Source organism: Strigops habroptila, chromosome 21, assembly GCF_004027225.2.
Source record: "Strigops habroptila isolate Jane chromosome 21, bStrHab1.2.pri, whole genome shotgun sequence".
NCBI classification, from domain to species: domain Eukaryota; kingdom Metazoa; phylum Chordata; class Aves; order Psittaciformes; family Psittacidae; genus Strigops; species Strigops habroptila.
In genome coordinates, this window is record NC_044297.2 from 3099108 (window position 1) to 3160055 (window position 60948).

Below are 60948 nucleotides of genomic sequence, written 5' to 3' on the forward strand. Positions count from 1 at the left end.
ATACTTAGAAATATGCCTCCCACAAGACAGGAAAGCCATCGAGTTAAAATTAAGTAATCTGTCAGTAAACTTGCTGGAGTCGAGGCCAAAATGAAACCTATGAAAGCAAGAGGGGGAGAAAGGGAGCCTGTGCTCTGTGTCAGCCCAACCACGGCTGAAGGGCTGCCCGTCGTGTCATCCTTGCTTCATTCCTGGCAGTGTTCAAGGCCAGGTTGGACAGAGCCTTGGGTGACATGGTCTAGCGTGAGGTGTCCCTGCCCATGGCAGGGGATTGGAACTAGATGATTTTAAGGTCCTTTCCAACCCAAACCATTCTATGATCCTGGTTAAAAGTGAGGACTTGTTTTCAAAGGGGCTCTGTTTGGGTGATGGGCTGCTCTGGTTGCTTCAAGGACTCCCTGCTCCATGCCTATGGAGCACCACGCTGCCAGCATCCATCCATCATGGATGCATCTGCAGTGCTCTTGGGTACCTCTGCCCCTGTACCCCTCTCCTTGGGCAGCAACATCTGCCTGCACTTGCCCACCTTAGGGTTCATCCTTTGGAACATCCCAACCAGGTTCTTGCCTCAAATCCCCCCGCAAACCATCCCGAATCCTGGGGTGTTGGACCCTGCATCGCTCCCACTGGCCTGGCCACAGTTCAAAGCGAGGTGTGCTGCACCACCTGTGTTTACACTGCGTGAGCTGTGCTTTGCTCTAATAAAACCATTTAATACACTCATAACTCTCTTGGCAAGGGCTGTGCTGATGGGGAGCGGAGCCGGCTGACGGCAGCCCGATGGACACGATAACTCCGGAGCAGGGCTGCTCCGAGCAGGAGGCAACATGAAAATCCAGTCTGGAGCTCCAGCGTTGTGGGGAGGTAGAGAACTCCTCTGATGTGCAGCCAAGCTCCCCAGGCAGGGAGGGCACAGGGAAGCAGCAAGAGTGCACACCAGCTACCACTTCGTAAGGATTCCCACCCGGAGAGCCTGTGGCTCTGCTGTGGAGAACCAGGAGCAGGGAAGCGGGAGCCAGCTCTCCCATGTTTGCTCCTGACACTGCTTGGGTGCCCACCCGCAGCCCCCAGTGCTCAGCAGGATGGGGAGAGCGTTTGGGTATCCCTGCCCCAAAATCAGCATCTTACCCAGCATGAGGGATGCAGCTCCTGGGGAAAGCCCTGCTGGGGGTGCATGCTTCAATTGGCCAAACCAAAGGTGGTGCCTAAGACTGATGAGGAGAGTGACCTGAACCTAGCCTAGCACCCAAAATACCTCTCTGACACCCCCCAGTTTGAATTGGAAGAACCATTCAAACTCAGGTCTTCCAGTTCTAACCCAGTCTGATAAGCAAAGGACGGGGGGGGTGCTTTCAGGCAGCTCAGCCCCACAGCAAACAGGGGAAGGATTTTATACAAGCCTGAAAGATTGTTGGTGCTGCAGAGAGGGCAGGGAGAGGGATGAAGGGGTTTATGGGGGTGATGGGATCATATCTAGGGTCTGGATCAGGCTGTGGTGTGGGCAGAAGGGAAGGTAAACCAAGGGGGTGAGCAGGGAGAAGGAGGAAGGAAAAGAGCGAGGAGGCATGTGTGTGACTGGTAAGAGAAACAGGATTCATGGTAATTTCCTGCCAGATGCCTGAGCTCCTCCAGCACGCAGACGTTTCACATGCGAAATATCAAAGCGTTCCCAGGAACAAATGTACTTCCTGCAGCTCCTCAGATCTGCCTCCATGCCAGGGAGCGCAGGGACACCGGGAAGAGCAGCATTCCCACTGCCAAGCCCCTGGACTGGGGTGTCATGGGGGTATATGGGCATCACCCCCTGTTTCTGCTGTGGCAGGCATTCCCTGTGAAACGTTATCCTGGGTTTTTGGGAAGCGCTGCTTGCGCCTCCCCGAGCGCTTGTACACATATTGGTCCTGACAGCTTGAATTAATACGTCAGGGTGTCTGATCCGTGCTGGCGACGGGCCTTTGACCCTATCAGCACAGTGCTGCTCTGGCTGAACGTCTCCCAGCCTCAAATTGATTTGGAGTTTTATAAACATCCTGACGTCGGGGCTGGGAAGAGAGGGAAGGGGAATAGAAAAGCCCTCGCCACCGAGAAGCAGCCGCGCTGCATGCCGAGATGGGGCAATGGGGTAGACACAGGCTCCATCTCACCACCTTAAAGGCAATGCCTCTCAGCTGGTTTTGGACTTCTTTGCAATTCCTTTTAATGCCTTACAGAGTTGGTTCAAAATCCCACTATATATAACCTCCCCCTACCTATGAACTTGATTTGATGCTGGGTTTCAAGCTCTTTTCAATGCTGTGCTCATAGGGAAGTGGGGAGGTTCGTTTGATTTAACATTTTTAGCATGGTTTAAGAGCTCCAAGGTGATCCCAGCGCTCTCCAAGCAGAGGTCCCTGCCAGGCACCACCATAACTTGCTCCTCACACCCTTTCTGAGGCATTTTGAACCTTGCAGCAAATCTGCCTCGCTGCTGTTCGTGTATCTTGGTGCTAATGAACACGTGAGCTTTGCAGGTAGGAGAGAAACTCATGCAAAGGACCCAAATAATCATAAATCAATATTTAACTGTGCATTGTTTATTATTCTCTATTTATTGTCTATTGGCCTGAGAAGTTAATATTGACTCGGTCAGAAAAAAATGTCAGTAACTGCAGACCTTGAAGGTTGGGGAGGATGGATTCTGATTAACCCCCCCCGGTTGCTGGTATGTGAGTTGGGGCAGAACTGGCGCTGCAGCAGGCTGGTGGCAGCTCTCTAATGGGAGAAGGTGCAGGTAGGGAGGTGCTGGTTGGGCTTTGGCCATGCCAGGGCCTAGGGATCCTCTTTGGCCATGGAAAATTGTTGCTTTTGGCCTTTTTTGCCTGTTTTGGGGATGCAGAAGACCTTCCCCACATGAGGTGCTTTTGCCCCTCTTCTTCCTCAGCCTTGTGTGGATCTGTGCAGGACAAGGACATCACCCATCACGCTGGGAGGGTGTCCCCAAGCTTGCAGCCATCCCACAGAGCCTTTAGTGTGCAATGGGCAACCAAATTGGTGGAATAGAGAGTGAAAACATCACTTCTTCCCTGCAGCACCTCAGTCTGCTCCTTCCCCACTCACCCCTCCTCGTCTCCCTGCTTTTGGTACGTGTGTGCCCGCGCCACCCCGGCACCGGTTATCCCTGTGCCAGATTTCCTCCGGCTCTCGCGGCGATGGGATCACAACAAAGCGAGGCGACTTCAAACGCGTCCCAGCCTGTTTCCTATTCAGCCCGTCAAGCACAGCTCCAGCCGGGAGCTGGCAGGGGAGGCATCGCCGTCGCACTGCGATGGTTGGGGGGCAAAGCAACCCGGGGAGGAGCAAACCCCCCTGCAGGGAAGGCATTTGAGCTGGATTTGGCTGCTTTGGTGCTGTTCCCCCGCTGTGCCTTTATTTCAGCTCTCCAGGCCAAGCCTTTCAGAAGGCACAGCGGGGTGGAGGAGGATGGGTTTTGGGGAGGGATCCTTGGCATTCCCCACCCATTTCATGCCCCTTTGAGGTTTCTCAGGCAGGAACCCCCAGTCGCTGGCCACCATGGGAAGCCTTGGCTTGGCCACAGGCAGATTTCATCAGCTCTAATGGGAAAAGCAGCAGCTCCCCGTGGGCTCAGGTCCATCATGGCTGTGGAGCCCCAATCCCTGGGCTGACCCTGGCACAAAGCAGAGCAGTGGCCCTGGCAAAGCCTCCTGTGTTCGGCCGGCCATAGGACCGAGCAGCCCTGGGAAGGGGGGGGACCCATCCTTGGGGACCGCGGTGTCACTCCTGGAGCCTGCCTGCTCCCTGTCACGTCTGTCACTTCTCATTAGCACCCGTCAGCCGAGTAACACGACTTGACTGATGTAATCGGGGCCAACACCAGCGGAGAGGATCTTCAGAAACCTCACACCATGCAGCTTCCCAGCCCACCAGCTCTTTAGTGGAAGCTGTGTTTGGAAGTGCCTGGCACAGCGGAAAAGGAGTGTTGAGACACCCCGGGCTCCCCTCTGAAAACAAGGGTCTTGATCCAACCAAGAGCTCCTCAACGGGGCTGGGCTCAGCCTGCTTGAATTGGAGGGGAATCAAGGTGCAGGCAAAGCCCTGGGGATGCCCATTTGGTGATGCCAGCGTGGCGGGTACCGGCAGAGCCCTGTGTGCTCTTTGAAACACCCAGCCTACAGGTACCCGCCGGCTGTAGCTCGCACCACGCTCTTGCTCCCGCCTGTTTGGCCTCGGCAGTGCCTGACGCACTGTCTGCCGGTGCTGCGGCGGGACACACACACAGAGGTGGATGCAAAGGGATTTGGGGTGTTTCTAGCTGCGAGGTGGGGAGAGCACCCGTCCCTCGCACCCTTCTGCAACCCTGTGCCACGGCGCTGGGCCAGGTCTTGGGCAACTCCTAAATGGCTTCAGCAGGAGTTTGTTGGAATGAGGAGTAAAGGCAACAGGGTCTGGGCTGGGACTCATGAATGTAAAGGGCACCCTCCAGTTGTGCTGGGCACCATGGCCAAGGGCTTCCCACTGCCCCCAGGCTGGCAAAGGTGTGGAGACAGGCTGTGGGGATGGACCTGGGGGTAGGAGAAGAAGGAAAACCAGGGATTTTGGATCACCTGAGAGTTTCTGTGGTGTGGGGAATAGCAGCACTGAGGTCTCACCTCTCCCCTGCTACCTGCCATGCAGCCTGGCAACTGCGCTCCCCTCCAGCTGCAACAAACCCCAGTACATTCAATCCCACATAAAACAACATTGTCTTGGTTATTCCAAGGAAATTCCAGCCCCCCCTACATGGGAAATCATTATTTAAGCTCTCCTTCTCCATCCCCATATGGCAGAGGGATGGGGATGGTGCTGGGGTGATGCAGGGTGTCCAGCACTCCGATAAGGGTACACAGAGAGGTGGTGGTACCTGCCTGTCTCTCATCAGCAGGCACATGGGAGCAAAGAGCAAGGGTGGGGTGGTGGGGGCAGCACTGCCATTGACCCCCATTCCTTCTGGATCAATGAATGTGGCAGGTTTTGGTGGGTTATTTGCCGAAAGTACTTTCTCACTGCAAGTGTCATATGTAATGAGCAAGAACATCCGGCACTTCGAGGAAATCAATACCTCTGCAGTTGTAAATAGCCCGGGAAATCGATGGGGAATGTAAAATGTATTTCATCCATTTTCACTTTTAACATCTCTTTGTAATAAAAATGCTATTTTAATAAATGGAAATGGGGAGATTCACTGCTGGGCCACGGCAGTGCTGGATTTTTGTCACCCACCAGCACCATTCCTTGAGTCCAAACCACCCTGACAAGGCTGAACCGCTTCACCTCATCCTCTGTCCCTCTTGCTCTGAGTCAAAGCCATCCCATCACTCTGCTGGCTCCAGAGCAGCTCCCAGTGCAAACTCATGGGTGCAATTCTCACTGTGTAAAGCCTCTGAGTTACCAGACTGCCTCCTAATCCCTTGAAGCAGGTATTTAACGCCGTGCACTGACGTGTAGGTGTCGGGCCCATGGTGCAGGCTGAGGTTATGCTGTCATCAGCTTTTCCCTTCCTTTCCATGTGGTTCCTGACCCCACAGACAAGGTGCGCCATGGGGCGAATGGCCCTAAACTACATTCTCACCACCAAAGGACAGAAAACAGCCCCTCGCTGTACCTTGGGCAGCTCTGGAAGTTGAATCTTAACCTATTTGTAATTACTGTGCGGTAGCCGCTTGTTAATTACAACATAAAACCTCTCCCCATGCGAGAGATGGATTTATGGATGAAATTCCCTGATCAAGATTCACAGCAGACCCAGGATGGAATGTGGGGGTAGCAGGGAATATTTCTTAATTTTCTTTTTTGGTAATTATTTCTCTCTGTTTTAATATGGGCTGACCTTGGAGAATGTGAAAGGAAAACAGGAACACCGAGCACTTGCTTTCGGAGGAGTCTTTCCTGTTGGTGCTAGCCATGGGGACCTGCTGGTTGAGACACTGGTTGCCCACACAGGACCGAGCCACCAAAATTCTTTTGGAGCACCATAAAATCTTCCCTTATTTCCCAAGCAGCCAAAGCTTTGGGAAAGCAGCGTGTGCAGGGCAGCACCTGGCTGCATGGGGCAGGACAGCGAGGGCTGCGCTGCAGTAGTGAGGCTGGATTTAGGAGGGTGGGAAGAACTAATTCCTGTGAGGCAGCCAACCTGCTGGCATTTGCCACCATGGGTTTTGCATCTTCCCACTGGCATTTCACCGCAGGGCTTGGAGCAGATGCTGCCTGGTCTGAGCTGGTGCAGCCGTTCCTGCAGTCCAGCTCCTGTTTGCCCAGATAATAGTTGGTTATTGGGCGGTTTCAAGTGTTTAACCTCTTATAACATGCTTAACTGGGTTTCTCTGTTCACAGAGCACCAGCAAATGCTGGTTTGGATGGGAGGAGAAGAGCTCGCTTTGCCTGGGAACGCCGTGCTGCCGGTGCCCGCCGAGCCTCACCCTTCCCGGGAGAGGGCACAGACGTGTCCAGGCAGGGTCCCAGACATTCCTGGGAGACATACACCTGAGCTCTGGGAGTTCCCAAGGCAATTAGCATCTCTGTGCTAACCGTGGGTTTCTCCTCTGTCTAGGCAACTCCTTCATCAAGGTGTGGATCTGCTTTTGTCTCTGCGCAAGCAGTGCATCTCACGGAGTTTAATTAGAAGCTTGGCATGGCGTGTGCAGTCACAACAGAAATGCTTTGTACAGCGATCACCACCAGCTAGGTCAGTAATCCCCGGGTGCTTCCTCCCCTTGGGATACCTCCAGTATGTGCTGCTTTCCCCACTCTGTGCTATCACGGTGAGGTTTTGCTGGTGTTATGGCCACATTCAGAGCACTTAGTGCCAGGATGCAGCCCCAGGACATGACACCGCTCTGAGCACCATCCCAGCCCCTTCACTGGGCACTGGCTGAGTGATGCAGCGGCTCATCCCTGTCACCATCAAGCCAGTGGCAGCTGGCAGAGACACTTTTAATGTCTGTAAGAGCAGCCTGGAAGTCAGCACAGAGATAATTACAAGGCAGTGCACCTCTGTGCCCTGTGACTAAGGCACGATGTAGAGCAAAGGTAGGAACAAACCACCAGAAGAGCAAATAAATAAAGAAGGCAGCCTTAATAATGGGGTAATTACCTAGCTTAAGTACACAATCATCTAGCATTTTGCTAAACTTTATGACACATGATGACAAGTTAATAAATGAGATGTCTTACCAGCAGTAAAACAGCTGTTACCAGCCACCTTGTATGTCTGGGTAGCCCAGAGCAAAAAAACCCACCAAGCCAAATGAAAAGAAACTGGTTATTTCTGTTTGTCGAAATAGCCCAGGTAATAAATCACCATTAATGATGCTGTCATTTATCAAAGGGAAAGCTCTTGTTGCAAAAGCCTTTGAAGTCATGGCACCTATAATTTCCTACCTATAAAAGGTACCTTTGTGTGTGTGTCATACCTGGAGCCGGCGGCAGCCGGGAGGTGCCAGGAGTTCATCGCCGCCCCATGCCCTGTCTCATGAGCATGGTGAAGTGGGGGGGCTGCCCCAGGCTGGGCTCCACAGGCCACCACGGAGCCCCACATCTGGCAGGGATCAATTTGTGATGGTTTCAAGGTGGTTTTCCTCTCCTCCCTACAGCTAATAGCTTGTTTACCCAGGAATATTTAGGTGGTTAATTCATGTTAATTAACAGGGATCTCATGTGGTTAAAATAATCAACTTGACATTCGCAATGGCAGGAGCAGCCAGGAGCAGGACTCAGAATTACCGGTGTAGCGAAGCCCCTCGCTGCTGAGGCTGAGCAGGCAGAGGTCAGCCCTTGCTGAGCCTCAACAGAGGAGCCTGGGTCTCCCTGCTCCCCCAGCCATCATTATGGTGATGTGATTATTCAGCATCTTCATCTGCCGTTGTGTGCTGGAGAAACACACAGCAGCATGCACCTCATCCCTGCCCCAGCCCTTCGCTACGCAACCACAGTGCGATGGGAACAAGTCAGGGTGACAATTACAAACACAGGCCCTGAAGAGGAGCAGTCGGGCTGTCATTGGAGATTAAGTCCTCTGTCACCAGAGAACGGGAGGTACCAAGCACTCGAGCTAAGGGAACATCTCCCTTTATACGTGAGAAAGCAGCAGGTTTGTGTAGCCGCTGGGAAGAGCGGTAGCAAGAGATGAGATCGCGTGGGTCAGACACATAGGATCACTGTGGAGCTGGTGGCCGTGGGGACCTGATGGGCACAGCGGGCCTCTGCCCAGCCCTGAGCATGCAGAGAGGTCGTGCAGAGCAGAGCAGCCTCACTCCATCCCTTTGCAGAGGGGACATTATGTTTAATGGGAGAGATCTCACAGCACGGCCATAACACCCCAAGCACATCCCCTAAGTGAAGGGCTCCGCATGCAACAGGGAGGCATCTGCTCCCCGGAGCATCCCTCTATTCAGGAGGAATGTGTTTCTTTTCTGGAGACTTAAGGAGGGTTTTTTTTCTTCCTTCTTGACTATTAAATGAGGCAGCTCCTACGTAGCTTTGTCATTTTTCTCCTGCTGAAGACACTTTCTCTTTTCTTCTCATCTGAGCGGCAGGCACCTCACCCGCCTCATAAGCTTCTGCTACAAGAAGTCTTCACCTGTCACCTCTTCCCAACTGACTTAAGAAAACAGGATAGGAAAGCTATAAATAATTAAGAGCCATCCAACACAGGTGCAGTGACTAAATATCAAACCTGCCTGAGCATCACCAACGCTCCCTTGATAGCCAAGGGGAAACTAACCTAGTTTGGAAGGAGGAGGAGAAGAGACGCAGGAACCACGTGCTAAAACTGTGGCCAAACTGGTTCCAGTTCCCACTGAGGACTCCTGACCATGGACTAACCCACTCACACTGGCGAGCGCAGCTGGCCAAAGGTTGGTATCATCCAAATAGAGCTGGACAAAGCATCCCAAGGGAGTACAAGAGCAGCTTCAGTGCCCACTGCATGCGGCCTACGCTTACCCCCTTGTATTTCTGGGGAGAGAGGAACCTCTTGCATTTCTATTGCTTCTCCCTATTAACATGCATGATTTACTGATCAAATCCTACAGCCGTCTTGGAGCTTGTAAGACGTTAACATCAAAGCCATGGAAGGGAGGGAATGGCAAGTGCTGGAGAAAGATGTCACATTAGTGTCTGGCTCTCCGAGAGCTTCTGCATTTTAAACCTTGTTCGTCAAGACTTCGACTTCATCACCCTGCTTTGTGGGGAGGGAAAAGATGCCACATACAAAGAACTTGACTCCTGCACAGGAGAGGTTTTGGGGGCCAGGGCCATCTCGGGACAATGGGGATGGTCCTGCCTGGAGAGAGCTGCAGCCAGGGCAGGATCTTCCACGTTGAAGGATGTAAATCCTGGTGTCATCAGGGCATAACAAGGCTGATGAGGGTGAGATAGAAACTTCCCCTTTGGACACTTGGGTAATTGTTCGTGAGGGCGTCAGTTCAGCAGAGCATGATTAAATTCCCAAGTGAGCAACCAGGGAGATAATTAACTTTTGGAACAACTTACCTGTGAGACGGAGTATCCATCACTCAAGGTCTTTACGGAGCAACCGATACCCTGCCGAAAGCTCCTGGAGGTGACCCTGCAGCCCAACTGCTGGGAAATATCCTCCTGGGGTTGGAAAACGCTGATTTACCTGAATCTAAACAATCTGCAGGAATCCTCCTGGCTCCAACTCGCAACAGAAGAGAGGCAAGCTGCATAGTGTGCTGTCAGCCTGCCCAGGCCTGGGGACAACAGGGTCACCGCGAGCCATGCGCTGGGCACGCTCTGGCTTCTCGGGGCTGCTGGATGCTCCGGCACCAGGCTACCAGGGAAGAGGCATTTCAGCTCTCCCACTGCTCAAACTTCCTGCACTCAGGCCTGATTATTATTGCTTTATTAAAGTTTGATTTTTGCCCCATTTGGGGATGAAATAACATCCATTTTTGCAAGCTCTACCACTGGGAATTGCTGCATTGTCTCCTGCCACCTCTGAATGCCAGAACCTGGAGGCAGCAAGGATAGGTGGGATCTGTCTCCCTATATATGCCAAGCAAAGAACCAACAAATATCTTCCCTGGGAAGAACTGCCCATGTTCACCTATGTCTCAATGCAGAAGGGAAGCAGAGGGACAGGAAGACGCTGAGCACCTGGAAAGTGTTTCAGGGGCTTTCCCTGCATGGAACAGAGCAAAAGATCCCAGCCATCCCATGCTGTGTTGTGCTGGGATCCCCCCGATCCCCCCCCCCGCCCTTCCCGTGGGGGCTGCAGGAATCTCTCTGGACACCCATTAGCCAAAGGAGCTGCTTTTATTTGGGCTCCGTGGCACAGTCCCAGGTTGATTTATGACCTGAGAGCCTTTGATGTGGGCCCCTGATAAGCATCAGGAATATTTTCGTTTCATGACAATGTCAGGCAGTGAGCTGGGGCTGGAGGGGGTTTATGGGCAGCGATGTTTCCTGCAGCTCTTGAGCCAGCAGCCACATTCCTAGGGAAGGCCAGCCATTAACAGAGAACCATAAACCCCCCTCTGGAAGGCTTTATAAACAGAGGGAAGCTTCTCCTTTAAGGGACAGGATCAGGAGTATTTCCATTTCAATCAGGGGCATCTCTGGAACAAGACCACAGCAGAATTTGTCAGGGGATTAGCTCAGGAAAAGAGGGAGTGCAGGATTTTTCCCTTTAGCACTCACTCGCCTGTTATTCCAAATTAGGCTGTTGGTGTTCAGCTTGGAGGAGGGTAATGAAAACCAGAAGGGAGCTGCAGAGAGAGCCTGCCTGGGGGCAGGGGACAGGGATGGGGTGCTGGAGGAGTTCAGGCAGGCGCAGAGCATCCCGATCCTCAAGCAGAGGATGCTGGGATGGTCCAGGATGCAAAGAGTACATGGCATTGCATGGCACTGCTCTGCTGGGACCAAACCTGATGGCACCTCGGGTAGATGCAGCACCTCTTGCAGCCCTTCCCATTGCGGTCCCGGCTGTATCCTGCCGCAGCCGCCTCTGCTCACTGTCAACTGCTGCCCTGTGATTTATTAGAGGTTTATGCTCCGGTCTGTAACACAAACCCACCGAGTGCTTTTCTCTTCCTTCTGGTAATTAAAGCCCCAGCACCGAGCACACACCTGGTATAAACAGCTATAAAAAATACATGGTTTAAGTGCTGGGAATGCAGCCCGGCGCTGGGTGCCCATCCAAGAGGAGGCAAAAGCAGCTTCCCTGGTGTGTGGGGGGGGACATGGCCAGATCAGGCCTTATACAGGCTCCAAAGCTACATTGCAGTATTCCCAGGGGTTTTTTGGGGATGCATTTTAGAGCAGGAATAGGAATCTCTTCCTCACCCAGACATCTCAGGGAGCTTTTCTTCGCTAAGGGCCTAATTCCAGGGCTGAGCTGCCAGCTTTAAAGACAAATGATTAATGCCCAACAGGTTTGAACTGCCCAGGGGTTGGGAGATTTATATACCAATGGCTTTCCCGAACTTTACTGAAATACCAGGGGATGGAGGTAGCAGGAATACTTAAAGCACGTGTCATTTGGAGGCAACAAGAGCCCTGAGGAGCCTCCGTGGGGATGGAGAGGAAGCACTGGGGCTGGCCAAAGCCCTTCGGTGAGGTAGTGGGAGAGGAGGAGAGCAGCATCCAGGGATGAAGGTTGCCCTCATTTTGGGTCCCAACTCTTCCCTGTGCTGGCTGGGAAAAGGGAAGGGGTTTCCGTCAGACAGTGTTTATTGCTGCTGGTGAAGGCACAGGAAGGGAGACCCAAAGGCTGCTTATGGCTTGGAGCAACATTCCCAGAAATAGAGCATCTAGCGAAGGTTAAAGGCTGCAGGAAGAGCTGTGCTGCTTTTCTTTATGGGAGATGTCTCAGCCCCGGGCACAGCCTCGGCATGGGGCTCCCTGCTAAGGGAGCAGCACCACCACATCCCAACCAGAATGGGACCGGGCTCCATCCCTCCATCCCCTGCTCAGGAGGCTCTTGCAGAACCTCACTCTCCTGATGATTTTAAGCTTTCTTCTCATTTCCAGCCTAAATCTTCTTCATGGCTAATTTATCCCCTTTGTCCTTGTGCCAACATTGTTCTTAAAGTTAAACAGCTCATGCCCCTGCCTGGTGTTTACCCCCTATGTGTTTATAAAGACGATCATTTCCCTGCTCAGCTTGGGGATAAACAAGCTGAACTCAGCTGGGATTTGGTTGCTCTTCCCCTGGTGCTGCATCCTACCAGCCAGCCTGGTCCTGGACCCTGTCCCCACATCCCCCAGGACCCCCAGTCCCCATCCCTCCAGCTATGACAGCAAGGAGGGAGAGGTTTGGGGTGGGAAGGACACCCACAGAGGGCTCTGTGCTGATTCCTGCCAGCGCCGGAGTGAGCACCAGCGCAAAGACCAAGGTGAGATGGAGATGGGACAATGGGACGCTCCGTGCTCGGAGCATGGGAAGTTTCTGGGCCTCCCCAGCAAGCAGCATGGCAGGACAAACAGGTTTGGTGGGTGGCGTGGAAGACAAAAAGGGAAGGTTTGCCGCAGCATACCAGTGCTCACATAAGGAAGTCCCAGCCCAGCGCTGCGAAGGAGCAGGCATGGGACGATCCCTTTGCTGTTTCCCCACAGGAGATGTCCCCACTGACATGGCTTTATGCAAGGTGGTTTTGCAGGGCTTCCCATGATGCCCAGGCACAGGAGCAGGACAAGGAGGGAACAGAGCTCCCGGCCCAGCCTTCTCTACCTCGGTCTGTATTTCACAGGAGAGCAGGTACCCATCTGCCGTGTCACAGTGGAGAACCAAGAACTCAAAGCAATTTTAAATGAACTTTCAAAATGATGAACAAAGAGCCCTTGCCCATGTTATACAGCAAATAAATCACACCAAAATGATAGTTGTAATTCCCAAAAGTACACAGAGAATTGATTTTCCAATGACATTTATCATGATAAACCAGTGCAGCAGCATACAGGCACATCTTAAGTTGCAGCTGGTTGACTCCCTCCCATTTATCACCCATCCCATCTTCACCAGCCACATTTGCACAGTTGCACAAGTGATTATTGCTCCTAAGGACAACAGTCCTGAGGCTGGTTTCAGCTCAGCCGGCGCCAAAGCTGGGGCTGGGTTTGCCTCTTGGCCCACGCTGACTCAAGCTGGAGGCGCGGGTATAGGGCGAAGAGGTGGTTTAATGGGTCACCCAGCACTGTGCCCGCACAGGCAGGCTCCCGAGCCATGGAAATAGTTTCCATGGGTGGACACAAAGCACCTCTGGATTGCAGATTGAGTCTGGGATGGTTTAAGCCATTCTCCAGCCTGGGCTATAGAGAAATCTCCCAGGACGAAGAGCATGGAGCAGCCGAGCTGAACACAGGGTAAGGGGCTGGGGGGGATCCTGCTCCACCAGGGGGAAGGAGCAGGGATGTGCTGAGGAACAGCCTTGATTTGGCTTTGGATCTCACCCAGGAAACTCCCCTGATTCCTGTGCTGCTGGGGCAGGACGGACAGGGAGCATTGGCCCCGAGCATCCCAAAACCTTTCCCAAAACCTAAGGAGATTGTCCCAGACAGCGAATCCAGCTCCATAAGGATAACCTTGCTTTCAGTCGCCAGTCAGATTTGTAGCTGAGCTGCGGCTGTGCTGGTGTACGTGTCTCCCTTTGTCAGAGCCTCGCCAGCCTCCTCCGCTCGCCTTTATTTGTCTTGCTGCTGTTGCAGCGAAAATGTATTGGCTTTGCAGTTAGTGATTACACGTCATCACATACCCAATTTATAACACCATACCCCAAAGAACAGCTGTAATAAAGCCAGGCCAGGAAACAGCAATGTTATAAACCAGAGCAGTCAGCGCAGAGGTCCCTGCATGTGTGCAGGGAGGAAAACACTCTCGATGCTGGTGTGGGGAGCTCTGTGGGGAGAAGGGGAATGTGTATGCCAGGGAGGGGGGCTGCGTCCCATAGGGATATGGATGGGGGGATCAGGGGTGTTGAGTCCCAAAGCAGCTGCCTGGGGTGCTGCAGCCTGGGCAGGAGGTTTTTGGGGGGTTGCAGCACCAGGTCTGGTTGGGGCAGCTGCTTCTGGATGGGGGGACACAGCTTTGCATCCAACCAGACCCAAAGCCAGGCACAGAGTCAGGGTTTCCACGGTCTTAGTCCTGCTCAGCCCCTTCTCTCCAAGGGGAGGAAGGGTGATGGGGGGGTGTTATCTCCAAAAACTTTGATTCCCTCTCCCCGCCTTTCCATGAAGCCCCCTAGGCCCGGAGCTATTGTGCCATGAGATGCTCTCTAAGAAGGTTTACCCAAACCAACTCTTTATCTTCTATTATTCATGGGCCCAGGAGACACAACCCCTCGCAGCAGGATGGGCTAATCACCAGCAGCGATAGAGGAGCCCATCCCGATAGCAGCAGGGCTGATAAACCAGCAGCAGCAGGAGCAACTGCAGAGATCACCTTGCCTCATTATCAGAAAGGTTTTGTTTAATAACCCAGGGTAATAAAATGCACCTCTGGAGGGCTTTGCCCAGATAAAGGAATGTAAATCGGTGATAAAGTGGGTTTGAATTTAGCTACTACAAAGAGTATGTGAAAGCCCATTGTTCCACGAGCCTCTGCTCATGACCTTGGCCATGTCTGGGGCTGGTGCTGCTCCTGCACCCCAGGGTGGCTGGAGGGAGGGATTGGCCTCTCAAATGGAATTGGGGGGTCCCATTGGTGATGGCAGCAGGGCCATCATCTTCCAGCATGATGTGGTTTTCCAAAGACAGCAGAGCTTTGGCAAAGGGCTGGGGGAAAGTCCATGTGCCCTAAAACTTGGAGCACCCGCATCCTTGAAGCACTGGAGATGGGCCCATGCAGCCCAGCAGAGCAGGGCCTCATCCTGTGCCCAAAGTCCAGAGCCCAGCAGCTCACTGTATACTGCTGTTAAAGGAAAAAAGGAGAGAACAGCACCACAAAGACGTCTGGTCCTGGGTTGTGTAGGTAGTTTAGAAGCTGATGTTATGCAAATGCGTTGGCTTCAAAAGCTAATCACTTTGAAAGGTCAAAACTCACGTTCATAATCGGACTAAACAAAAAGCTAATTAGAGGCCTTTTGTGTGCCTAAATGAGGCCAGAGAATTCCCCCTGCTCCCGGGGGCGAGGGATGCTCGGGAGGGCTCTTGGCAGGATTATTTCTTCCACGAGGTATTTACTAGTAAAACCTTCTTGCGGAATGAATGGAAATAATGATACAGAAATGGCACCAGACCCGGAGTATGTATTAGTGTAACATTAAACTGCCATTACGGGCTCAAGCATGAATTCAAGAGGGAGGCCAGAGCTGGAGCTTGATGCTCTGAGCCAGGCGGCTCTTGGGGTGCAGCTGACACCCACCACGTCCACCCCGGGCCATGGGATGGATGCTGCCCATGGGACATTCGAGGGCATGATGCTCCATCCCCACTTCCCCAGCACCATCTCAGCATCACCAGTCTGCACCCGCTGCAGGTTCACCTCCTTGGCTCTATTGGTGCACAACCACACCAGCACCATCACCAACCCTGCAGGACTCTCATCCAAAGCCCATTTTGATGCTTCCCCAGGAGCAGCCCTTGGACTCACCCCGGCTGTCAGCGGCACCATCATTCCAGCTGGTCTGGAGCACTGGATTCCTGTTGCCAAGATATGGATTTGGTTTTAATAACAGTTAGTGCAAACATCGTAAATTTAGTGCTGCTAGAGAGAGTTTTTGAGAATGTCCAACTCTGGCTATAATTTTTCACTCGCACCAGCTGTTTGTGCTCTGCTCATACCTGACATGCTGCTTTGAAATAGCAATCACTGTATTTATAAGAAGGGAAGGACTCATAAATATGTCAGGAGTGGAATATACAACGCCATATTTCACCATTTTCTATTTTAAAATGGTGAGTTATGGCTACAGAAATGTGGTCCCATTAAAGGTGATATGATGTATTTTGTGTCTTGTTCAGGAGCCCATCCATCACCGAGACAATAAAGAAAACCGCACTTACTTTTTTTCCCTGTCGTCTGTAATTTATGATGCCCAAAAAGCTGTAACCTTTTGGCAGGCTTTGCAGAAACTGCTGCACTGTTAGCAACTAAATAACCTTTTATAAGGTTTTAAATGTGTTGCTACAGTCTCAATGCACTTGCTGTATCGATCCAGAAGATCCTGCAAAAAAGGGGAAAGGAACATGATCTATAACAGGATCAATAACAGTATATAGATTGTTGAAAGATGCTTCTAATGATTTTTGCCAGCCATCATCTTTCAATGTGCTGCTCCCCATCTTTTAGGCTTCAGTCTTTGCTCAAATTAATTAACCTTGCTCAGCCCCTCAGTGTTCCAGACATGGACTTGGGAGGACTGCAATGTATTTTCAGCGTGCAGCTTGGCTGGAAAGGGTGGGAATGATGACACCAGGCAGGGATCAGCCCCCCAAAACCAACGTGCAACTGGGAAGGATGGGAAGGAACAGGGTGTGTGGAAGAAGCCCTCCCTCTGCCAGCTCCCACTGGCTTCCTCGCTTTGTCATTTATGTTTTCCTCCCCAAAGCAGCCACCAAATCATTATTAACGTTATAAAAAAAAGGAGAGGGCAAGTTATTAAATGTAAAATATGTGGAGTCCTCCTCGAACTCACTGCGTAGTTCATAAATATGATGGCTTAATTTCATCTGTAATCCAAACGGCTGATGAAGCATTACACAGCTCTCTGTTAATTGAAGTTGTTAACAAAGCTGAAGAGAGAGATTATTATGTATAGACTTTTATCCTTCAGGGGTATCATCATAACAGATCATAAATGGAAATGAATTCATCGCTCCCACATGCCATCGCGGGATCCTTGCATGCAGTTTTATGCCAGGCGGGTGGCCAGTGCAGCCATAGGGATGGGATTCAGGATGGATCCCATCTATGAGGGTCTCCATCCCCTCCTACAGCCCCAGCACCCATCCCATGCCCTGGCCAGCCCGGCCTCATCCCATGGCTCTCCTCCTGGCATCTTTGGGATGAGCTTCCCGGAGTATAGCTCTGGGTTTGCAAACCCCTTGGAAGCCTTTACCTGTGCTGTGTGATCATTGCCATCATCTGGGGCATGCGGTATATCAGCAGTGATGGAAAATCCATTCCCTCAGCCAATATATCCCGGCTGGAGCACTCATATTCAGGCTGGTTCATTTACTGCAGGGCACAAGGCAAGTTTCTGTGTCAAACCAGATGAGCTTTAACGCCCCTTCCAACCCAAACCAGTTTGTGATTCCATGATCCTAGTTAGTGATGGGTAGTTTGTTTTATGGAGCAGTGCCTGCCTGGTGTTTTATAGGAGAATATCCCTTCCCATGGCTTTCTGAGGTCACTTCTTACCCCACTTCTGAGCCCTGGGAGATGCCAGTGCCCACCTTAGCCCCCCAAATTCCCCCTCCAGCCAGCCCGCTCTGTGGTGCTGCAGCCTGTTTCTGGGCTGTGCTGCTTCCAGGTGGAGTTATGAAAACACACAATGCTGTTTCCTTCGCCTGGATCCCATCGGCTTTTTCCATCCAGCACATTATCCAGGAAATTCTCGTCTATACCTTTGAGGAGTTACCGTGATTATCTGGAACGCGTTACTTGCACACCAGCAAATGCAAATTAATGTAGTCTTCACATTTCGCCGTGGCAATAAAGGGGAATGTTGACATCAGCCTTGAAAGTGGAATTAACTTTTGCATTATGTGGTGTGAGAGCGAGGTGTTGAAACCCGCGTCCGAGGCTTTCCAAGTCACAGTAAAGAACTGTTCTGGCAGCGCCGCAAGAACACGGCAGTGTTTCCAACAGGCAGGGGGAAGCTGAGTGCTCTCTCTGTTCCAGGCTGGATTATTGCTTGTGCTGGGCTTTCAAAACCCTGCCATTTTGTCTCGTTACCTCTAATGTGTTCCTTGGTTTATTGCAAGCTCATCTCCTTAAGAAGAGAGAGTTACAGCGCTGTCAGGCTCTGCTACTCTCTGATAAAGAGCCCGCTCAGTTCCCAGCAGCACCAGCCTCCCCACTGCAATCCCTCCAACATCCCCCCTTTCATCGCAGCCCCAGGAACCCTTTGAACCAAGGGCAGGAGAGACCAATCCTGCCTGCAGCCATAACCCTGGAGGCTCCGTGTTAACACCTTGTCCATGTTACGGAGCCCCTTAAATCATGCACCAAGGCTCGATCGGAAGGGACAAGGCTAAGAGCTGTATTGATCCCTTCTGCAGTGCACGGGCATCCACCACGCTCCCAAATCCCACGGCAAGCACAAAACCTGGCATGGAACATCTACCACTACCCCAGCGAGGACATCCCCAGGGCTTCACCCGTCCACCATGGGTGCTGCAGGTCCTGGTGTGTGCAGGATGGGGAGTTTGGGCATGGATATCAGGCTGTTTCCTTGGAAAAGCTCTGACTTTCTGCCACCAGAGGCTGGGTGAAGGGCAGCAGGAGCTGGGCTGAGTCTGGTGAGCAGCACTGGGAGCAGAGGGTGAGGATGAAACACACGAGGATGGGCTCATTGGGTCAAGTGGGCTCTGGTTGCCCAGTGATTATATCCTGTCCTCTGAGATTTGAGCAGAAGGGTAAATTGAATTAACCCTTTGTCTGCCTCCAGCCTCAGCACCTACACTGCAGGAAGCTGTTTGCTCAGCAGCATCCCACCCCAGGGTGGGAGCCCCCACCTCCGTCCAGCACCATCCTGCCCTATGCCGGTGGTGGATGGTGGGACAGATCCGTTGCATTGGCTGTTCCACTGCCTTCGAAGCAGCGCTGCCTTGCAGCAAGGTAGCTTCATGCCTGCATGGAGCAGCGGGACACAGGGAAGGGGAGTGGGAAGCGTTTGGAAGAGGATGCCTGGATGTGCCTGTGTGCATGGGGCCAGGCGCTGGCTGCAGGCTCAGCTTGGAAACTGCTTTCTTAATAAAGAGTGAGTTTAATTCCATAGCCCTGAAGGAATCCACGTCGTTGTTCAGCACGGGGCATATGAAACAGCTCGTTCTGCAGAGACCCTCGGGAAGGAGCAGGATACAACCACAGGCTCAGCACGGGACTGGGACCACTGGCACTGGGTTTTGATGGAGATGCCACAGCAAGCGCAGGGTGAGAACTGCATCTGCATCAAGCAGAGGTGAGGGGACACCCAGAGCATCCTATGGGATGGGGAGATGTGGGGCTGCTGTGGAGGGCTTCATCATGGCCTGTCAAGGGGGTACCACCCCCCTCCCTGGCCAAGCTCCAGGACAATTCAGGCTGAGCTGTAAATGAGGAAGAAGGGAAAACAAATGATGCCAGCAGCAAGTGAAGGAAGTGTAGGAGCATTATGTAAAATATTAAATTTAATGCTATTCCATTTTCCATCTCAGTTATTAAATTAACTGAGAACTATGCTTGCACTTAAAAGATTCCTGTCATATTTTATGCACACGATGATCTCAGAGTAATTCGTGTTAGAAATATGTCATGTTAAATTACAGATACCAATAAACCTTACTTAAACTCAGCATTGATCATGTGTGGGAGATAAACTCCGCAGGGCCAGATCCCCCCAGTCGTGCACCCACAGCACTTCTCCCCATACAAAACCCACCTGGGTGGGAGCACTGGGGGACAGAAAGGATTTTCTCTGCCCATTCCCACCAGCACCAGCATCTCCCATCCCAGCGGGGCTCGATGGGGACATGGGCACGGTGCTGGTTATCAGCTGAGGCGAGCGGGTGTTGCTTGATGTGAGCCGAGGGCGCCGGGCAGGGTGAGGGTGATGCTGATACCGCTTATCCCTGGTGTCGCCGCATCAAACGTGGCACAGCGAGAGCCTGTCTCCTGTTTGGTGTCACCTCTGCTCGCACCGGGACCGTGTCTCCAGCTTCCCCCTCCTTTCCCGGTCAGACGCATCAAGGCGGTGATGGCAGCACCAGCGCTTCGGGCCATGTAAAACCACGCTCCTCCTCCAGAGCTGAACGTGCTGCTTTTAGGAGGGTCAAGCTTGCGCTGTCGCATCCCTGCTGCAAATAGGGAAACTGAGGCAGGGGGGGCCAGCCCTGGGGATGCTGCCGCGGTGGCACTGCACGTATCAGGGCAATGCTGCCCGCTGAGGAGTGCCCCAAACCCAGCCCAAGAGGGAAACAGGAGCAGCGGGCAGGGGGACGGCAGCGCTGTGGCCGCAGGGCTCGCTGAGCCTCAGAACCGGCTCCATCCGCTGCAGGGCAGCCCCGGCTGACAGCTCCGCGCCGTGACAGCGAGCCAGAGCCGCATTAGGAGGCGCCAGGCTCCGCGGGAGAGGGAAAATGCTAATAATAGGCCTAGGGAGAGAGGGGAACAGCTCCCTCCCAGCACAGCATCCTTAGGCCAGCGCAGGATGTGACCTCTCCTCACCAGCCGCACGGGGGATGCTGTCCTGGTCCAGGATCCCGTGTGTGGAGCAGCCCCATAACCTGCTCGGGGTGGTTACATGGGCTGGGTCCGGAGGGTTGTGGTGCTGCCTTGTGCAGCCCAATGGAGCTCTCAGCAGTGAGAGAGAGGCACCGAACCCCTTCCCCAAACCCACCCTGCAGCCTCCCTGAGGCTCACCCCACTCCCTGTCTTTACTCCTCGGCGCTGCTTTCATGTGATCCGAGATTCAGCTTTTGCTTTATTAAAACAGCCTCTGCCTCTGTGCGCAGCAATCACAAGCTCCGGCTGCCCCGAGGCTGCTCCCGTTGCAGCACAGAGGCTTTTCAGGAAAGTTTGGCTTCTGCCTTCCCTTGAATAGAGCCGCTTGTTCTCGATGGCCCCGGCTGCCTTCCTCCCGCTGCCGGGCTCCAGCACCCTCCTCCCTGCCTGCAGCCCCAGTGCATCCAGGCGGGATGCTCGGCTGCTGCCCAGTCGCCTTCATCTTGAGCACCCTGATGGGAAAACGCTGGTGTCCCCGGGGACCGCTGCTGCTAACCCAGACCCAAAGAGCCCCCAAAACTCAACCTGTTCGTTCCTTTCACTGTGTGAGTTACCGAGAGGCTCCTCAAGGTCAATCCCTGCCGAAGGGCACAGGCTCAAACACGACTTGCCCAGCACTTGGCAGGGATTGAACCAGGCCACCAAGGACCCTGGGGCTCTCCACCCTCAATGTGTGAACGTGGTGCAACCATCCCTATCCACAACAACTTCCCAGAGCTGCAAGAGCCGTCTTTGGAGCTGCTCTCATGTTATCTTGCTGCCCAGGTTGGACACAGGGGCTTGGAGCAACCTGATCTGGTGGAAGGTGTCCCTGCCCGTGGCAGGGGTTGGAACTGGATGAGCTTTAAGATCCCTTCCAACACAAACCATTCCATGATTCTATGTACAATACTGGTCCAGCGCTGAGTGCTGAGCACCCAAAGCCGGGTGCTGAGCTCCGAACCACGCAGCCAAGCACCCTGGTGCCAACACAGACCAACATACCACCACCAAACCACCCGCGTCAGCAGACATGCCCTTGCACAGCTCAGCTCCGGTGGGGACCCCAACCCCACACTGGGTACCCCACGGCTGCTGGGGCCATGGGTACCCCTCAGCACAGCCGCTTTGCTCCAGGGAGTAATTGGGTGCAGCAGCACATGCTGCAGGACTGCTTTAATCCTGCTCCAGGTGGCTGCAATCCAGTGCAGGATTTACAGTGCCCTGACCCTGAGCTGTCAAGAAGGAACAGCCAGATTAATGGGGTGGGCGGGTTCCTGCAATAATCGTTTGTTTGATGTGACAAGCCTGATAGGCGTTGATTTACTTACAGACTGATAGGCTTTTAATTGAGCACCTCCGTCCCAGTCACATCAAAGGCAGAGGTTGACAAGGGGCCCCTTTTACCAAAAGCTCCCAGTGACTGACAGATCCTGGATGCTAATTCTCCCAGGGAGGGGGTTCCCTCTTTTTCCTCTTCTTGGTTTTCTTTTTACTTCTTTTCCCTCAGGATCGGCCAGGCTAGGCACAGAGAAAGCCCCTGTTCTTGCATGCTCCCTCCCCATCATGCTTACCCAAAGCCTCCCTGCACAACCCAGCCAGGCTCTTAGCCCACTGCACTGTCCCCATCATGGGGATGCTACCACATTCCAGCCCATCGTACCCCCGGGGATGCCATTCCTCTGTGGATGGGGCTCCCAACCTCAGGTCTTGGGGTTGCTCTGGCTCATATCCCTCCTAAAGAAGGGGAGGGATGTACCCTCTGGTTGCTGTAGGCTCCTTGCCAGGGTTAGGGTGCACCCATGGGTGGCAGGGCAGGGCAGCACGCTTTGGATGGGACCATTGTGACGTGGACAAGAGCATCCTAGGATGGTCCTGGTGGATAGTGAGTATCTGCCCTGCGGGGCATGCAGCACATGCCCATCACCAAACCCCCCTTCTGTGCCTGAAGATGGACAAGAGGTGGTTTAAACAAGCTGGAAAGGGAGGCAGAAGCCAATCCAGGTTGGTTTATCTGCGGTTTTCTGGGTGGGGAACCTGCCTTACCTGGTTGGTCTCCTTGCGGGGATTCAGTTATCAGAGAGATATGTGTGAATCGGCTGTGGATGGGCAAAGAAAGTCCCTGCGAGGTGACCACAGGGGCACACGCGTGTGTCAGTGCACACAGAGCATGTGTGCACCCATCAGCCCACCAAATAGGTGTGGAAAAGGAAAAGCCCCAGGTGGCTCAGGCATTTTGTGAAAGCCTTATGGGAGATTATACTCTTAATGGGAAATTTAAGGAAGCGGGTGTAAATCACAGCTCCTTTCTCTAACCTGTGGTGCAGCGTTCGCCGGAGCCTTTGGGCTGGATTAGCTCTGTGTATTTATGTTTTAAAGGCTGATGTGTTCTTCGGTATCAAAATATAAATTATTTTTATTGTATCAATGATTAAATATTTTTCTTTGAGATCACAGAGTCCAACAAAATACATGTTTCTGAAAAGGCATTCAAAAAATCTAAAAGAAGAAAAAAATCCCTCTGAGAACCCCTTTTGTCATTTGCAACCAATAAAAATGCCTATTGTTATGAAGGGCTCATAAATAATCTGATTTTTGGCATGCTTTCATACCATACAGAAAATGAATAAATTAAACTTGATTTACAGCCTTTTTCATTTTTATTAGAGTTGCTCCAAACATTTTATGTAACGTACGTGCCAGATGAGCTACACCAAATGGTTCGAGGCTCCGGTCCTGGGATTATAGAAATTAAGTTGTTTGGATTTGCATAGTTTAATTAAGTAATCCTGGCAAAGCAAAAAGAGAGTGGAGGTAAAAGTGATTATTTTTGTTGGGGGGGTGTCTGAGGACTATATGAACCCACCAAGGCAGATCCCCCAAAAGGGCTTGAGCTGGTGCCAGCATAGAGGAGCATGCAGGCCCCTGCAGTGCTTTTGGGGGAGCCCCTTCCCATTGTGATGGGTATTGGGGGTCACCATCACACTTTAGAGACGGTGAAACTGAGGCACATAAACTAGACTGCTCTGCACAGCTCTCTGCAGCACTACTGTGATGTTAAGACTGGGTTATGAGGGGCAATACCTCAACCTGTCCTTACTAGCAGCCCATTGCTGCGAAGACCATCGCTCCAATTGCAGCAGAAGGAAACACAGAGATAAACAGGCCAAAACCCACCCAAAATAAGCCTTAAGTAAAGTCTCTGTGACCCAGCATTGGCCCTGCTGCCTGTTTTGATCCTGGCGAGGAGAGCAGTGCTCGCTCCCCTCCGGAGCGCTTTGATAAGTGTGGGATGTTCTCCTCCCCCTCCTGCGATTTATCCCGTAGAATTTCACACCAGGAAACAGCTTCATTACATCAACAACAGGAAGACCCCACTGATTTGTCACACAGAAAACCAGCTGTTAGTCACACATCAAGGGAATAGGGGAGGGAAATAAAACCCCCCCTCACCTTTCTTTGCTTTAGTGTGCTTTAATGTTAATGGCTGTGCAGAGGAAAGCGAGCTACCCGGCTACTCAATAAGTAACCATCACCCAGCGAGCATCAGTTAATATCTAAGTGTCTTCCTGCTTTTCCTGCTACATGATTGCTTCGGAAAGAAAGATTAATTCCAACTTTAAAAAAGAAAACACTATTTTTATCATTGCCAGGAGTCTATATGGGTTTAAAAAAGAAAAAGCACTTGCTTGTCGTTTTACATCTTGCAATTTTGTCAGTTGTTTTAAAACATGTCTCCTGTAATAAATAAGATCATTTTTATGCACTTGCTCTGCAGCTAAAAGCAAGGCCTGAGCTCGCTGGGGAGAGGTGGGACTTGGGGGATAGGAGCAGGGCAAGGAGATGCCAGCTCCAATGCTTTTGCTTCTCCGCAGGCTGCTAGAAGATGATTTACCTATAGAATAGGAGGTGGACAACTAGCACCTCAAAAGCTCGGCTTTGAGGAACATCTTGGATGCCCGTCATGAAGTGATGGATAGAGGCAGACGTCCCCTGTATCCCCACCACTGTCTGGGACCTTCATGGGACCAGGGCTGCCCCCCTGCCCCATTTCTCCTAGCAAACACCCCAGTACCTCCCACTTCTCCCAGACCAGGAGTGTTTCCCCAGTTTCCCTTAAACTGCATCCAGCAGCAATAAAGGCATTTATCCCAGCGTGCAGCAGAGAGAGACGCTGGAAGAGTTACAGTGATTTAAATTCATGTCTTATCTTATCCCACCACCATTTTCCATGCAGGCTGCAGCACTCTGATCCCTCTCTCCTTCTCCAGCCTGGATGTTGCTCCCTGGCCATTCCTCACCTCCAGCACCACCGGGACTTGGGATGCCTGGAGCCATGCCCGTGTCCGTGCCATGCCATAGCTCACAACACTAAGAGCAACCTATCAGCAACACAAGAAGATGCTGTGAAACTGGAGGGGTTTCCAGTGATCCCTGCCCATTGCTCATTTCCTAGCTGGCTTTAAACATACGTGGTGCATCATGTGTGCCTTCCTCTGGAAAGCACCTCTCTGCACCATGCAGATGTGGTGGAATGATGCTGGGAAAGGGCCTGGGGAGCAACGTGTCACCCTTAAGCCCTTCCCAGGAGCATCCCGAGTTGCTGAAACCACAATTCCCTCTTCCATGGCCATGCTTCATCGAAACATTGGAGTCCACCAGCGCTTTTAGGGCTCTGTGCTTGGGAAAACAGAACCTCTTTAATAGCAGCCCATATAGTGGGGCGAGCCCTGATTAGGGAGGAAAAACACCATCAGTCACTTCGCGAAGTGCTCGTGGAGGTTTTTTGTCTCCTTTGGCTTTACTTTCATTCAAAATATTTTGCTTTTCATTCAGGGCTGTGTTATTTTTATTGGGAAGTGGTCTCACTTGTTTGATTTTAATGCCCTTTGTGACAGGCAACCTGCAAGCAGAGAATTGACTTGTTGTGGAGCAGAACTGAACATGAAATGGGAAGGTTTAGTTTTGCCTCCTTCTGGTTACCATTCTCCTTAATGAACCCCAATGGATTTTAGGATGAAGACTATGACCAGAGACGCTAAGGGCATGCACACTGAGCAGGATTCATCATTACCTGTGATGACCCTTTGATGATGTTTCGATCCAGCAAACACAAGACGAATCCACATGTTCCCTGGTGTGCCAGTGCCAGGGCAGGATCAGGCCTTTGGAACATCCCAAGCATTGAAGAAAGTGATAACTGCAGCCCTGGAGGTACCACCGCTTTGTGCCCTCCCTCCGATTCAGCACCACCACTGCTCTTATGCACGTGTCCCACCTCACTTCACGTACTTTTGTCAGGGCTGTGGTGTTGTTGGCGTCCAATTCAAGTGGCTTTGAGGAAAGTTGGGGTGTTTGCATTTCCTTCTGACTTGAATGGCTCCTTTGAAAGGCAGCGCCTCTCCCTTCACATCCCCACAGTCCGGATTGAATCGATCTTGCGGTCAGTTCTGGGAGGGGGAGAGAAAAAGAGGGGAAAAATCCTCACAATGAGGGAAAATGGACAGGTCCAACCATCAGGGTGATTGATAGTGGTTGGAGAAGCAGGGCTCGGTGTTGGGCTGCACCAGGGCGATGCTGGTGCTCCTTGGGGAGATCCAGGACCCAGAGCAGCCAGGCTTGGTGAGGGGTGGCTGCATGGACTCAATAATAGCGACACTGTTGGAACATAAAGCATCTGTCAGGAGTTAATCTGGTTAATTAGAGGTGTCTTTCTCCCTCTTTCGCCTCTCCCTGTCTGGGGAGGCAGGAGGGACCTGAAACCCAAACCCAGGGAGGACAGAAGTGGGTCTATGCCGCGGTGCACCCAGCCCCAGGAGAGCTGGTCCCTCCCCACCACAAGCAATCACCATGAACCTGCTGGTGGTAAATTATACACCTTCAGCCAGAGGTATATGAAGGAAAACATGCAATGTCAAACACCCAGAGTCAAAAGACCATGCCAGTCAGCGGGATGGGGTTACTGGGCTCTCAATAGGGAATTTATTCCAGATAAGCCTTCATTGCAACAGTGATAACACCAAACCCTCACGCACTGAACACTCAAGACTTTTCCATACCAGACCCCACCAGCTCCCACATAAAACCCAGGAGACCCAAGGGAGCAGCTCCCAACCCCACCAAGACGCTGGACATTGTGCCAGGCTGGGTGAGAGCAGGTAAAAGCCCAAGATTTATCCGTGTGCCTTGACTCCTCATGGAAAGAGGAGCTCATCCTCTTGGAGGGATGGTGAATTTCAGCCTCCCTCCAACCATGGAGCCCCAGGGGTTTGTGAATTTAATTCAAAGATGTCTGGAGAACATAACTAGAAATTGGAAGTTAATTGCTGGGAAGGTTGATGGGTTATAGAGCGGGCTGCATTCTGACTGGCTGGGTGCAAGTTTGGGCGCAGGACACGCAGGCTGGGTGCAGGAGCCATTAAGCAGGAGTATGAGCTGTGCCAGGCTGATCATACCTAAGCCATGCCATAGCAACAGTGCCATGCCGTGGTGTGCCAACTGAGCCATGCCATGCCATGAGAAGTCATTCCGGGCATGCCACGCCAGCTGAGCCATGCTGTGACATTCTAAGCTGTGCCAGCAGTGCCATGCCAGCCGAGCTGTGCCATGCCATGCCAAGGCGTGCTAGCAGCGCGATGCTCTGCCGGCTGAGCTGTGCCATGCTATGTCAAGCCATGTCAGCTTTGCCATGCACTACAACTTGAGCTGTGTCATGCCATGCCAGGCTGTGCCAAGCCATGCCATGTCAAGCTGTGTCAGCTATGCCATGCTCTGCCAGCTGAGCCATGCCATGGTCAGCCAGCCATGCCAAGTCATGCCAAGCTGTGCCAGCTGAGCCGTGCCATGCTCGGCTATGCCGGCCGTGCCGTGCTCTGCCAGCTGAGCCGTGCCAAGCCATGCCACACTTTACCAGCCGTGCCACGCCATGCCAAGCCGTGCCATGCCATTCTCGGCTATGCCAGCCGCGCCATGCGCTGCCAGCCGAGCTGTGCCATGCCGTGCCACGTCCTGCCAAGCCTCGCCATGCGCTGCCAGCCGATCCGAGCCGCTCCGATCCATTCCGTTCCGTGCCGTGAGCGTCTCTCCCCCACGCGGCGGCGCGGCGCGGGGCGGCGGCAGCGGTTCGCCCCCCCCACCGGCGGCTCTCCCCGCCCCGGGGGCCCGGCCGGGCGCGGATTGGTGCGCGGCGCCGGCCCCCTCGGAGCGCGGCCGCCATCGGGGCTATTTGACGTGTCGGTGGGGCCGGGGAAGGGTTTCGTCTCGCCGGGGCCGCCGCCGCCGCCGCTCCGCCGCCCGCTCGGCCCGGCCCGGCCCCGCGGAGCCCGGCGCTCCCCCCCCCCTTTTCCCCCCCGCTGCCCGCCCCCAAATGAGCGGTGCCCCCGGCGGGCCCCGGCCGAGCCCCCCGCCGAGCCGCGGAGCTGCGGGCGCCCCGTCGCCCCGGCCGCCCCCCGCCGACCCGCTGCGCCAGGCCAGCCGGCTGCCCATCCGCGTCCTGAAGATGCTCAGCGCTCACGGCGGCCACCTCCTGCACCCCGAGTACCTCCAGCCGCTCTCCTCCACGCCCGTCAGCCCCATCGAGGTCAGTGTCCGCCGCTCCCCCGGTCTCCTTCCCTCCGCCGCCGCTGCTGCAGCCCGGTTTCCACCCCCCCCCCCCGCCAACCCGCCGCACCCCGGTTCTTCTCCCCGGCCGGGCGCACCCCCCCTTCCCCCGGCTCTGGCTCGGCGCCGGGCCCGTCTCCGCCGCACCCGGGATTTTGGGAGTGGGATGGGATGGGATCGGGTGGGGGCCGGGCCGGGGACGCCGCCGGGGTCCCCCCCTGACCGGCTCCGCTCCGCCCGCAGCTGGACGCCAAGAAGAGCCCGCTGGCGCTGCTGGCCCAGACCTGCTCGCAGATCGGCAAACCCGACCCGCCGCCCTCCTCCAAGCTGAACGCCGTGGCCTCCGCCGGGCAGCCCGCCGCCGAGAAGGAGCCCAGCGCCCGCCCCGCCGCCCTGAAGCCGCCGGGCAGCGGGGACGCGCCGCCCGAGGACAAGTCGAGCTTCAAGCCCTACTCGAAGGGCGGCGGGGAGCAGCGCAAAGAGGGCGGCGCGGACAAGGCCGGCTTTCGGGTGCCCAGCGCCGCTTGCCCGCCGTTCCCCCCGCACGCCGCCGCCTCGCCCGGCGGCTCCCGCGGGGCCTCGCCGCAGCACGCCGACCCCAAGGGCAGCGAGGAGAAGAAGGAGCCCGAAGCGGGCAAACCCAGCCCCGAGGGGACGGGCGGGGGGCTGGGGCGCGGGGCGGCGGAGCCCGGGGCGCACGGCGAGCCCCCTTCGGGCCGCAAGTCGGAACCCCCCGCCCTGCCGCCTGCCGGCCATGTGGCTCCCGTCTCTCCCTACAAGCCGGGGCACTCCGTCTTCCCTTTGCCACCCTCCAGCATCGGCTACCACGGCTCCATCGTCGGTGCCTACGCCGGTTACCCATCCCAGTTCGTGCCCGGGCTGGACCCCACCAAGCCGGGCCTGGTGGGCAGCCAGCTGCCGGGGGCACTGGGGCTGCCGGGCAAGCCGCCGAGCTCCAGCCCGCTCACCGGGGCCTCGCCGCCCTCCTTCATGCAGGGATTATGCCGGGACCCGTATTGCCTGAGCTACCACAGCGCCTCGCACCTGAGCTCCAGCAACTGCTCCAGCTGCGTGCACGACCCCGGCAGCCTCAAGAGCGGATACCCTTTGGTGTACCCCACGCACCCCCTGCACTCGGTGCACACCACGCTCTCCTCCGGCGGCACCCCCAGCCTGCCCGGCCACCCCCTCTACACCTACGGCTTCATGCTGCAGAACGACCCCCTGCCCCACATATGCAACTGGGTGTCTGCCAGCGGACCCTGCGACAAGAGGTTTGCCACCTCGGAGGAGCTGCTCACTCACCTACGGACCCACACGGCTCTGCCAGGGGCGGAAAAACTCTTGGCGGGTTACCCTACCTCCGGGCTGGGCTCTGCGGCCTCCTGCCACCTCCACCTCCCGCCCGCTGCCCCCGGGAGCCCCAACACGTTACCGGCCTCCCTCTCCTTGAGGAGCCCACACACTTTGGGACTAAACAGGTACCATCCCTACGGCAAGAGCCACTTGCCCACGGCCGGCGCCCTGCCTGTGCCCTCCTTGCCGGCCGCCGGACCTTACTACTCGCCATACGCGCTCTACGGCCAAAGACTAACTTCAGCTTCTGCACTGGGATATCAGTAACTGCGGCGGCTCCTTCCCCCTGCGCCAGCCTCCTCCTCTTCCTCCTCCTCGCCCCAGGCCCTCCCTCCTCCTCGCTCCCTCCTTGGACTGTGTATTTATTTACTGTATGTTAGCTTAAAGCTGGGAATATAAGTGCATTAATACACCAATGAATCGATGGTATGCAAAAAGTCTGTGTCAAAAAAAAAAAAAAAAACCCACAAAAAACTAAAAAAAAAAAAGAACGAAAAAAAAGACAAAAAATACTATTCTTTCCTTTGCAGGTGTGGGGCTTTGGGGGTTTTTCCTCTCGTTTCTTTTGATTTTTCCCTCCCCCCCTTCCCTTTTAATTTCTCCCCTCCCTGAGAAATTCTTGCATGACTCCTGACACACAAGGCAAAAGAAAAAGGCATTTTCCTCCTCCCCCTCCATGTTTTCTCATTCTGGATTCTGTTCCTCCTCGTTTGTAACGTTACAAATGGCATTTTTTTTCCCCCTCTTTTTTTTTTTTTTTTAATTTTTAATTTTTTCTTTTAAATTTTTATTATTTTTCGGGCTGCGGCGGGCGGGCAAAGCCCCGTCTGCACCGACCCCCCCACCCCCCCTCCATCCCCTCCCCGTCCCACGCCGCAGCTTCCCACCGTGGGGAAGAGGGGGGCAGGACCCCGGTTGTAACCCCCGGGGCAGCGGCGAAGAGCGGCGGCGGTGGGCAGGAGCGGGGCGCCCCGCGGCCGGAGCAGCGGGAGGGCGGCGAGCGTGGCGGGTGGATGAGCTCCGGCTTGGTAAGTCTTATTTTGTTAATAAATGACTCTTGGTTATATCCACCCTCTGGTGTCGTCTCTCGTCCCGCCCCGCCCGCCCGGTTCCCGAAGGGGCTCCGCACCGGGGCCGCGGGCTCCCAGCACCATCTAGCGGCGGCGGCGGCACCGGGGCCGAGCCCTCGGTCCTCCGGGGCTGGCGGGACCAGCGGGGTGCCCGGTGCAGCCCTTACCCCCCTTCCCACCGCGATGGGGTTGAGGGGGGGAAAGATGCGTCCGGTCTCCCCGGTCCCCCCCCAGCACCCTCGGTTCCTCTTCCTCGGTGCGTGCGTGTCCCGGGAGGAAGGCGCCGGGGTTCTCGTGCGGAGGGAAGGTTCGAGAAGGCGTTTGAGTGGAAACCGAGGCGAGGAGCCGCGGGGAGCGGGGGGGGGCGGCCCCTCCCGGAGTTGCAGCCGCCGCTGGAATTCACTTTTGGGGCAGGAATCGTGGGATGAAGGGGGTCGCGGGTCGCGCCGGTGTGAGGGATGCTGCGGCAGATGTGGGTGGCGGGGGCCTTGTCCCCCCCCAGCCCGCTCGGCCCTTTTGGTGGCTGGGGTGATAAATGGCTCTGAAGCGGGGATCGCTCTCATCTCTGCACCCCATGTCCCTCTGGAATGGGCTGTTATTCCAGCCCAGTCTTCATAGTGGGACCCCTGGCCGTGTCCCTGCTCCCTGTTGAAGCCCCCGTGTGCTCCCCTGTTTTTTTCCCTGCTGTTGAGTGCTTTCCTCCTGTTGCATTTTGGGTGAGTCATGCAATTAATCCCAGTTAATTGCCTTCTCTATATTGCCTTATGCCCTGCGTTTAAATTCCTTTGTGTCCTCTGAGCTGAAAAATAATGTGCTTAAAACAGGGACTTGCTTTGCCAATGGGATTTCTATTTTTCCACCCGTTCCTGTGAGCGGGGCTGGAGGCGTATGGCTGGTGCGGAGGGCCCTGGCCGGGGTCTCTGCTGGGAATCGGAGATGATGGTGGTGCTGGGAGCTGGTGGAGGGGTTGGAGGCACCATCCCCGAACTCCCCAAAGCTGGGGGACGCAGGTTTTGCTGGTCCATGGCTACTCCTTGCCCTGCTGCGGCTGTGGCTTGGGTCTGGCTTCGCTCGCGGTGGTCCTGCTCCTTCAGGGCAGGATGTTTGCAGGGTGAGGGCCTGGGATTTGCAGAACTGAGTTCGGAGCAGAGGGGGCTTTCCTCTGCCTGGCGGGTGCCAGGCCCAGGCTGCTGCGACTGTGACGGTGTCTCCGATCCCCGTGTCCCTTTGGCTGAACCCTTTAGCTTTCGGCATTGCTCGTGGGGCAGCTCCTGCGCTTCCATCCCCTCTGCCGTGGAGCTGCGCGGTGGTGCTCGAAGCGGTACCGGGACCCCCTTCCCCTCAGGATCATCGCTGCTCCCTAGATGTGGTCCCCGCTCCCACCACTGATGCCGCTCGGTGTTGGCTTCACTCGGGTGCCGCCGGTCCCCGGCGTAAATCACAGCTCCTCGCTGCAGCTCCTGCCGCGGTGTTCTGTTCCGCCGCGCACAGCCTCATGCTGCGGGGCGAGAGGGTGATGCCATGATGCCCATGGATGTGCTCGAGGCGTAATACCCCTCGTGCATGGTCTGTTGGGGCTGTGCTGTGTGCCAGCTAGTGAGTAGCTGCAGGGATAAGGGACGTCTCCAACCCACCGTCCTGCCGGAGCCCTTCTCTCAGGGCAAGCTGCCGCATGCATCCTCCCCGTATGGCAAAGCTCCATCTCCCCTCTCCCCTCAAACCCCTCCTCGCACCAGGGTGCTCCCAGCTCCAAAACCAAGCCCAGTGCGCTTTCCCTGGGAGCTGGATGCTGCTCGGATACGTCCTGCTGTGCAGAAGGCTCCCTGAGGAATAATTTTTCCCCTCCCTAAAGACTGCAGCACTGGGGCCAGGCTGTGTAAACACTGCGAAGTATCATCTGATAGCAGCTGACACTCGGGGGCTTTATCTGCTGGGGAATGGTTGTGTTGCCAATATATTAAATAACTCCCCATGTAATATATGCCCAGGTTATTGCGGAATTCATTTTATAATAAGAGCACTGGGATGCACTTTATTAATCATTCTGTCTAACAACCTGCACTCCACAGTTTCGGTTTGATTTGATTCAATCCTGTCTTTCTACAAAATATATGGCTGAGTGGGTCGGATAATGTATGGCTTAATTTAGAGTTGTATGGGTTTGAATTACCATTTTCATAATGTGCTGTGCATTAATGTGTTGCATCATTTATACAGAAAAATGTGCGAGGTTTCAAACCTCTCCAGGAGGCAAAAGTCACCTAAAGGGAGCGCGGAGCGACAAGAAAAGGCCCTTTCAAACGCAGCCGGTGGGAGGGCTGGAGCCGGGCGATCGAAGGTGGGTGTCGGGCATGGGGATGGTGTGTTCAGGGTCCCCCTTCCTCTTGCACAATGGCAACTTCTCCAGCTCTCCCCGAGCTGCCGGGGACCTCCAGCGCTTGACTCGCCGGTGACCCCGGTGCCGGCGCTCGCCGCAGTCGCGCCCGCCGTCAGTCACCCCGCGCCGCGAGGAAAAAGCTCTGATTATCCAAATACAGTCATTAAAGGGGAAATGTGTTTTTAGGACTGTCAGAGTGATTAATGAGGGTTAGCAATCCTTGCAAATGCACTTGTTTAGTCTAACTGGCAGCCTCTATTTTCTCATTGATTTATTGCGGCAGTTGCCGGGGCCGCGGTGTGTATGTGTGTGTGTGGAAAGCACCGGGACCACGCCGGGCTGCGGGTGCATGGCTTTGCCGTGCCGGCCCGTCACAGGCAGCCGAACAAAGGCAACATTATACCTTGTGCTGGGGAAGGAATGACTTGGCCGCACATGCAGAACAGCTCCGCCGTGCTGCGTGCCTCATAACTGTCCCCGTTTGTAAAGCCCCGAGCCCATCTGACCGCAGAGGATCTGTCCACCCAATAAATATGTGAATGAAAGAGCGAGGCCGTATTTTGTTGTTGTTGTTTTCCTTCTTCTCCTGCACACAAACCCTCTCCAATGTGTTTTAGGTGATGCAGAGGTGTTTGCCCACAGGCACACAAGGCGTTTCAGAGACCAGACCGGAGCACCAAGTCTTCAAGCGGCTGGTGCCCGCCAAGAGGAGGTCAGGTCAGGATGCAGAGGCAAGGGCTGGAGCAGCAGCGATGGTGGGTGGATGAGAAGTTTCTCAGCTGCATAAAGCCCCTTTTCTTTCCACGTGAGCTCTGGTGAAAGCGCTGGAGAACACGGGCTCTGTGTTTGTCCTCCCAGAGTGGTGTGGACATCTCCTGTCCCCGCACCAGCATCCCTGTGCCCAGGGCTTTGCTTTGGGGATGCCTTGTGCTGCGTAGAGCAGACCCGGAGGGACAGACTTGTGCTTGGAGGTGGTCCTGGCAGTCAGAGCTTCCAGCAGCAGAGTTCCTGCTGCCTGGGGCTGTGTGACGGAACCGGGGATGGAGCAGAGGGGGCAGCCTGGGGCACCGGGGCGCAAAGCTGCACCCCTGGTTTGCAGCATGAGCGTGGCCCCGTGCCGGAGCCTGGCGCTGCCCCAGCCTGTGGTTTGCCTCCAGTTTGAGCAGCACAAGTAACGAGAGGCCTTGGAGGAGATGAGTGGAGAAGAGGAAAGACCTCGAGGTGCTCAGAGAGCCCCCAAGCCAGGAGACGTGGGCAAGCACCCGGGGTGCTGCTGTGACCGGGAATGCTGCAGGTGGGAGACAGCTTCCATATGGCTTTGAATGACGGCTGAAGAGCTGCTGCTGTTGCTTCCCTGGCCATAAGCTGGTGTGTGGTGGGAATCCTCCCAGCGGCACCGGCGTTGGCTTGCAACAGCAACGCATCATCTTCCCCATGGCACCAGGACGCCCCATTTGGGCTGGTTATCATGGGAAGCACCGAGCGGGATCCATGGCTGCCCCTTCCCTCTGCAACATCTGATCCCGGAGCTGGCTGACCCGTGGCAATCCAGCATGGACACAGGGTCACTGGTGGGCTGCGGAGCTCAGCGCGTGCTGCAGCCATTCCCTGCAGCCCCGCTCGTGCTGGTTTACACTGGCAGGCGTGTAAGTGATACTGCTCATTACTGTGCTGCGTGGTTAATAGTTATCTCTGTTTATTGTCGTGATGAATAACTGAAGAGTCATAATTCCATACACACAAATGTTTCGGAGGACGCTGGGGGAGACGCTCGCTGACAGCTCAGTTGACTGACTCTATTCCTGCAGCTCAATGCACAAGAACAAACAGATTGCCACAGACCCTGATGGTTTCTAACACGGTGTTTATGGAAACCTCCCGGAGCAGCTTGATGGTGACTTCATCCCACCTTCCAGCCCAGTGCATGAGGCAGGATGGGGGAGATGTGACCTCTGCGAGGATGGACCCCCGCAGGAGCTGCCTATGCCAGAAGAGGTGGTGGGACACCAGCAGAGCTGATCCCAATGGGTTGAGCAGAGCTGGGATGCACATCGGTGACCTCTTCCAATGCCTCATCGTCCCAAATACTGGGGATCATCCCTCCCAGCCCAGCAAAACCCAGAGGCAGCCAAAGGACACGCAGCATCCTGGGCATGTGGAAGCTTTATATTCACCTGTAAACCCACCTTGCAGACACCCACTGGAGCAGAGAACTGAAATGGCCTTTTATTGATCGCCATGTGTTCAAGAGAGCAGATCCCCAGTGGTATGAGGGGCCACGCCAGTGCTGGTGGCCACCACAACAGCTCGTGCATCTCCACCAGTGCCTCAATGGGAGATGGTGCTGCTCCAAGGAGCAAGGGACCAGTGGGAGCCTGGGGGTACCGGTGCCACGTCTCCATGAGCAGCTCCCACTGCGGGGCTCGGAGATCAGAGGACAGAGGAGAGATGGGGACTGGAGCGTTTACAGATGTGCTGGATCCTTCTTGCTGAGCCCTCGCTGCCTTCTCCCTGCTCCTCTCCTGCTGGGGAGGGTGGAGAGGGGAGAGTGAAGCACCCAAAAGATTTGCTGCATCTTTCTCTCCTGGCTCATTCGCTTGCTCCCACCAAGACCTGGCTGATGCCATGCTCCTGCCTTGCTTCTCCCCCATTCAGGCTGGGTCCTGCAGCCTCCTCGCAGTGCCAGGAGCCTCTTTCTATCACTAGCACTTGGGGAGCAGTTGGGTCCTGATCACCCACATAAGGATGGGGCTGCTCATCCACCCCATCATCAGCGAAGCCATCAGAGAGCCTCACAGAGATCCTAATGACTAATGGTTTCTGCTGGAGCAATGGTTACCTACACAGGGCGTCATTCCAATTCCCTGCACAGGCTTGGTGACATCCATGAGGCTGGAGCAGGACCATCCAGGTTCTCCTTCCATGGCAAATGTCTCTGACATGAAACGAAGCATGAGCTGGGTTGGTTTGTCCCAGGCATGGAGCAACCCAAGGTTTGCAAGAAAACCATTGCTCAACCTGCCCCAGATAACAACCAACCCCTTGCGTGGCAGGGCTGGGAAGGGGAATTTGCTATCCTGGTTGCTGGAAAATGAAGCTGAAAAGCCTTTTGTTCCTTCTGGGATGTCTCTTGGGCTCCGGTTGAATTCTGTATTGGAACAACTTGCTCAGAAATGGCTCGCTGGATGCACACCTCCGTTGCCATGTTGGTAATTCCCAAATTCCTCTGACTTGGATGCACCAGCGCGGCACCGGCGGGGAATTCCTTAGGCACACAGCATCAGGGGAGCGCCAGGCTGTCGGCAGCCAGTTTCCCAGCAAGTCACTCGTGTCAGGCTCATCCTGGTGCGAGGCAGAGCCTGCAGCTCTGCCACCCATGGAGGAAGCTCTCCTGGCACTGGGTCTGTCGTGCTGCTTTGGGGTCTGGCTCACACTGCTCAAGCACTGGGGGGGGTGTATAGCACCCAGCACGCTCCCAGGTGAGTCTGGGGGGCAGAAGAGGCCCGTGCAGGGCTGGCAGCTCCAAGGGCTTTGCAGGGGATGCTCTGTGTAGCCCAGGGCACGGGGAGAGCTCGGTATCATTGTGCAGCACAGCCAGGGGGTGGGCAACGGGCACAGGAGCCCCTTTGGCTCTCAGCTCCAGGTTGGACCCCACATTGCACCCTGACACCCCTCCTCTTGCACCCCAGCGATGGGCTTTTGGGAAGTGAGGCTGCTTTTCTCCACAATGCGAGCATGAGGCGCAACGGGGTACCAAGGATGCTGCCAGCATGCTGCATCGCGGGGTACCAAGGATGCTGCCAGCATCCCGCATCCCGGGGTACCCCCGCTCATCCCTCTCCCCTGTGCCCTTCTCTCCGCTGCCATGAACGGCGCTTTTATCTCTTGGGTAGGTACAAATGGAGCTGTCAGATGCGATCAGCCCCGCGATATGACAGGTTGCGGGAGCCGGGGCCCCTCGAACAGAGCAGCCTTGTCTGTCAGAGCCGCCTGACACTCCCCATAATGGCCAGATGGATGAGACTCTGAAAGTAGGGCCCGGCGCGTTTTCAACTCTATTTTGGGTGAAAACACTTCTTGAAAGATCTTGAAAGGAGCTGGCAGTTGAGTAGTTCAAATGATTAATGAGCACTGGCTCTGCCGGGTGGATTTCTCGCGCCGTGCCAGCAGCTGGGCTGCTCCAGCCGGCCAAGACACGCTGCATCCCCCCTTCCCGGCTCCCCCCCTCCCCGAATTCCCCCCCTTTTTCCCTGCTTTTCCCGGAAATGACACCAACGCGACAGGCCCCGCATATGGAAAAAGTTAAATATAAATGACTGCTGAAAGAGGCCTCGCTGAGCGGAGTTAGTTAAAGATGTTTATGGATTCAGAAACACGGGCCTGCATATGTATTTAGGGATGACAAATGTGATTCAATAAGTAAGGAATTTCTCCGTGGGCTGAGGCGGGACCCGCGGCGCGGGCGCTGCTCTGGGCTCTCTGGCTCGGCCACACCAGCGCCATAAATCCTGCAGACAGGCTCCTTTTTCCTTCCCGGGCTGCTCAGGGTTTAGTTTCAGGGTTTTTTTTCCCTCCTTCCTCCCCAGATCAGACCAAGTTGCTGCATTTCCTGCACTTTGGATGTGACAGCGCTGCTCTGTGCATGGACCCATGGGAAAACCCAATGGATGCTCCATATGGGATTGCGCTGTCCACGCTGCCACCGGTGCCAGGCATGTCCCACTGGAAAGATGGACCCTTCAGGGCTGTCAGTGGGTGATTAATGACCAACAGCTCCAAAACTGCCCCAACTGCCAGTTTGGGGCTGGTTTGACCTGGTGCTCAATGAGTTCAGAGGTACCTCTGCAAGCCGCTGCATGCAGGCAGCTGAGTGGTCTCATGGAGCCCCATGGGATGGGGGCACACGTGTGCCCCCCACCCAAACTGCCCCGTGTTCCTGCTTGCTTGGGGTGCACAATGCTGGGGACCACAATGAACTAATGCAAGAAAGGCCTAAATGGAATTCCAGCTGCTGTGTTGCAGGCCAGGATGCTGGGATGCCGGGACCCAGGGAGGGATGCTGGATCCATAGCAGGGATGCTGAGTCCATGGCAGCGATGCCAGATCCATGACAGGGATGCCAGCTCCCAGGGATGGACGCTGGATCTATGGCAGGGATGCCAGCTCCCAGGGAGGGATGATGGCTCCATGGTGGGAATGCCAGATCCATGTAGGGGTGATGGTTCCGGGCAGGGATGCCGGATCCATGGTGGCGATACTGGCTCCCAGGCAGGGATGCTGGATTTGGGATGACAAACCCCAGTGTACTTGCAGCAATGGGCAGTGCAGGATCTGGCCCCTCAGCTCCCCCCACCCTGGCCCTCTATGGGGCTCGTAGGGAAATGCCTTTTGGGGGGGTCAGCGCCCGGCCAGGCTTTGGACCAACAGCCACATTCCTTTGTCCTGATTTTATTCGTTAGCAGCATTTGGCCTGGACACAGACACAGCTAATGAGGGACTGAGTTTATTGCAGTTTGATTTTTCTGTTAAAACAATACAATAAAAGAAATTCACTTGGAAATCTGGTATGTGTTTGTACATAGTGGATTTATGGCTCCGGAGGCTTCCAGAGAGACGCAGCCTTTCATTCCCTTCCTTATTGGAACAGATCAGATTGCAGAGTTTAAAGGGCTCTGGAGTTGTGATTTATTTGAAGGGAGAAACTAGGGAAATCCAACTGTCTGTTCCCTGGCTCAGATCATCCTGTAACATCCCGGCCAAGGGGACGGATCTGCACCTCCTCCATGGGTATTTTTTTTCCCCCTCCTGTCGCTTACATTATCCAGCTCTAAATATATCACCGAGACAGGGCTGACTCCTGACCTGGGCTTCAGCACCTCGCCGAGGCTTCCCCAGCCCTTCCCAGAATCCCACACATAAATCACCCTCCTGGAGCCCTTTCCAAGCTCCTCCGCACCGCTCACGGGACGGGACCTGCTGCTTTGATCCAGAGCAGAGATCAGGGCAGAGATGTTGTTTTGATCTCTGGGATTGGGTCATAAATCCATGCCACAGGTCCCTGCTTCCTTTCCAGGGAACCCTTTCTCCTGCCTCCCAACCGGAGCATCACCACAATGGCTCAACACTCGGTGCTTCCATGGTCCACCCCAGCACTATCCCACTTCCCACCAGCAGGAACAGGGTGAGACTGTTCCTTGAGCCCCAAAAGAGGCTTTTGGTAAAGCATTTAGTGCAAAAACCCTGGTCCCAGGTACCTCTGGGACTTTTGGGAATGACCAGTTTGGGTCCCTTTAGAGGGAATATTCATCCTTCCCTGTGCTGTTGGGAGGAGATTTCCCTTCTTCTCCTCTGTGACCACTTGTCTATGGGGCAGATGAAGAATGGGAAGCAGCAACCAAGGTTTCCAGACCAGGGGTACCCAACTCCATCTCAGCTTCTCCAGCCCATGTTTTTCATGGGCTGTTTTCTCCCCCTGCACACAACCAGGCTCTGTTTGCCATTAGCTTCCCCTCCTCTGCCCTAGGAGCTGATCTGAGTGCTAATTCTCACGCATGTTCCGGGTAAATCTACTTTCTTTCCCGGGATGAATTGTGGTTTCCAAGTGCTATTAATCATTTCCCTTTAGAAAGCAGCGTCGGGGGGCTGGAAACAGCCCTCCTTTATTTACTGGATGACCTGGCACGCTGGCACCCGGCCATGGGGCTGGCGTCTGCAGGGCGATGGGGAGCACGGAGAGAAGCCTTGGGGTGAGCTCCCCTCCTGGACGGCAGCATTGGTTCCCATTGGGATCATTCCCTAAGGACAAACCCCCCTCATCCCTGAGGTTAGTGGTGAGCAAGAGGACGGAGAGGGGAACGCTGCTGAAACAGCATGTGTTGTAACCCATTCCCAAAAGCCTCTTCTCAAGGGGTTGTTCCACTGGGAGCTAGTTTGCACCATGACGTGTTGTGGCAATGGCAGAAATCCCTGTTCTCTGCCTGCCCCAAGCGCCTCTCGGAATTCCTGGGATGTGGAATCAGGACCCTCCACTGCTGGGGTGGGCAGGGAGCAAAGGACAGGTCCCTCTGCAGCGAGGTACAGAGGCACAGCGAGCACATGTGAACGGTTTCCTCCTTCCCAGCTCGGGACTGTCAGGGGATGATTAATGGCCAACGCTGCAGAAGTGCCTTGATTGCCAAGTGCTGTATTGTTAGCACTGACATGGAATGAGCCCGGACATACTTGAACACAATTCTGCACCGTAATCTGCAAATCACGTTTGATAGACTTAATTTGTTAAGCATTTCCCCCCGCACAGGCCCTCTCCCCACTTTCTTTCCCTTTCAAAGCCATGTCAGAGTGACCAAGGGCCCGGCCGAGCACCCTGCAGCCCCCCAATCCAGCCTAGTTCCGGCTCTTCTCATGGATTTCCCTCACCGGGGTTAGATGCTCTCGTAGGTCTCAGCTAAGGAGCAGCTTTCTCTCTTCTCCCCACCAACAAAACATCAACTTTTAATGCACTTTCATTGCATTCACGCACTGGAATCCGGTCCCCTGCTGCTGCTGTGCTGCAGGAAGAGCTGCAGCAGTTACTGGCAGTTCTGGGGTTCCAGCAGATGATTTTAGGGCTCCCCATGCCAATACATAGGTCACCACGGAGCTGGTGGCATCCAGAGCAGAAATGGGAATGGGATGTGGGCAGGGATGGGGATGGGATGGAATGGAAATGGGGATGGAGGTGGCAATAGGGACAGGGATGAGGATGGGATGGGACAGAAATGGGGATGGAACAAACACAGGGATGGGGATGGGATGGAAATGGGGATGGGGATGGCAATGGGGATGGGGACAAGGATAGGGATGGGATGGAAATGGGGGTGGAGATGGGGATGGGGATGTGAATGGGAACAGGGATGGGGATGGCATGAAAATGGGGATGGAGATGGGGATGGGGATAGGAATGGGGATGGAGATGGGGATGGGAATGGAGACAGGAATAAGGATGGCATGGAAATGGCGATGGAGGTGGGAGTGGGGATGGGATAGAAGTGGGGATGGGCTAGAAATGGGGATGAGATGGGAATGTGGATGGGGCAGGATTGGTGAGCAAGAGCTTTCCACCCCACCGCTCCAGCTGCGCTCGGAGGTAACCTTAAACGCCAAAGCGGGAAGCACGGGGACAGAGTTTTTCCACCCCTATTCACAACTGTCAGGCGGTGATTAATGGCCAACAGGCTCGGAATTGCCTTTATTGCCAGCCCGGCATTGTTCCTCCTGACAGCTAATGAGGTTAGACAGACTTTACACAGCCTTTACACCGGCCCCGCAGGGTCTGGTGCCTGGGGTGAGGGGGACCCTCCCTGCTCCCCAGCACATCCCAGGGGGCTGCCCACATCCCTATCCCGGATCCATCCCATTAGGACCCGGGAGCAGCAGCGGGCAGGCTGGGGGACTTCAAACTCTCCATCAACTCCATAGTAGAACCCAGGAGGTGTTTTCATATGGGCTGTGCTGCAGCAGGGTGGGGAGGAACGGGGCAGGGATGAAGAAGTTTTCAAGTGGGTGCAATAAAGCATTTGTTCATGTAGAAAAGCCCACGCTGTTAAACCAGTGCTGCCACACAGACACCACTGAACGTTCCTGGCCCCGGCTCCAGAAGTAATGATTTTTTTTGGCTTTTTTCTTCTTTTTCCCCCTCTCTCTTTTTTTTTTTTTTTTTCAGGATTATTACAAATAATATTTACCTTTGTGCTAGTTCACATCTTGATGCTGTTAAACACGTGGCCGCAGCTGGTTTCCCGCTCAGGGTAATGATATAGCGCCGATGTTATGAGGCAAAACCTCTCCTGCGAGCCAGAACACCCCACATTTAAAAATCTATTACTTTTCAATATTATATGAACGTATTTTGCTGCAGCTCAGAGCAATTTCCTAGTTTACCCTTATTAAAGTGAGCGGGGGCTGAGCGGAGGCTCTTGATTTATGAAACACATACTAGATTCATTAAAACCTTTAAAGATTTAATACATTTTATCAAGGCCTTAAATCTGGGCAAGTGTTTTGATAAAAAAACCCCAAAACTAATCCAGGGTGTATTTCATCCCTGGCGCCTTTTCACGCATATTTAAGAGCTGTAAAAATTCGGATTGACAAATATCACAGATATTTCATTCCTTATTTCTAAGCCGCGCTGAATCCCCCTGACAGGTTTGTTATATAGAACCCTCGGAGATCTATCAAAGATCAAATTATTCTCTTTTATTGACATTTTCTACGTCTCGCCCGTGGTTTTTAAGTCGCCTTCAACGTATAAAGGTGGGAGATTTAATGTGTTTTTGCTTCGGCTGTCACTTTTCTCCTTGTTACCCCTCTGTCTGACCAAACAACGTCTCACGATGGGTCGGGGGGGCCCCTCTGACCAAAGAACGTCTCATGAGGGGTCGGGGGGTCCCTCTGACCAAACAATGTCCCATAAAGGGTCGGGGGGGCCCTCTGACCAAACAACGTCCCATAAGGGGTCGGGGGGCGCTCAGGGAGGTTGGGTGCGGAGCGCCCCCCCGCCAAAGCCACGCGGGCCGAGGCGGCAGCGGGTCTCGAACCCGCGTCCTTAGGCCTCCCGCTCCTCCACCGCCCCCTGGCGGGGCGGGAGGGGCGGTCGCGCTGTGATGACGCCCGGGCGGCGCCGGGCCGGCGGCGCTGAGGGGGCCGGCGGCGGTAGGGAGCGGGCATGGCCCAGCTGGGCGCCATCGCGGCGCTGTCCCTCAGCTTCCTCGCCGCCGCCTTCCTCTCGGCCATCCACAAGATCGAGGAGGGGCACATCGGTGTCTATTACCGGTGAGGCGAGCCCCGCGGCTTCCCCCCCCGCTTTCTCCCCGGGTCCCTCCCAGGGCCGCCCCTCACGGCTCCTCTGTTTCCTTCCTCCCGCAGCGGCGGGGCGCTGCTGACCTCCACCAGCGGGCCCGGCTTCCACCTCATGCTGCCCTTCATCACGTCCTACAAGTCAGTGCAGGTGCTGCTGCTGGGACCGGGGCCGGGTTGGAGGTGTCTGTGAGCGGCCGCGGGGCTCTCCGGGCTGTCCCCTTTGAGCAAGGGGCTGGGTCCGGTTCTTCCATTGGGGAGGGTTTAAGGGGGGAGATGTGGGGAAAACGCTGTTCCATGTGCTGGTAAAGTGGGATTTGTGCAGGGAAAATCCTTAAGCTTCTTTCCTTAAACCTCTCTTCAGACCACGCTGCAGACAGATGAGGTGAAGAACGTTCCTTGCGGCACCAGGTGAGATGTTGAGCTGTTAGTCCTTCGTTGTTGCTAGAAACCTTTGGATCCTCTCCCTGTTTTCCTCCCTGATGGCTCCAGCATGCTTTAAAACATGTGGATTTGCTTTCAGGGACTGGGTTTTCCACCCCCCCCCATAACTGGAACCAATGGCAGGCTCATCACCCGAGCTCAGGGTGCTGGGGTGGGTGATGCACCCCCATCCTCAGGTTCTGAGCTGCCTTTTCCATGGGTTCACACGGGACAATCCGGTTTCTGGAGCCGTGGTTGAATCCAGGAGCCTGGTGCTGTGGCTGCCGAGCTCAGCCCGCTAGAGGGGGGTGTCCCCCGCTGCTCCAGCCCAGTGCCTGCTGCCGGCGACCTTCGTGCTTTGCTCATTCCCTTTCCTTCCTTTTGCAGTGGGGGAGTGATGATTTATTTCGACAGAATCGAAGTGGTGAATTTCCTCATCCAGAGCGCAGGTGAGTTCTTCCCTTGGGACCCTGCCAATCCTGCCATCCGGAGCTGTTTGTGCTCCTGGCGTGAGGTGAGGTGAAGAGGTTGTGTGTGGTTGTGCTGTGGTTTGGAGCTGGTGTTCCCCTCCGTGTCCCTTGTAAAGCCCCGTACTTCCTGGGTGTAAGCCTAAAACCAGCTCTCCCACATGGTTTGTGTGTTTATTGTTTCTTGCACGTCCTTGTTCTGTGCTGCCAGTTGCTTCACCAGAACCCAAATGGCATCCACCTACCATGCAACTACCAGTAGTTGCATTGTTACCCCCCCGTTGGGCTTTATGCTTCAGTGAAGAACTTCTGATTTGAACAAGAAGGTGTGCAAAGAGGCAGGGGAGAGAAAGGTGTTTGGGAGCAGAAAGCTGCCTCTGCAGCCCAAGAAGAATGACCTGTGCAGCCTTTTTCCCAAATTCTTTGGGTTTTAGCACCCTGTTGGTTATAGGGGTGCTATAACTGCCTGGCTTGCTGGTGGCCTGCTTTGAGACCTCTGTTTTATGCTGGGTGTGGGATGCTCTTCCCTCATTGTGCATTGACCTGTGTGTTCTGCAGCTCAGGTACAACCTATGTGTATGTGCAGAGAGCGTAGAGAGGGTTGTTGGTAGTGAGATGTCCTTGTTGGTAGTGAGATGTCCTGTTTACAGAGCAGGTGACAGAACACTGGTCAGGGTGTTAAGAAATATATGAGGAATAAAGAAAACTCCCCTGAACAAAGCATGTGTTTGTGGTGCCAGCTTCTCTTGGGGGTGGCTTCCTTGCTTCAGGTGGGCACTCTGACTCCTGCTGCTGTGACTGAAGCGAGTGCTCAGCCCAACCTGAGGCATCCCTCCAGCCCAGCTCTGAAGAGGGGGTTCTTCTTTTGCAGTGTACGACATAGTGAAGAACTACACCGCTGACTACGACAAAGCTCTCATCTTCAACAAGATTCACCATGAGCTGAACCAGTTCTGCAGTGTCCACACGCTGCAGGAGGTCTACATTGAGCTGTTTGGTGAGCTGCCCCTTCTGACCTCTTGCTGTTGCATTGACAGCTCCTGGAGTGATGGGTCTAGTGGTTATTTGCCTGCTCTGTTGATGCAGAGCTCTTTACCCCCAGCTGATGGGCTTTATACCTATTAATCCAGTATCTGCCCTGTTTGGAGTCAGGACAGTTAACTACTATCTACTAACTAACTATAGTTAACTAACTGTAGTTAACCTATCATCATTTACTCCTTGTTCCTCCTGCTTCAGTGGGTTGTAACAGAAACCATCCAAACCCAAACCTGCCAGTAGTAGCGGAGGGCTTTAGGAAAGGGAGCACTAATTCTGTGCTGTTATTTGTGTGTCTAGCAAACATGACTCGTTGATTCAGTCCCAGGGTTTGCTAGTCCAGATGGAAAAGCTGGTTTTCTGCTCTTTGCTGTTACAAAAAGGGGGTGAGCAAGCACTCCTTGGCCTGTGGGTGTGATTAGCTTTGTGTCATGCATGTGGCTGCTGGGAAACAGGATGACTTGGCAAGAGCCTGCTGACCTTCCTCCCTGGCTTCAGGCAGCACAGACACCAGGAGAGCACATTGGGAGAGAGCCTGAAGTTGTGGTTTCTAAATAGAAATAGACCAGTTGGTGCCAGTGCTGAGTGTTTTGTTTATGGCTTTGGACTGGCAAGAACCCCCTTCTAGTGTTTCAACACTACAGCAGCGCTGACTGCGGGCAAAAATGTAGCTGTGAATGGTTTTGGACCCCAAACGGACAGAATTTGTGCCTGGAAGAACACAGGCTGCTCACAAACTCCTGTTCTCTGTTCAGATTGAGCTTTCTGCTTCCTGATGTGCTGCTGCACAAGATGCAGAACCAGGGCTCAGTTTCCCCCCCCCCGGTCCTTTATGGGACTGCTTTGCCGATGGAATCTCCAGATGTTGGCAGCTGCTGACAACAACTGCTTGAAACGGCCTCAAAGCAACTGGTTTGCACAGAAGGAACTTGTATAAACTCCTGTGTAACTCTTTGTGTGAGCTCAGTGTGTTCTGGCTCAGCTCTGAAGTGGGGCACAGCCCGTTCATGTCATTCTCTGCCCCCACATCTGCAAGCAGGTGCAGGAAACTGATAACAGCTGCTTCCTAAACTGCCTGAGCCCCATTGTGAGGCCGAGTTCCAGATAAAGCCACACTGGGACCAAAGCAAATAATCAAGGAGTGAGATGTGATCACTTTCTCAAGGCCATTACATTTTGATTTTCCCTTTGCACTTCTCAGCAGGCCCCAACTGGAAACACTGCTGCCCTTAGAGCTTTTCAGCTGAAGCAAGGCTTTGGTTTGTATTTCCTTTTGAAGTTTCTCAGCTATGCTCGAGTTAACTGGTGTCCATTGAGCCAAACAGACGTTATGGAGATTTCTTTGCAGCTTATTAAAATAACCAGTGCAGCCAGTTCATGTTTCTGCCTTTCCATTTGCTTTTGTCTCCTGCTGGCACAGATGCAGTTCCTCATCAGTCATCATTTAGCTGAGAAGATATCAATACAGAAGTGGGTTAGAGCATAGGTTCTGTATCATAAAGATGCTGCTTCTAGCTCAGAAAGATTCCAACTGTATTTTATGGGGAACTGGGAAGAGTTTCACTTTATGTCTCATGTTTTCCTCTGGTCTGTCCCAAGTGTTTGGTACTGGTCAGTGCTGCCTGACATGCTGAGAGAGATGGGAACTTGTCTCTGGGACAGGGATGGTTTTCCTCTACCCAGCACTTCTACATCAAACTTACACGTGTACTTACTTACCTTCCAGGAATAAGAAATCTGAGCCATTCCAGCCAGCTCTATGTGTTGACAACAAGCTGCCTTGTGGGACTTGTAGTTACCTGGTTTTTTTCTCCCCAATCAGATCAGATTGATGAAAACCTTAAACTGGCCTTGCAGCAAGACCTAACTACAATGGCCCCTGGATTAATTATACAGGTAATTCATTATGTGGCTCTACTTTGAGATGTCTACGGTGCATATTGAAAGGAGGGGTAAAAGGAAAGGAAAAGGGCTATAAGGAAATAGGAAACTGTGAAGGAATGAGAACCATATCCTTTCCATCTCCTCTTAGCTTTGATGTGTTGGGTTTCTGTTGGTGTTACTCTGGGTTCTGCTTTACCCAGGTTATTGTCTCCTGTCACATCAGGAGATCATTCAGTCCTGCGTTTGCTCTGTGGGGTTTGGACCTGGCCACAGTTTCTGCAGCATGTGAAGCGGTGTGGGGCAGAGCATGCCCCAAGCATCAGCTCCCCCATGCTCTGCAGCCTCCGGGGCCATTTGGCTTTTGATTGTTGGCTGCTTGCCTGTGCTTTCTTTGGTCTCTCTTTCCAGGCAGTTCGAGTTACAAAGCCAAACATCCCTGAAACAATCCGGAGGAATTATGAGCTCATGTAAGTGCCTGAGACTTGCAACCTTTGTGTTAGCAAAAAGAATCGCTCATCCAGATTAATGTGTTTTCACAGCAAGCAGTGATCAGTGTGCCCTCTGCCAGGCCTGCTCCCAGCCTCGTGCTGCCTGCAGAAAGGGCCTGGGGAGGCTGCAGGAGACAAGCACGTGTCTGTCACTGCGAGTGGCTGGCAGGTCACTGCTGAGTTAGAAACTACTTCTCCCTTTGGAGCACTTGAGCACAGGAGTTACTTGCCTGGAGTCTCCTTCCTCTTGACACTGGCCCTGTTTTAAAGAGGCCTTCCCAAACATGGGGGTGAGTGGCAGGTGGAGAGAGTCCTCCACTAATCCTGTTGTTTGTCTGGGATGGGGAAACTGTTGATCCAACAGGCTGAAGCTTTGAAATAACTTTCTTTAATAGCACTTGACATAGTGATCCCTTCTCAATGCTCTGAGCCAGCTGCCTTCTCTTGCACTTGATCATTCACAAACACTTACGTTCTCTGAGCACCCTGCCAGCAGTCTCTGTAGGCCAGAATAAGGCCCCTCTTGTCTGTTTTGCTTCCCTAGCATTTCATACAACCTTTTGGTATCATGGTAGGTCATGGTCGTGATAGGCAGAATCCCAAATCAGCCTGTTAAATACAGTAGGATATGTGTTGGGAGAGACTTGTTCTGGCCTCTAATCTCTCTTCCCTGTTTGGGAGCAGGAACAGGGTATTTTCTTTACATACATGATGGAAGGAAGGGTGATTTCAAAGCTCCCAAATGAGGAAGATCAGCTGTCAGTGAGGACTTTCACAGGATTTTTAATGTCTTTCTTTGCTTAAATCATTTCCTCATAACAATAGCCCAAAAAACTCAGATGTGTACAGTCTGTGCCTCTTGTAGAAGGCATTATGGCAGCCTGCAGAGAGTAGCAGGGAGGGCTTCATCCTGGCTTGACTCTTCCTGCTCTGGAGGGGAGGAAAAGCCACTTTGGTTTAGAAGAAAAGCTCTGTGTGTGCAGGTACCTGTGCTCACTTCCCTGGGTGCTGCCTGCCCTCAACATGTGCTTAAAGAGGACAGAGCCAGCAGCTCATCCTGGAGATGTGGCCACACCACTTGAGCAAGGTCACGCTTTGTAACTGGCTTCTTCTGGCTCACTAGGGAGAGTGAGAAGACGAAGCTGCTGATTGCAGCCCAGAAGCAGAAGGTGGTGGAGAAGGAAGCAGAGACAGAAAGGAAGAAAGCCCTCATCGGTCTGTATATCTGTGTTGGAAGGGGTAGCCTGTAGCGGGGGAGTGGGGGAAAGGCAGCAAACAGAACCCAGGCACTGGGGAGGGATGCACCTGGTTCACTTTTGGGTGATCTCTGCTGTGCCTGTTGGCTGCTGATGTGAAACTCTTCCAGGGAAACTCAAAGAGTTTTTAGCTTTGCCCACAAATATAGACTGATGCCTTCTGAGGGCTGAAAAGTCTTCCCACAACTGACTTACACCAGAGGAGGGTGGTGAGGACTTTGGTGGGTGAACCTGCTTCTGGCATTAGGAAGAGTGGGTGACCACAACGTGTCCTTTTTCATTTCAGAGGCAGAAAAGATTGCACAAGTTGCTGAAATAACTTACGGGCAGAAAGTGATGGAAAAGGAAACAGAGAAACGGATTTCAGAGATCGAAGGTGAGTCTGTAGGAAGTAAATGTTCTCTGGTGAATTTTGTCTGAAGATCCTGCAGCAGTTCATGGAGTTCAGTAGTTCTTGACGTATTGACTGTGTCCTTCAGTCCAAGCTGACCAGAGGCAGGAATAGGAATGTTTCTTTGTAGACTGTGCTGTTTGGAACTCTCTGTTTCAAGGTGATCTTTCTGGGAGGTTGTAGTGTTAAATTAAGATGATGTCTCCCTACCCATCTGATAAAATGCTTTGTTAAGGAAATTCCAGGACATGAAAAGGGGTCAGCATTTCCAGCTCAGAGTGGCAGGGCCTTATTTTCAATTACATTCATTAGAGGCCTTGTCAAGCTTTGCAGAAGGCCACAGAGGAGCCAATTAAGACTTTTACAGATCAGCAGCTTCTCGTTAAGAAGTTCTTCACGGGAATACAATGGGTTTTCTTTCTTATAAATGTGTGTCACTGGGTGTCAGGCCTTCAGTTCAACTCTGCTGGCAGAGGATTCCTGTCTCCCTCATTCTTTCTGGTGTCTCTGACTGAGACCACTCTTTTTAGCCAAAAGAGAGGAAGTTGCAGGTCAAACCATCCCGATTGCTGACATGGTTTTGAAGTGTAGCAGCTCACAGGACTCCCTGCTAGTATAGGAAAACAAATGGTTTATCCAGCTGTGCAACTCTCAAATCCAAGACTGTGTTCCAATCGTGTGGCTCCCTGTCCTAGAAGGGATGTCAAGAGATCCCATCAAACCAGGCAGATTACACTCATCTTAATGTGGTGGCCTGATACTACGTCATTATCATTGGGTAGATGAAAAGGCAGAAGGAGAAAAAGGAGTGCAATGCAGAAAGGGGAAGTGTTTCTTTCCTTAAATGTCTCTGCTCGGAGTAAGGGAATTGCCACATCCTGGAGGATTGGACCCTTTACACAACTGTTGCTGTTACAAAGAAACAGCTCTCTGACATCTATCCAAGGAGCAGAGCTGGTGAAGGTTAAAATCACCCGCCTCTGCGTGCCTGAATCTTAACCTCAGCATCCCAGACAAGATCCCATCTGGGAATTCACAGTCCCAGACTCCATCTCCCGAGCACTCTGCTGTGCTGTGAGTCCCATGCAAATGTTGTGGGCAAATCCCACTTGTGCACTGGAACAGTTGCTGTGTTTTCAGCCGAAGAGTTAGGGGCTGGCTGGAGAAGAAAGAGTGTTCTCAGCCCTCGTGACAGGGGTGGTAATAAAAACCTGATGTTTATAAAATGCTTTGAGGTCTTCAGTTGCAGAGGCAATTTACTTCCTCAGTGCTATCATCCTGCAGTGTTTTAGATGTAAATTGAGATCCCGTGGCTGTGTTTCCCATTTGGTTCCCTTTTCCCTAAACTGTATCCCGTACAGTTGAGATGTGGTACTGACCACTTAAAAAGTTTTCCAGCTGCAAATGGTGCTAACATGGCTGGAAATAAAAGGCTGAATATGCAAACATGTCTTTGCTTCCAGATGCTGCATTTCTTGCAAGAGAGAAGGCGAGAGCTGATGCTGAATGCTACACTGCTATGAAAGTAGCTGAGGCTAACAAGGTATTGTTATTTCTTTATGCTGTGCCTTGAAGCAGAGCTCCTTACTTTAGGCTGTGTAGAAATACTCATGGAATCATAGAATGGTTTGGGTTGGAAAGGACCTTAAGATCATCCAGTTCCAACCCTGTGCCATGGGCAGGGACACCTCACAGTAGACCATGTCACCCAAGGCTCTGTCCAACCTGGCCTTGAACACTGCCAGAGATGGAGCATTCACCACTTTGGGCAACCTGTTCCAGCACCTCAGCACCCTCACAGGGAAGAACTTCTTCCTTATATCCAGCCTGAACTCAGGAAAAGAGCTGTCTCTGCTCATTGTTTGCTGCTTGTGTCTCATTAAGTCAAAAGGCAAACCAAACCCATCACTCGGAATTCTTGAGCCTGAAACAATTAGATCCCTATTTGCAAATTCATTTCTTTGGACAGATACATTTATGTCAGGATACATGAAATGTCTGGTCCTCTCTGGAGACAGCTCTGCTAGATGCTAATGGGGCCATGGCTCCCTCTGTAGATGGAATATCAGTTTCAGTGTTGCCCTTTCATGCTGTTGCCATCAGAAATGTCGATTAATTCCAATGTGCAAGCTGGCAAAGCAGGAGCAGGGATCTCTGGAGTGCCAGGCAGGCTTAAGAGTAAAGAAATGTTTAGGTAAAGAGCAAATAGAGCTGATCTTACACATCTAAGTAAATAACCTGGCAAAGCCTTGGTACTGCCAAAGAAAAAAGTTGAAGGAAAGAATGGAAAAAGAGAAATCCTATGGATAAATGCCAGGCTGTAAGTGCTTGCAGCAAGTTCCCAGGACATCCCAGCAGGAAAACTCTGTTTCGTACGGGTCAGTGAGAATGGACAGAGGTGTGGGATGCTTGTGCACAAGTTCTGTCTCAGTTACTCTATCCTCTCAGTTATAATGTCATTATCCTGAACGAATGAGCTCTGCGGAACAGCCTCTTCAATCCACTCTCTGGCACGAAGCCAGTTGTGTTTTTCTTTCCAGCAGCTTGCATTGCAAAGGCTTTTCAGTGAGTTATGTGCTTTCGAGCATCTCTGGGACATTTGGATTGAACGTTTCCCCAGCTGCTTCTCTCACTTTCTCATTTTGCCATTTAGTCACTGGGATTTAGAGCTGCCCTTAGACCTACTGAAAGAGAGCTTTCTTCTGGGCACCGTGCCTCTTTAGCTGAAGAGGGCATGAGCACGCCTGCTAGCGTGGTGGGGAAATAGAATGCTCATGGCACAACCTTGCTTTTGAGTGAATCTGAGCTGTTTGGTGATGTGTTTTCTTTCTGTGCAGCTGAAGTTAACTCCTGAGTACTTGCAGCTGATGAAATACAAGGCTATTGCAGCAAACAGCAAGATATATTTTGGCAAGGATATTCCCAACATGTTCATGGACTATGCGGGAAGCCAGAGCAAATTTGCAGAGGGACTGGCAGAAGGAATCCAAGAAGAAGATGGGGTAGGAACCAGTGAGGACTCAAAGCTGCTTCATAACATCAACTGAAAGATTTCTATTCATTTTATATCAAAAGAAACATGAACTGGGAAGTTCCTTTTTGGTTTTCCCCCTTTCCTGTGCTGAAAGAGACGAATCAGACTTAATCCATTCAATCTTTTGTATGACAATTAGACACAAAGACTTTGGTATTTCGGGGGTGGTTTTCCTGGTAACTTCTAAGCAGCCAACTCCAGGTATGTCCTTTAGATGCACCTCTCCCTGCTCTTGGACATACAGACCAAATTACTCTGGAGAGGCCAGCTTAGATGGGTACTTCCTTTTGGATTGAGGTGGCTCATAGCAGTTGGAAGTGAAGAAATGGTGAGGTTTTGGAGGGATGGGAATTGCTGCTACAACTTGCTTTGGTTGGAAATTTCAAGTACTTTATTTGAACCCCCTTTAACCAAAAGGTGCTAGACTTTTGTACACTAGACACATCAGCTTGAAGGCCTTGTCTAAAGGGCAGGTTGCCCCTGGTGCATGGGATGATCTAACAGCCTGTGTCCATGCTCCAGGTCTGCCCAGAGCGCAGGGTGTAGCAAATGTATAAACCCACCTTTTAGTGAGGTCTGAGCTGACCTGGTTTGCCTTGGGGGCAGCTGAGACCACAGTGAGTTAAAGAAATCCAGCTGAAATCCTGCAGGATCCCAAGTTTCCAGGGGGAGATCTAAGCCTTAGACCACTGCCACTGCAGGTAGTGACCCAAACTGTTCCTTTCCTGCATCTTAACGCTGCTTTGGTTTCCATTTGTCATATTTGGGGAGGACAAAAAGGGGGGAGTCAGTATTCTGAGGCTTTCCCCAGCAGTTTAGCTGCTCGGTGAGAGGGGCACAGGCTTGCTGCTGGAGGCAGTGTCCTGCCAGTGGAGAAGTGGAGTTGATCGTCAGTGGCACCAGGCTGCAAGCACGGTACTTATCCCATTGTCACGGTTAGGAAAACTAGGGAGAAAAGCATTTTTGTCTCAGGGACCCTGACTTTGTAAAAAGCCTTGTTGCTGGCAAGTAACTGCTTGAATGACCCACGGTCATTACCTGCCTCTGCAAGAACAACTGGATTTCAGTGTTTACAGTGTCTTCCTAGGGAGAGGACATTCAGGTAAAGTGAAAGGAATTGAACCGAGTTACACTTGGTGTTTGTGGGGTCGTTTTCTGAACAGACCTTGTGAAAGGAAGATTTATGGTAGCAAAGGACACAAAACATCAGCCCGAAAAGTGACGGGGCAAAGAACAGAACCTCTTGTCTCTGAACTGTCCAAAGATACGGTGAATTTTCCTTTTTTTTACTCAGAACAATGCCATATAACGTACCTTTCACTTCCAAAAGCCAACGAATTCTTCACATACCAGATGCACAGAGGTAATAGGGTTGTGTTTTACACCCATGCAAAGCTTGAGGGGGTGTTAAAGACAAAAGTTCAGACCTAGAGAGAACATTCCTCTTTTTTTCTGTCCCTCATCCATCTGCCACTTGGCAGCAGAGTCTGTTTATTAGCTGCCATTATCATTTGTGGCCAACATACTAATATGAGCTGATACAAGTGTAAGTGCTAACTTAGTTGTCAGAGACCAGCCTGTTGCATTTGCAATCTCATGCCCCCAGCACTTGCTACACACTACATTTGGTTTCATTCTTCAGTGGTTGAAATATGCATTAGTCCTTTGAATAAGGGGATGATACTAAGAGAGAACTGAGGGATTTCAGCTGCTGGTACCAGTGTTCTTACTTCAGTTTTCTTTTCCCTGTTAGGAAGGAAAGTGACTTGAAAAATGCACAATAAAGGATAAGCATCAGTTTCTGCTCTAAGAAAGTCCCATCTCCTATTGTGTCAGCTTTATGTGTTGGAAAATACACGCTAAGGGAAGGTCCATCTCCAAACCTACGACATTAGACAGCACAGCAGTCAAAATTGCATCAGTCAGTAGGCTGTAATATTACTGCCTTTTAGAGGGTTATGAACAGGGAATAGCAGAAACTTAGCGATGAGGTAATAGTATCTAAACCTTTGAGGATGATCTCATTTAGGATTGTTCTACATTCAAGTTGGAGATTTCCATTAGTAACTAAAAACTACGTTTTACATGAGTGTTTTTCGCTAAGGAAAAGACCCAAATCAGCCAAAGTGGTATTAAAAAGGGTGGGTTTTTTGTGTGACTTCACAGCAAAGACAATAGTTTGGAATAAATAGGTCTTAATGCTTTTTTTGTTTTAATTGAAAACATTACTGCTGAAATATTCTTGTAACTTCAACTGTCACAAGAGTAAAAAGGCAAAACCAAGGTTGAAATCGGGCTTCACAAGCCAGAATGCACTGTTGCGTTTGCATTCAGGTTTCTTCTTTGTGTGTCTCATCTCCTTTATTTCCCAGAGTAGATCCGTCACTACATGTACATCTTTATTCCATCTCTCTCTTTAACCGAGAGAGGTTTTGTCCTCTTTCCATCATCTGAAATCTTGGAAGGTTTGAGTTTTAAAACCGCTGTGTATAACAAAGCAAACACAGGTTTGTGGCGCTGCTGTGATACCTGAGAATTGCTGGCGGGAGCATGGTAATGCTTTACCAGTCCAGTCTTTGATCTTCTTATGTATTAAAAGCCTTTTTATTTTGGTATTTGCTACGACAATAAAATGGCCTTCGATTTTAATATTGCTCCTTTCTTTCCCCTTTATGGATCACCTTTAACACAATGTGTAGATCTATTTGCAAGAGAAGGTTTAGCAGGGTGTAACATCGAGGCTGCTGCTGCTGCTCCAGGGGGAGAGTGTGGGGTGCTGTGGGTCGGTGCTGAGCTGGCATTGCCCCATGTGCTGCTGCACGGTGCCATTCTCCCCTTCCAAGGAACAGGAGACAGGAAAGCATCGCTCCAGCAGAAGAAGAAGGTGGAAGTGTCACCGTCAGCTCAAGGAATGCCGCCAGCATTAGCAGGGCAGGGCGACAAACACAGTAACAAGCCTTTAATGTCAAATAGTGAGGATTTGGTCAAGTTTGCAGAACATCGTCATGTTTTAGCACACAAAGAGCCTTGTGGCTGCTTTTCACCAGCTGTGTCAATACAGTCGTTGCTGGGAACAGGGGAGAGTTCTGCACATTAAGACAAGTATTTAGCTAATGGGTTCCAGCTGGCAGGTCCCATTCTTTCCATCTGACTCGCTGTGATAAAGGCTGGCATTGTCCTGGTGCTCCCACAACCCAGTGTTGCCCTGCTTTATAAAGGGGTGCTTTCCTCTAGTAAGTGCAATTTGCACTCTAGGGAGATGGTTTTTCATGCCCAATGTCATTGTGGGACGGGTTGTTGTGGACTTTGCGGTGGTTTTTCTTGCAGTATTCAAGGTATATAGCTCAAAACGAGCCCTGCAGTGTCGTGATGGGCAGAACCACAGGGCTGCTGCCTGCCACGTTCTCTTCCCAGTCATCAGAGCCAGGGAGGGACCTGCTGCCCCCTTCCTCAGCCGCCTGAAGGCTCCTGCTTGGATCTTCCCCCTCAGGACCTCCTGCTCTCCTAAGGGGAGGCTGCGGTGCCCGGGCAGGTTATGAGGCGCTGACACCGCTCTTGTTCCTCACAACAGGACCCCCAGCGCGGCACCAGGCTCCATCCCAGCCACGGCAAGGGCAGGAAAGGGGGTGCTCGGGCAGCACCGGTACCGCAGCCGGGACGCGCCGCCCATGGCGGGCTCGCTGTGAGGGAAGCCACCACAACCCCCCTCCCCTCAGCCGCCCCAACATGGCGCCGCCGCCACCGCCCAGCCCCGCCGCCATTGGTGGGCGCTGCGCGGCGGAGCGATGCTATTGGCCGGCGGAGCGGGAGGGGCGGGGCCAGGCGGGGGATGTGGAGGGCGGCGGGCATGGCCGCCGGGGACGGGCTGGGACCGGCGCTGCGGGCCGTCACCGAGCGGGTGCAGCAGGCAGCGGCCCGCCGGCCCCAGGTGAGCACCGGGGAGCGCGGGGGGACCCTCACCCCGCCGGGGTGGGCCTGCTCGGTGCGGCGGCAGGCCCTCCGTCACCATAGAGACAGCGCCCCGTTGGCCTGTCATGGAGGCGGGTGGCTGTTCCCCTCAGCAGAGGTGACAGGACCCCAATGTCGTCCTTAGACATGGGCTCCTCATCGCTGCGGAGCCCAAACGGACCCTCTCCCCTAGAGGAGCTGGGTGCTGAAGGGTATGGGGGGAGTGTGGGGCAGGTTGGAGCTTGCCCGCCTCACCTCGGGTGTCTCTGCAGGGGCTCCCGGCCGTGCAGCCGCGGCTGGTGGCCGTCAGCAAGACCAAGCCGGCGGAGATGGTGATCGAGGCCTACAGCCACGGGCAGCGCAGCTTCGGGGAGAACTATGTGAGTGCAGTGGGCCCTGTGGGTCTGTGGTGGGCATCATGGGTCTGTGATGGATCCCATAGGTCTGCAGTGGGCCCCATGGGTTGGTGATGGGTCCCATAGGCCTGTGGTGGGCCCCACAGGTCTGCACTGGGCCCCACAGGTCTGCACTGGGCCCCATAGGTCTGCACTGGGCCCTATGGGTTGGTGATGGTCCCATATAGAACTGCAATGGGCCCCATGGGTTGGTGATGGATCCCATAGAACTGCAGTGGGTCCCATGGGTTGGTGACGGATCCCATAGGTCTGTGATGGGCCCCATGGGTTGGTAATGGGTCCCATAGGTCTGCAGTGGGCCCCATGGGTTGGTGATAGTCCCATCTAGAACTGCAATGGGCCCCATGGGTTGGTGATGGGTTCTATAGGTCTATGACGGGCCCCATGGGTTGGCGATGGGCCCCATAGGTCTGTGATGGGCCCCATGGGTTGGTGATGGTCCCATAAAACTGCAGTGGGCCCCATGGGTTGGTGATGGGCCCCATAGGTCTGCGGCAGGCCCCACAGGTCTGTGATGGACCCCATGAGTTGGTAATGGGCCCCACTGGTCTGCAACGGGCCCCCTGGGTTGGTGATGCATCCCATAGGTCTGTGATGAGCCCCACGGGTTGGTGATGGTCCCATAGAACTGCAGTGGGCTCCATGGGTTGGTGATGGGCCCCACAGGCCTGTGATGGGCCCCGTGGGTTGGCAATCACCCCATGTTGCAGGCAGGCACTGTGGCAGCCCTGCGTGGGGCTCTGAGCATGGGGAGCTGCACTTGTCCGTAGCATCAGGCCCCTGACCTTGTATTTATGAGGGGCATATTGATTCCAGGAGTATTCATTCTAGAGGGACCATTCTTATGGTGCAGGCACCTCTGGTGTGGTTTTAACAAGAGATTGTCTTGAATTCTCCTAGGTTCAAGAGTTGCTAGAAAAGGCATCAGACTCCAGAGTAAGTACATAGTTCTGGATGGGTGTTCTCTCTCCCTGTCCAGCTGGTTTTTAAGGATTTGGCAATGGAGGCTGTTTGATCCTTGTCTCTTCACATAAATGGTGGGGTTATTTTTAGCTCTTTTTGCCCCATTCCTTGTCTTGCTGGCTCCAGAGCGTTCTGGCAATACGTGTGCCTTAGTCATAAACTCTTTGCCTGCTTTCTCTTTTGTGCTTTCTGCTGTGGGAGAGGTACAGTCACTTAAAGAGGTGGTAACACTCAATGTGGGGAAAATACCACGTTATGACTCTTCAACTTCCCCATGTAGTGCTCTGCAGTCAGAGCCCTGTTCCTCTGCAGAGGGTGAAGCAACCTCAGTGCACAAGCACTGGCTGAGCTGTGCCTTTCAGGGTAAATAAAACAAGATTGGGTGTCTGCTGTTTATTTTGTGGGCAAACTGAGACTCAAGACTGTGTGAGGGAAGAGGGAGTTGTCATTCAAACCTCACTGTTCCTCTGTGCTTGCAGGTTCTATCGTCTTGCCCGGACATCAAATGGCATTTTATTGGCCATCTGCAGAAAAACAACGTCAACAAGTTGATGGGTAAAGCCTGTTTCATGTGCAGTGACCCTGTGTTCAAAGAGTAACAACCTCATGTGCATTCACTCAGCAATGCCTGCCTCTCTGAGGTGTAGGTACAACACCTCCTGAGCACTGCCCTCAGCCTGTGTTTTCTCCCCAGCTGTCCCCAACCTCTTCATGTTGGAAACAGTGGATTCGGTGAAGCTGGCAGACAGGGTCAGCAGCTCATGGCAGAAGAAAGGGTCACCTCAGAGGCTGAAGGTCATGGTGCAAGTTAATACAAGTGGAGAAGACAGTAAGTGGCTTTTTCTGATGATGAGCAGGCTTGTCCTGGTGACGTGACAGAAACAACCTGACTGGGATGGGTTGTTTTGTGCTCTTTTAAAGTGTTTCTCTGAGCTAGGATGAAACCTGCTTGTCTGTTAGCTCCAGCCTGGCCTCTGGCAGAGCTTGGCACCCATCTCCCTGCTTTTTGCCAGGTAAGCATGGCCTTCCTCCCGGAGACACCACGGCTGCTGTGGAGCACGTCATCAACAAGTGTCCAAGCCTGGAATTTGTGGGGCTGATGACCATCGGCAGCGTTGGGCATGACCTTAGTAAGGGTCCAAATCCTGACTTCCAGGTAAGATTATCTAGAAGCAGATGTTACCTATTGGCTTGTCTCCCATCAGGCTGGAAGCCTGTGGGGCATCAATAGAAACCTTTGAGCTCACAGAGTATTAATGCAGGTGCTAGGCTCAGTTCTGCAGATGTCCATATGGATTTGGTCCAGCTGTTTCTCTGAAGCTGTAGCCAGGATATGGCTTGTGCAGCAGTTCCATCCTGGCTCCTGTGGTCCTGAGTCCAGATGGGGTTTCAGTCTGCCTGCCTTTGCCTGCTGGGTGTGCAGGGTGCCTCAGGCAGAGGAACCAGCTCTGTGTTCCTCATCTGTCGTGCTGCTCCGATAATGGAATGTCTTCAGAAGATGTGTAGGCTTGGAGGGACGTGTGTTGTCCTTAACATAGCCCAGAATGGGAAATCTGCAGGTGCTTCAGTGGGAAGTGTGGGAATTGCACATTCTGTGGGAAGGAGACGTCGAAGAAAGGCAGAGATTGTGATCTGCGAAAGCCTGAAACAGAGCTGGAGTGGCTCTCGAGTGTGTGATCCCCTCTTCTGTCCTCCTGCCTTCTAGATGCTGCTGTCTCTGCGGAAGGAAGTGTGTGAAAAGCTCAATCTCCCCCTTGAGAAGGTGGAGCTGAGCATGGGCATGTCCACAGACTTCCAGCACGCAGTAAGTTTGGTTTCCTTCTGCCACCCCTTCCCTTGGGAAACACGTACCAGCACCAGCAGCAGGCACCCCACAGCCCAGCCCAAGCACCATCCAAATGGGCCTCTTGATATCTTCATCCAAAGGGAAGCCTGATGGTGCTGCTCCATGAAGAAGAGCTCTTGTGGTCCTGGGATGGGGTTCTGGGGATCAAACAGACCCTTGCTATAGGGTGGCAAGTAGATGGGGAACCATCCTGTGATGTGACGAGCACGAAGGTTGGCTACAGACTGTGCTGGCAGGTTTGGGTGGCAGCTCTCCCCTCCACTCCTCCTTTCTCTCTTTCCCTAGATAGAGGTTGGATCCACAAACGTCAGGATTGGAAGCACTATTTTTGGAGAGCGAGATTATTCCAACAAAGCAGATGGTGGCACGGCCCCTGCTGAAGGCAAACCTGAGACCTTGACAGTGCAGGCTCAATAGGTGCAAAACCAAGTGGCCTCACCAGAGGACAGCTGATGGGAGACCTCACTATGCATTCTTCCCTCCCTCCGTGTTGGCACCCAGTCGTGATGGTGAGAGGGAATTCCTCCTAACAGAACAGAGGCCAGGAATGCCTCACCATTTATTGTGATTGTAGAGTACCCATAGGAACTGGAAATCTGTAGAACCAACAAATGCTAAGAAAGTGTCTGCTTGAAAGTGACTGTGGTATCTTGGCTCCTTCAGGGTCCTTGGGTTGACAAGGTGGAACAAAGTATGGAGCTGCTCGTGAACAAGCTGTGTCTGCAGCAGTGTCAGTGAGTTTGGTTTCACTGAGGACGAAATTCTTCATTAAACAAGTTATAACCTTGCCAGAGAGCCTGTAAATGTTTCCCCAAACAAAAGCTCTGCACGTGGTGGCTCCTGAGGGATGCTGTGAACAGGAGCTGTGGTAGAGCCACGCTGTGACACTGCAGAGGGCAAAGAGCAAGCACCTGAGGATGGGTGAGGAACAGGGTTGCTCCTGGTTTGGATGCAGAGGGCAAGTGTGGGAGTGTCTTTTTGCCTGGAGTTTGTGTTTGTCCTTTCCAGGCTGACTTTTCCCGTTGGTTCCATGTCTGCTCAGGTCTTCTGGGATGCTTTCAACCTTCCCCTCTTGTAGTGGTGGGAGTTACTTTCATCCTGCCTCGTAGTTCTTTGAAAGTCTTGAGTTCTTTTGGGTCAGAATGGGGCTTTTCTGCAAGCTCCCTGCTCTGCTTTGCTTTCCAAGGAGAGTCTCTTGGCTGTTTGGTGCCTCCAGCATCCTGCCTGCATGTCTGAGGCTGAGAATACCCCCTTGTCTCACAGGGCAGCACTGATGTTGGCTTTTCCTTTGGGAAAAGTACTCCAGAAAGGAAACTATTACTGTTCTGCTGTGTTCTAGGTTTCTGGAAAGAATCATGTCACCACTGGCAGAGCTTCTAGGCTGTGTCTTAATATTTTAAGCACTGGTTTAAGCTCCACTTCTCCTGGAAGAGGGAAATGAGGCTCTTCCACTGCAGTAGCTGTTTCATTTAGAGCTGTGTTATGTCACCTGCTGTTTGGCCAACAATAGCTATAGCAAATCTCTTCTTTTAACCCATGTTACAACTGAGGTTTGCGGCTTTTGTGTGCTGCTGAGAGAAGGAGACATCAGTTGCCAGCAGAACCATCCTTCCCAGGCTTTTCTCTGTGTGCCCACAGTTAAATCCAGCTGTTGGTTTTACTCTCTGGCTATAAATGCTGAATGTAAATGAAAAGAGCCAACTCTTTAACCTGTCGTAGCTCCTTGCTTTAGAAGCAACATGCAGCCTGAGCCACCCTCCTCAGCACTGCACCGTCTGTTGTTTCCTAGTCCATTAAGAAGTGGTGAATTCTAATACCATCTGTGCCAACTCGAAAGCTATTAAAGATGTTATTTTTATGTGCCAGACTGGTGAATAAATGCCCTGAGTTGTCCTTGAAGCTGTTTCCCCAACCTGGAGCTGCTCTGGAGCCACACTGGCTTGTATTAGGGAGAAGGGTGGTTTGAAAGGTGGCTAGAACAGAGCTGGCGAAGGGAGTAGGAGCTGGGATTTTTGGATCAGAAAGGGGAAAATAGCTGCGGAGCTTGGAGAGGTGGCATGAGCTGTTCCTGGAGCAGCCCTCTGGGTGGCACTGCTCCCCAGCGCGGGGCAGCTCCTCGGAGCAGGAATGACCCTTGGAAATAACCGGACTTCCCAG

General features: G+C 53.2%; 3 protein-coding genes across 5 annotated transcripts; all 3 read left to right on the plus strand.

Annotated features, from left to right (window-relative positions):
• Positions 1-27570: 27570 nt before the first annotated feature.
• On the plus strand, positions 27571-30419 carry ZNF703 (zinc finger protein 703). Its single transcript, XM_030509953.2, has 2 exons — positions 27571-27977; positions 28241-30419. The coding sequence occupies exons 1-2, from the start codon at positions 27765-27767 to the stop codon at positions 29618-29620; spliced, it is 1593 nt and encodes a 530-aa protein (XP_030365813.1). The 5' UTR covers positions 27571-27764; the 3' UTR covers positions 29621-30419.
• A 12024-nt stretch (positions 30420-42443) lies between these two features.
• On the plus strand, positions 42444-54267 carry ERLIN2 (ER lipid raft associated 2). Of its 2 annotated transcripts, XM_030509967.1 has the most exons (11): positions 42444-42613; positions 42707-42788; positions 43002-43048; positions 43448-43509; positions 44399-44524; positions 46388-46461; positions 46858-46916; positions 48061-48152; positions 48480-48569; positions 50048-50127; positions 51422-54267. In XM_030509967.1, the coding sequence occupies exons 1-11, from the start codon at positions 42507-42509 to the stop codon at positions 51629-51631; spliced, it is 1029 nt and encodes a 342-aa protein (XP_030365827.1). In that variant the 5' UTR covers positions 42444-42506; the 3' UTR covers positions 51632-54267. The 2 variants fall into 2 exon arrangements, with proteins under 2 accessions (XP_030365827.1, XP_030365828.1); XM_030509968.1 differs by lacking the exon at positions 43002-43048 and having other exon boundaries at positions 42463-42613; positions 42707-42778.
• A 1147-nt stretch (positions 54268-55414) lies between these two features.
• PLPBP (pyridoxal phosphate binding protein) lies at positions 55415-60656 on the plus strand. Of its 2 annotated transcripts, XR_003994798.1 has the most exons (9): positions 55435-55546; positions 55839-55946; positions 56883-56918; positions 57425-57500; positions 57640-57774; positions 57959-58101; positions 58651-58749; positions 59077-59300; positions 59455-60656. XR_003994798.1 is itself a non-coding variant. In XM_030509972.1 (8 exons), the coding sequence occupies exons 1-8, from the start codon at positions 55448-55450 to the stop codon at positions 59206-59208; spliced, it is 828 nt and encodes a 275-aa protein (XP_030365832.1). In that variant the 5' UTR covers positions 55415-55447; the 3' UTR covers positions 59209-60656. The 2 variants fall into 2 exon arrangements, 1 of the variants encoding a protein (XP_030365832.1); XM_030509972.1 differs by having other exon boundaries at positions 55415-55546; positions 59077-60656.
• The last annotated feature ends 292 nt before the right edge of the window (positions 60657-60948 follow it).

Excerpts from the sequence above, each read along its gene's own strand:
- ZNF703 (XM_030509953.2), top strand. The coding sequence starts at position 27,765 with ATGAGCGGTGCCCCCGGCGGGCCCCGGCCGAGCCCCCCGCCGAGCCGC. Across the intron at positions 27,978-28,240 it reads CGCCCGTCAGCCCCATCGAG|CTGGACGCCAAGAAGAGCCC; the intron begins GTCAGTGTCCGC and ends CTCCGCCCGCAG.
- ERLIN2 (XM_030509967.1), top strand. The coding sequence starts at position 42,507 with ATGGCCCAGCTGGGCGCCATCGCGGCGCTGTCCCTCAGCTTCCTCGCC. Across the intron at positions 42,789-43,001 it reads CGTCCTACAAGTCAGTGCAG|ACCACGCTGCAGACAGATGA; the intron begins GTGCTGCTGCTG and ends ACCTCTCTTCAG. Across the intron at positions 43,049-43,447 it reads AACGTTCCTTGCGGCACCAG|TGGGGGAGTGATGATTTATT; the intron begins GTGAGATGTTGA and ends TTCCTTTTGCAG.
- PLPBP (XM_030509972.1), top strand. The coding sequence starts at position 55,448 with ATGTGGAGGGCGGCGGGCATGGCCGCCGGGGACGGGCTGGGACCGGCG. Across the intron at positions 56,919-57,424 it reads AAAAGGCATCAGACTCCAGA|GTTCTATCGTCTTGCCCGGA; the intron begins GTAAGTACATAG and ends CTGTGCTTGCAG. Across the intron at positions 57,775-57,958 it reads TAATACAAGTGGAGAAGACA|GTAAGCATGGCCTTCCTCCC; the intron begins GTAAGTGGCTTT and ends GCTTTTTGCCAG.